At 42.3% G+C, this 71,909-nt stretch overlaps 4 protein-coding genes and 1 long non-coding RNA gene across 7 annotated transcripts in view; 4 read left to right on the forward strand and 1 right to left on the reverse strand.

Moving 5' to 3' along the window:
- The first annotated feature begins 17,075 nt into the window (after positions 1-17,075).
- LOC145395396 (uncharacterized) lies at positions 17,076-18,836 on the forward strand. The gene is made up of 2 exons (XR_013896607.1): positions 17,076-18,419; positions 18,626-18,836. It is a non-coding gene; the product is annotated as an uncharacterized LOC145395396 (long non-coding RNA).
- A 246-nt stretch (positions 18,837-19,082) lies between these two features.
- On the reverse strand, positions 19,083-31,685 carry LOC145395476 (dehydrogenase/reductase SDR family member 11-like). Of its 2 annotated transcripts, none has more exons than XM_080269077.1 (7): positions 31,401-31,685; positions 29,140-29,278; positions 27,606-27,774; positions 26,933-27,062; positions 22,534-22,663; positions 21,138-21,293; positions 19,083-19,198 (listed from the first exon to the last, which is right to left on the reverse strand). In XM_080269077.1, exons 2-7 carry the CDS (start codon positions 29,269-29,271, stop codon positions 19,157-19,159), a joined length of 759 nt encoding a protein of 252 aa, XP_080125203.1. In that variant the 5' UTR covers positions 29,272-29,278; positions 31,401-31,685; the 3' UTR covers positions 19,083-19,156. The 2 variants fall into 2 exon arrangements, with proteins under 2 accessions (XP_080125203.1, XP_080125204.1); XM_080269078.1 differs by lacking the exon at positions 31,401-31,685 and adding an exon at positions 31,042-31,151.
- Positions 31,065-46,242, forward strand: LOC145395478 (dehydrogenase/reductase SDR family member 11-like). Of its 2 annotated transcripts, none has more exons than XM_080269079.1 (7): positions 31,065-31,150; positions 33,809-33,947; positions 35,760-35,928; positions 38,342-38,471; positions 39,663-39,792; positions 41,018-41,173; positions 43,776-46,242. In XM_080269079.1, the coding sequence occupies exons 2-7, from the start codon at positions 33,816-33,818 to the stop codon at positions 43,815-43,817; spliced, it is 759 nt and encodes a 252-aa protein (XP_080125205.1). In that variant the 5' UTR covers positions 31,065-31,150; positions 33,809-33,815; the 3' UTR covers positions 43,818-46,242. The 2 variants fall into 2 exon arrangements, with proteins under 2 accessions (XP_080125205.1, XP_080125206.1); XM_080269080.1 differs by having other exon boundaries at positions 31,117-31,217.
- Positions 46,243-49,535: 3,293 nt separating this feature from the next.
- On the forward strand, positions 49,536-53,345 carry mRpS21 (mitochondrial ribosomal protein S21). The gene is made up of 3 exons (XM_080269082.1): positions 49,536-49,657; positions 51,672-51,738; positions 53,034-53,345. Exons 1-3 carry the CDS (start codon positions 49,572-49,574, stop codon positions 53,148-53,150), a joined length of 270 nt encoding a protein of 89 aa, XP_080125208.1. The 5' UTR covers positions 49,536-49,571; the 3' UTR covers positions 53,151-53,345.
- Positions 53,346-60,819: 7,474 nt separating this feature from the next.
- LOC145395447 (uncharacterized) overlaps positions 60,820-71,909 on the forward strand; it is a 17,247-nt gene continuing 6,157 nt past the window's right edge. The window contains exons 1-5 of the mRNA XM_080269051.1: positions 60,820-60,915; positions 62,166-62,293; positions 63,051-64,683; positions 64,930-69,349; positions 70,589-70,668. Coding sequence (XP_080125177.1) covers positions 60,820-60,915; positions 62,166-62,293; positions 63,051-64,683; positions 64,930-69,349; positions 70,589-70,668 — 6,357 coding nt within the window. The remainder of the gene's footprint in view (positions 60,916-62,165; positions 62,294-63,050; positions 64,684-64,929; positions 69,350-70,588; positions 70,669-71,909) is intronic.

A 71,909-nucleotide genomic window follows, 5' to 3' on the forward strand; every position in this document is an offset into this window, starting at 1 on the left:
TCACGTCAGTCAGTTCAAAGTTAAATTTAAAAGAAGGACACTAATAAAATGATGCTGCAAGGCCCAGAGGGTTATCATTACTATTATTATTATTATTATTATTATTATTATTATTATGTTTTTAGTTATTTGGAAGGTTTTTGTGAGGTTAAAAATTCAATAAAACGCATTATTCTTTTTTTTTTTTTTGCAATAACAACAAGAGAAAAGAAATACTCCTACTGATGTTGAATATATAATTATCGTTGTATTTAAGTGAGAGACTGACGAGGAGAGTGTATGTGGGTGAGGTGGATGTGGAGTTACATGGAGTGACAGACTGACAAATGAGGAAGTGAAGGAGCGTTGTGGTGTGGATGTGGATGTGATAGGAAGCGTTAGGAGAAACACACTGAGGTGGTTTGGCCATGTGGAGAGGATGGAGAGTGAGAGACTGACGAGGAGAGTGTATGTGAATCAGGTGGAGGGGGGCAGAGGGAGGCCAAGGATGAGATGGAGGGATGGAGTGGAGAGGTATATGAGAGAGGGAGGTGTGAGCTGGGAGCAGTGAAATGGTGGGGGACAGGGCGACATGGGGGTGATTTGTTTGTGGCCACCCCTTACAGGATTAAGGCGTCTGGCAATAGAAAGATAGAAGTATATCAGTGTACCCATACCCATGTGGAGGCCATATAGCATTCCCTTGGGTGTATTCTGTCTATAGTGTGTATTTTGCGTGTGTGTGTGTGTGTGTGTGTGTGTTCACGTAGATACAAAAATAAACTGAAATAGATGAGGTGGGAGCCATCTTTATCGACGACGGTTAAAAGACGTTGATGACCGTTAGGTGCCGTTAACGGTTTTCTGGCGCTTTTTCGATTTAAAGTTTCAAATTTTTCTCCATCGCTTCCTTTAGTCCCTACCACCCCCCCTTCCCCTTCTCTCTCTCTCTCTCTCTCTCTCCTTGAAGTTTTTCCTCCCGTGCCTCATTCCATTTCTCTCCGGCTCCTCCACGTCCTCTGAGGCATTATATAAAGGGCGGCAGAGCAGGTCAGGCCATCAGTACCTGGGTGTCGCCTCCACAGTCAACATGGTCCTGAGAGCGGTGAGTTGCAAGCTTAACCAATTTCACTTACCGATTTATTCCACTTCATTCCAATTTCCGGTTACTAAAAAGGGGGGAGTGAGTTCGGGGAGGGCAGTCAAATGGTGTGTGACAGAGCGACTTGGAGGCGCTTTGTCTGCGGCCACCCTATGCGGGATTAGGGCGTCGGGCTATAGATAAATAGACAGATAGACAAAGCACATAGGAGTGAGAGCCACCGTAGCTACTTATATTTAATGTTATGTGTTATGCTATGTTGAGCAATTCTGTTGTTATGCTGCTATGCTATGGTGTGTGTTATGATGTGTTGTGTTGTGGTGTGTGTTATTACCCATCCCCATCCTGGAGGAGCTTGGGAACGGGTATTGTTTTCACGCGGTTGTCTGTCTGTAAACAACTTTACGCGAAAACTACCGGTGCTACTGTATATTGACTAAAATTACAGGGATGATGGGCTGTGACCCTCTGATTACCTGGTCAAATTTTGTGCCAAAGTGGGCCAAGGCCTAGGCTGTAGGCCCAAACAATTGTAAAAAAAAAAAAAAAAAATCGTTTTTCGCCATAACTCTTTTCCAATTCGTCATATCGACATGAAACCCAAACCTAAAGGTGCATCTTTCAACACTGCATCCTATAACACGCCTCATTACATCAGGGGCGTCACCCCCCAGTTAGCGGTAGGGGGGTCTGTCAGATGGATCGGGTCTAAAATTTCAAATGGGCATAAAATCGTCAATTTTCACCCGATTTACTCCAAATTTGATATGTGACATCGTTGACTAGGTATCCTGTTGTGTTTATACGTCACCACTAAAATGACTGCCGGGGACGGGTTTGCTGTGCCTTGGCTCCGCTTCTTGCTCTGTTATTTAGTGCTGCTCGGTTGCTCTGTATTACGTTTTGCTGCTGTTATTCTGTGCTGTATTATCCTGTTACGTGTTATGTTATTGTTACGTTATGTTATTGTGTTATGTGTTATTTTGTTCCAGAGGTTGGCGTTATTGTGTTATTCTCTGTTATTGTGTTATTTTGTTCCAGAGGTTGGCTTTATTGTGTTATTCTCTGTTATTGTGTTATGTGTTAATTTGTTCCAGAGGTTGGCTTTATTGTGTTATTCTCTGTTATTGTTATTGTGTTATTTTGTTACAGAGGTTGGCGTTGCTGGTGGTGGTAGTGATAGTCGCCCTAGCCCTAGCAGACCCGGATCCAGACCCAGACTATGGCAAGGGGCATGGCGGCTATGGTGGACATGGTGGCGGAGGCTATGGCAAGGGACATGGTCATGGTGGATATGGGAAGGGTCATGGTGGTGGATATGGGAAAGGACATGGTGGCTATGGTCATGGTGGTGGATATGGTAAGGGCCATGGACATGGTGGAGGAGGCTATGGACATGGTGGTGGATATGGTAAGGGACATGGGCATGGTGGAGGAGGATATGGCCATGGTGGGGGATATGGTAAGGGACATGGACATGGTGGAGGGGGGTATGGCCATGGTGGTGGCTATGGAAAGGGCCATGGTGGCGGATATGGGCATGGCGGAGGACACGGTCATGGTGGCGGCTATGGCAAGGGCCATGGTGGTGGATATGGGCATGGCGGTGGCGGATATGGCAAAGGACATGGTGGCTACGGGCATGGCGGCGGCTACGGACATGGTGGCGGCTATGGCAAGGGTCATGGCGGTGGATATGGTCATGGTGGAGGCGGATATGGTAAAGGACATGGTGGCTACGGGCATGGCGGCGGCTACGGACATGGCGGCGGCTACGGACATGGTGGCGGCGGCTATGGCAAAGGACATGGTGGCTACGGACATGGTGGGGGCTATGGACATGGTGGCGGCTACGGGAAGGGCCATGGTGGCGGCTATGGACATGGCGGCGGCGGCTATGGCAAGGGTCATGGTGGGGGCTATGGTTATGGAGGTAGGTCACTGCACATTTTCATTTTAAAACACTATCCTATCCCGTTACCCTCTTCAAGTTCCTCCCAAACCGTAACTAAGTCAAAATATAGCCAAACTCAGCTGTAAATAATAATAATAATAATAATAATAATAAATCTAGACGTACAGTATTTATCATACTAAATTTAGCGATACTCAGCTCTTAAAAAAAAAATAAAAAAAGCTAGCCATACTGAGCAGTCCAAATTAACTCATACTCAGCACTCAGAAATATCTAGCCATACTCAGCAGTCAGTCATACTCGGCACTTTAAAAAATGTAGCCCTACTTATCAGTCAGAACGTAGCTATAGTCAGCCGTCAGCAAATGGAGTGCCAAAGAGTGACGTCACGTAACTACGACAACCGCGTTTTGGTTCTAAACAAACACGATGCCGTTTCTCCCATAATACCAAAGCAAATGGGGTTAATACGCAATAAAAATGGTTCATTCCGTTGTGCCAGAGTGTTATCACCATCCTAAAGCTTTATACTATAGTTTCTCTCAGTTTCCAGCCAATGAAAACAAAAATAAAGGTGGGAAAAGGTATTAAGTGGAGCAGACAGAACTCCTACTTCATGTCACTACGATGCAGCTGCCATAGAGGCGGGCTGGCAGAGGGTTAGTGCCCCTCCCCGTAAAACAGTTCGAAGACAAACGGCCACTGCTTACTGGATTGTGGCGTCTGGCTATAGATAGACAGAGATAGAAGAACGTAAGCTGATCTGGTTGATTAAAGTCAGAAAGCAGAAATAAGGAAACTAGTACGGGATGAAGGAACAAATGCATGGTGGTGAGGTTGAAGTAGGTACTATACTCGCTGTCATGCAACTTGTCTCTTAAGCCCCGCTCCTTCCTGTAGTCGTGGTCCCGCCCCTTCTCATCCACTCTACGAGCGGTGGGTGGGAAGGGGCGGGGCTTAAGAGAAAAATTGCCCGGCGGGGAGTATAGTAATGTTCAACCTATCAGCCTTCCGTTAGTCAGAATGTATTGCCCTCCATGCAGAGTGGGGAAAAAAAAAAATGGTTCCCTCAGAGATAACATTATTCAGCCAAAAATACATGATGATATACAATATGGGAACGACTTCATTATTACTGCAATTGTGAGTTATATGCAGGGGTTTTCTGTGCTATGGATTCACAAAAAGATTCTTACTCTATGGAGGGATAAGAAGGGGCGGGAGGACTTTTGTTGCTGATATGCTTCTCTTATGTAAACTGAGAGACGTATAAATAACTGGACAGTGGAGCTACCCGGTTATATCAGTGCCACCACTTGAAGGCGCGGCGTCCATCTCTAGTACCTAATGTGGATATGGATATGAAGCTAGGCGCACAGGAGTAAAAGGATGTTAATTTTTAGCAACGCATGATTCTGTGTTGCTGTGCTTGCTTTAACTTTTGAATTTTAAATATACGTGTTTTTTTTTTATACCGTAATCTCTAACTTTTGACTTTTAAATATATATACTTTATTTTTGGCTAATGTGATCTCTAACTTTTGAATTTTAAATATATATATACGTTTTTTTTCTACCGTGATCTCTAACTTTTGAACTTTAAATATATATACATTTTATTTCTGCTACCGTGATCTCTAACTTTTGAATTTTAAGTATATATACATTTTTTCTACCGTGATCTCTAACTTTTGAATTTTAAATCTGATTGTTGTTGTTATATGTGGTCTTATTTTTGCACTTTAAATTTAATGCTGGTTTCTCTGTTTCAGGCTACCACTGAGTTGTGAAGTGACGCTCCAATATAGTTGTACCTCATGTTGATTTTGTTGAATAAATTTTATATTTCGATTAATGTGGATTTGATTTCCCATGCAGAACACACACACACACACACACACACACACACACACACACACACTCACACCAAACATAAAATACAGTCCATTACAGACGAGGGGGTCATCTATACACAAGAAAATGGTATTTGTGAAGTACTAAATAAACTTTTCCAATCAGTTTTTTACAAGAGAAACTAAATTTGAGATTATGTGAAACATGCGTACCCACACGTACAAACAAATCTCAGAATAAATAGTACAGGAAGAGTTAAATTAGACAAAGGAAAAGCAAATGGTCCCGATGAAATTTCATGTTGGGTGCTCCAGGAATGAGCAGAAGAGTTAAGCAGACCATTGTATTTAATATTCAAGGAATCCTTAGGTCAGGGTAAACTGCCTGATATTTGGAAGAAAGCAAACATTGTTCCCCTTATTCAAGAAAGGGAATAGACAGAATCCACTCAACTACCGACCAGTATCACTGACCAGTGTTGTAAGCAAGGTATTAGAAAAGCTTATAGGAAAAGCTTGGGTAAATCATCTAGAAGAACACAGTATGATAACAGAAAGACAGTTTGGTTTCAGAAAAGGAAAATCATGTGTCACTAACCTATTAAGCTACAGTACTATGCCAGAGTTACAGAAACATTACAGAAAAGAGAAGGATGGGTGGACAGTATCTATTTAGATTTCAAGAAAGCATTTGACACAGTACCACACCAAAGACTTTTATGGAAACTGTACCATCAAGGAGGAATTCGAGGCAAACTGTTTTGTTGGATGCAAGATTTTCTCAGGAAAAGGGAAATGAGAACAGTACTAAGGGGAAATTACTCATCATGGAGGGAAGTGACTAGTGGAGTACCACAGGGTTCAGTGCTGGCACCAATAGCGTTTTGAGCGTATATAAATTACACTGGAAATGGACGCTGCAAAAATACAGAGAATTACTAACACAGACTCTTGCAGAGAGCTACAAGAAGAAATAAGCTTCATGAATGCACCAATAAATGGCAAATGGATTCAGTGTGGACAAGTGTCATGTAATCAAGTTTGGTAAAAGTGGAAAAAGACCAGACTGGGATTATAAGTTAGGAAATAAAACCCTACACATATCAGAAGGAGAGAAAGACCTAGGTGTGATTATCAATAACAGACTATCTCCGGCTGACCACATCAGCGAGAAGGTACGGAACATGTATACACTGCTTGCAAATATGAGAATAGCATTCACATACATAAATGAAGACATGCTAAGAAGGATAATAACATCATTCATCAGACCAACCCTGGAGTATGCATCAGTAGTCTGGAGTCCTCATCTCAAAAAACACATAGACAAGATTGAAAAAGTTCAAAGGGCCGCTACAAGATGGATACCAAGCTTAAGGGACCTAAGCTACGAAGAAAGACTAAATAAACTGAATCTACCAACACTACAGGAGAGAAGGAAAAGAGGTGACATGATAATGCTATATAAGTGCATATCAGGGAAGGAGAAAATAGACATAAATGATTACTTAACATATGGAGAAGCATCAGCAAGAGGACACTGCAAAAAACTGCATAAGAAGAGAGGTGATAAAGACGTAAGGAAATTCAGTTTCCCAAACAGAGCAATTGATCAATGGAATGCGCTACCGAATGAAATAGTGTGTGCCAAAACAATTCACAAATTTAAGGATATGTACGATAAATATGGTTTAAGACACGGGACAGTACGAGCTGGACTCATTCCTGTAAAGATACAATTAGGTAAGAACACACACACACACACACACACACACACTCCTTCACTATGACGTGGTTTTGAGTGGGAGGAAAACAGCCAATATTATCCATTCTGGCTGGCTTACGACTCATGTGGGGAGAGTTTTTAGCCTTAACTGTTGCTGGTAGTCTCACTGCTAGTAGGTGGAATCAGTACTACAACCTGCTCACTACCTTCTAGCAGTACATTCTTTTTTTTTATGCAAGGAAGAAGGAAGCAGAAGCCAGGAGCCCGCAAACTGTTCCTTCCAAGAAAAACAATACAAGAGAGAGCCAAATTCAAGATCCGCTCATTTCAAGATGCCTGGACACACTGCGTCTGAAAGACTGGAGATCATAGGAAGTAGGATATATAGACAGGGAGACAGTTCCAGAGCTGACCTGTTGCATAAATGAAGGACTGGGAGTAACGGTTAACTCTTGCATTAGAGAGTTGGACAGAAAAGGGATGAGAGTTTGTTGCTAGACGGGTGCTACGCGCCCGTCGTAGAAGTGGAGGAATGCATGCAGACAGTTCAGAGGAGCAGCGACCATTGAAGTAGCGACAGAAAAGAGATAAAGATGCAACAGTGCGGCATAGAGACAGAGGTTGAAGGGAGCCAGTAGGAGGAGGAGAGTTGATGAGACGAAGAGCCTTTGACTCCACCCTGTTGAGAAGAGCAGTATATGGGGAGCCTCCCCACACATGAGAGTTGTACTCTACACAGGGGCGAATAAAACCCGTGTATAAAGTCAACAACTGTGCAGGTGTAAAGAAGGTATGGAGTCGGCTTTGCACACCTAGCAGTACTACAACCTGCTTCCTACTAAAATAAGACAAGGATAGCAAAGAAGGCTCTCCCCCACCCTCCAAACCCTTCAGCCGAAACTGGCAGGGAAAAGAAGGAACACCACGCAGTATAGAAAAACAGGCGTGGACATTTTACAGGAATGTGTGAAAGGAAAAAAAGGGACTATGGTAGTGAGACCTGAAAAGGAAAAAGAATGAATTAGTACTGGTTATTAGATGATAGTTTTTATATCCAACCCTCACTTGTCATGTGCTTATCTAGCCTATGTTTAAAACTCTAAATGGAAGGGGCAGCAGGTACATGATTGGCTGAATGCAACGGGTACGAATAACATTTACTAACCCAAATTTCCCCCTCATATATATGTTGTCAATTAATAATGCTAATGAGTAAAGAGATTATGAAGTAATGTTGCATTCAAACAATCATCAGCAACCTGTCAAGTGCATCTTCGCCTCGACAAAATAATAACAATAATAATAATAATATAGGTAACTTATTCCATTAGTCAACTACCCTATTACCAAACCAATTTCCACCTACTTCCTTACTAAAAGGTAATTTATCTAGTTTGAAACCATTACTTATAGTTTTAAACGTATGCTCACTTTAAATACCTTGCCAATCTCTCATCCACTTCAGCGTCTAAGTTTCCCTCTACGCCTTTGTAGTGAGTTCAGATTTAGTTGTTTCAGTCTGTCTTCACATCAATGGTTCCGAACATCAAGTGACATGAGGTGGTCTTGTCATCCTCCTCAGCCCGTTTACATGTTCACCCACCCAAAAAAATTATCGTTCCCTCTGGGTGCGATGACCTCTGAAATGATTTGTAAAAGTGAAACCGTGTTCATTTGGTACTGATAGTGGTTCAGAACCCTTGGTCCTTGTGTCATAATGTATCACACCACAAGGGTAGAGAATATTTTTTTGGGGGGAGGGTGTACAGTATTATTTTGTAGATTAATAATAAATACCATGAATATTATTAGCACTACTATCACGGGATGGCCCATGTCACGTCTCGTCCTCGTCTCAGATTGCGTAAATGCAATTATTCTCCGACAAGGACAGTATGTTTTCACCCCCGTTGGTTTGTCTGTCTGTCAGCAGGGTTACTCAAAAACTAACGGAGATATTTGGACAAAATTTGGTGGGTAGATAGCCCATGTCTCAGGGAACAATCGATTAACTTTTGGGACTGATTCGGATCGTATTACAGATTTCTGGATCCGAATAACACTTTTTGCGAAACCCTGATCACTGATGAGAAAACTTAACCCATTATGAAGAGTGGTTTGGAAATTACGTTGGCCTTGTCGGAGAGATGCGCTCCACTGAATGCCCCTCCAGCTTTTATATAGATTTTCGGCGTATGCGTAGTTGACTAACGTGAGGTAATCGAAGTTAAGACGAGAACTTAGCCAGCGCCACCATCATAAAGTGACTTAACCCCATCATAAAGTGACTTAACCCCATTATAAAGTGACTTAACCCCATCATAAAGTGACTTAACTCCTTTATAAAGTGACAACCCCATCATAAAGTGACTTAACCCCATTATAAAGTGACTTAACCCCATTATAAAGTGACTTAACCCTATTATAAAGTGACAACCCCATCATAAAGTGACTTAACTCCATTATAAAGTGACTTAACCCCATTATAAAGTGACTTAACCCCATTATAAAGTGACTTAACTCCATTATAAAGTGACTTAACCCTATTATAAAGTGACATCCCCATTATAAAGTGACTTAACCCCATTATAAAGTGACTTAACCCTATTATAAAGTGACAACCCCATTATAAAGTGACTTAACTCCATTATAAAGTGACTTAACCCCATTATAAAGTGACTTAACTCCATTATAAAGTGACTTAACCCCATTATAAAGTGACAACCCCATCATAAAGTGACTTAACCCCATTATAAAGTGACTTAACCCCATTATAAAGTGACTTAACTCCATCATAAAGTGACTTAACCCCATTATAAAGTGACTTAACTCCATCATAAAGTGACTTAACCCCATTATAAAGTGACTTAACCCCATTATAAAGTGACAACCCCATTATAAAGTGACTTAACCCTATTATAAAGTGACTTAACCCCATTATAAAGTGACTTAACCCCATCATAAAGTGACTTAACTCCATCATAAAGTGACTTAACCCCATTATAAAGTGACTTAACCCCATTATAAAGTGACTTAACCCCATCATAAAGTGACTTAACCCCATCATAAAGTGACAACCCCATTATAAAGTGACAACCCCATCATAAAGTGACTTAACCCCATTATAAAGTGACTTAACCCCATTATAAAGTGACTTAACCCCATCATAAAGTGACTTAACTCCTTTATAAAGTGACTTAACCCTATTATAAAGTGACAACCCCATTATAAAGTGACTTAACTCCATTATAAAGTGACTTAACCCCATTATAAAGTGACTTAACCCCATTATAAAGTGACTTAACTCCATTATAAAGTGACTTAACCCCATTATAAAGTGACTTAACCCCATTATAAAGTGACTTAACCCCATTATAAAGTGACAACCCCATTATAAAGTGACAACCCCATCATAAAGTGACTTAACCCCATTATAAAGTGACTTAACCCCATTATAAAGTGACAACCCCATTATAAAGTGACTTAACCCCATTATAAAGTGACTTAACCCCATTATAAAGTGACTTAACCCCATTATAAAGTGACAACCCCATTATAAAGTGACTTAACTCCATTATAAAGTGACTTAACTCCATTATAAAGTGACTTAACCCCATTATAAAGTGACTTAACCCTATTATAAAGTGACAACCCCATTATAAAGTGTTCGGAAACTTATAGGTATCTTATTTCCTTCGTATAATTGATTTACCCGAAAGAGTGTCAATTTTTTTTTTTTTTTTTATGTACAGGGGAATTCACCTTGACTTATTTATGTTAAAGGAGTTCTCAATAAGGTAATAAAATGAGCGGATATCTTCATTTGAATTATTGAGTGAAGCTACGTTTGTTTTCTGGGTTCCGGGGGCTTCAATGGTGAGTCAGTGAGAGTGTGGCTTATTCACTTGGGTAAATTTTGGTCTCTCTCTCTCTCTCTCTCTCTGGGGGGCGCGGTAGCACAGTGGTAGCGCGCTGAGCTTGTGATCGGGAGGTCGCAAGTTCGAGCCTCGCCCGGGCTACCGTTGCCGGGAGGGGTAGCGCCCTCCTGTAACCCAGCGGGGCTATATGGCCTTAGTTGCCTAGCTCGGGGAATTCATTTCTCCATTTCTCTCTCTCTCTCTCTCTCTCTCTCTCCTCACCTGGAGTGGTAACGGAGGCTTGGATGATGATGGTGGTGGTGGTGGTGATGATGGTGGTGGTGGTGGTGATGCTGATGGCAGTGATGATGATGATGATGATGGTGGTGGTGGTGGTGGTGATGATGATGGCGGTGATGATGATGATGGTGGTGGTGGTAATGATAATGGTGGTGATGATGGTGGTGGTAATGATGATGATGATGCGATAACGGCCGTAATGATGATGATGATGGCGGTGATGGTGATGATTATGATGATGATTTCGAGTTGGATAATTATTTCGACTTTCTGAAGGACATTTTTAGCCCCGACCCACAAAATGGCGCAAGAAATGAACACATTGGGATAATATTTTCTTTTTTATTTTCCACGAACCACAATACTTCCATTCACACCTCGTACTGGGAGAAAAAAATTAGGTCACGTATTCAAACACCAAATAATTCAAAATGTCGGCGGCAAAGCGGTGGATATTCATAAACAGACTGGGCGACCATCATCCACTCACTTGATGTAGTGCTGCCTACGTCTTCCTTAGCCTTTATCATTCTTTTTCTGTGCCTGTCCTCCTCTCTTCCTATTTCTCACCATCATCCACTCACTTGATGTAGTGCTGCCTACTTCTTCCTTAGCCTTTATCATTCTTTTTCTGTGCCTGTCCTCCTCTCTTCCTATTTCTCCCATCTTTCCTGTCACTTCTTATTGCTTTTCTTTCCTTTACAGGTGGCTTTACATTGAGTGACAAACCAAATGGTTTCCTGTAAGCCATGAAACCATTTACAACGCTGGGTGGTAACCATACAACCAACCCATATGTGCTCCCTACGTGTCAACAAGTGGATTGGTGGAGGGTTAGTGCCCCTCCCCGTAAAACAACTAACTCAAAGTCAAATGGCCACCCCTTACAGGATTATGGCGTCTGGCAATAGATAGATAGATAGATAGTACAGAATAACCTTGAGATAGATAGATAGATAGATAGACCAATAGTTCCTTTCAGTACCTCTAGTCCTTTCACCTTAACTTGGCCCAGATTTTCGTCCTTTTGCAGCTTATTTCACGTAGCTCATGACAAAAAGACGATGCTACGGCTCTGCATCCTTTCCACAGCACTTCTTCGTGACTAGCGCCATGTTCTATACCTCTTTCACCTTAACTTGGCCCAGATTTTCGTCCTTTTGCAGCTTATTTCACGTAGCTCAGTGGCAGAAAAAAATATATACTGTATACTACGGTTCTGCTTCCTTTTCCATAGCACTTCTTCGTGACTAGCATTCAAGATGGAGAGATGGCAATTTTAGGCCAAGTTAGAGTAAAAAGAGTATAGCAGTTCTTCGTGACTAGCATCATATTCTAGTGTTAATCTATTGTTACAACTCAGCATTCAAGATGGAGAGATGGCAATTTTAGGCCAAGTTAGAGTAAAAAGAGTATAGCACTTCTTCGTGACTAGCATCATATTCTAGTGTTAATCCATTGTTACAACTCAGCATTCAAGATGGAGAGATGGCAATTTTAGGCCAAGTTAGAGTAAAAAGAGTATAGCACTTCTTCGTGACTAGCATCATATTCTAGTGTTAATCTATTGTTACAACTCAGCATTCAAGATGGAGAGTTGGCATTTTAGGTCAAGTTAGAGTAAAAAAGAGTATAGCACTTCTTCGTGACTAGCATCATATTCTAGTGTTAATCTATTGTTACAACTCAGCATTCAAGATGGAGAGATGGCAATTTTAGGCCAAGTTAGAGTAAAAAGAGTATAGCACTTCTTCGTGACTAGCATCATATTCTATACCTCCTTTACCTAGATTTGGCCCAGATTTTCATCCTTATGCAGCTTATTTCACGTAATGTTGTTCAGTTGCAGAAAAAAGAACGATACTGTGGCTCTACATCCTTTCCATAGCACTTCTTCGTGACTAGCACCATATTCTGTACCTCCTACCTTTATTTGGCGCAGATTTTCATCCTGATGCAACCTATTTCATGTAGTTTAGTGGCAGGAAAAAAAAATGCTACAGCTCTATATCCTTACCATAGCACTTCTTCATGACTAGCCTAGTAATCGTGTGCGGATCAACTGCTACAACTGTGGATTCTAGATAGGCAAAGTTAGCGTAAAATAATATAATACATCCAGGGTAGGGAAGGTATATGGAAGAATTATTATAAAGTATGAGAGATATCAGAAGTCCTAGTGAGTGATGAACAGGATGGCATTAGGAGCGGCAGAGGATGTGGATCAAATATTTGCAGTGAGACAGATAGCAGAGAAGGCTTGTGAGAAGGACCATAAGGCGTTTATGGCATTTATGGATCTGGAAAAAGCATATGACAAAGTGGACAGAGAGGGATTGTGGAAAGTTTTGCGCATGTACTGTGTAGAGGGTAAGCTGCTAGGTGCCGTCAAGAGTTTTTATGACGGTAGTGAAGCATATGTAAGGGTTAATGGGCATCTAAGTGAATGGTTCACGATCGGTGTGGGCGTGCGACAAGGTTGTGTGATGTCCCCATGGTTGTTCAATATATAAATGGATGGGATGATGACAGAAGTAAAACACGAGTAATGGAAAGGGGGATGGCGTTGGTAATGAATGGTGATGGATGGAATATCTCAAATTTGTTGTATGCTGATGATGCAGTACTGCTTCCAAGTACCGGACAAGAACTTGGTAGGCTAGTGCAGAGTTTTATCGATGTCTGTAAGCGTCGTGCCTTGAAAGTAAATGTAGAAAAGAATAAAGTGATGGTTATTGAGAGAGAGAAGGCGACTCCCAGTGCGCTGTTACAGTAAACGGACAGAGACAGGAATTGAGAGAGTTCAAATACTTGGGTACAGTGATAGAAAAGAAAGGAAAATGTGCAAAAGAAGTTGAAAGGACAGTAAAGTGACACAAGGAAGGAAAGTAGCTGGTGCAATGAAGGCCTTGATAAGAAACAGAGGCTTCAGTGTTGCAGCTGCACGAGGCTTACATGAAGGAGTGTTAGTGCCAACTTTAACATATGGATGTGAGTCTGTGGTGTGGCATGAAAATGAAAAGTCAAGAGTAAGAGCAGTGGAGATGGGACTGTTGAGGAATGTATGTGGAGTACAGAGGGTGGATAGGATACGAAATAATGTGATTCGTGAAAGATGTGGAGTGAGGAAGTCGGTGGACACCAGAATCGAAAAGAGTGTACTGAGATGGTATGGTCATGTGGAGAGAATGGATAACAATAGAGTGGTGAAAAAGGTATATCTGAGCGAATTTGAAGGAGGGAGGAGGCGAGGTGGGCCAAGGAGAAGGTGGAGAGGTATGGTAGATGAGTGTGTGAGGAAGAGAGGTTTGGAAGTCGGTAAGGCTAGGGAACTGACAAGAGATTGAGCTGGCTGGATGAATGTTGTGAGGAGAAGTGCATGATCAGGGATTTGGCACCCCTTTTTAATGTGGCAGCGTCTGGATTGACTCTGTTGGATAGGTTTATGTGAAGCTACAGAACGTGGTGAATGTTTATGGCATATCCGATAGAGACAGAATTCCGGGGCTTGAATGATGAGTGAATGGAAGCGTGGCTCATTGGACTGGGCAAATTTGGGCTGTCTGGACATTGCTACTCCTCACCCTGCCCTAGGGTGGGAAAGGAGGTCCGGATGATGATGAATGATGATCAAATCCCACCCTTCTTCTCAACACTTCATGCCCAGTAACTTGAACCACATTGTCTCCACCCCACAAGCCTGACTGTCTCCATGGTTTTTAAAGTTATTACGGTAATTAAAGATGCTAGGTGGTGGCGACCATCATCCACCCACTTAATGTAGTTCTGCCTGTTTCTTCCTTCGTCTTTATCGTTCTTTTTCTGTGTCTGCCCTCCTCTCTTCCTATTTCTCACCATCATCCACTCACTTGATGTAGTGTTGCCTCTTTCTTCCTTAACCTTTATCATTCTTTTTCTGTGTCTGTCCTCCTCTCTTCCTATTTCTCTCATCATTCCTGTCACTTTTTATTACTCTTCTTTCCTTATCAGGTGGTTTTTCATTGAGTGACAAGCCTAATGGTTTCCTGTAAGCCAGGAAACTATTTAGAACTCTGAGTGGTAACCATATAACCAACCCATATGTGTTCCCTACGTGTCAACAAGTGGGTTGGTGGAGGGTTAGTGTCCCTCCCTGTAAAACAACTAACTCAAAGACAAACGGCCACCCCTTACCGGATTATGGCGTCAGTCTATATGTAGAATTAAAGATGACTTATTGGATTACTTGTGGCAGCCACGAATCCAGGGTTTTGAATGATGAGTGAGTGTGATTCATTTTATTGGATACTGTACGTTGTTGAGTACTGCTTCCACTGCCATTTTTCGTGTTGTTTTCCTTGGTTTCTGTACACCTTACCTGTTCTCACTTGGGGAAAAAAGAAGGATGATGATGATAGTAATGATGACTCTGAAAATGATGATGGTAATGATGACTGTGAAGATGATGATGATGATGATGGTTGTGATAATGATAATGAAGACTGTGATACTGATGATGATGATGATAATCCTGATCATGATGACTGTGATACTGATAATGATGATAATGATAATGAATTAATTAAATGGCTCTTGTAGAATCACTATTATTAATATAACAATTACAGTTGATAAAATTTTTTCATTCATTCATTCATTCACTCATCATCTAATCCTGTGTTGCCCCATGAGGAGCGTAGGAGCCCGGGGCTAGGCAAGTTGGTCCTGACATTTAAGATGAGAGTGACCAGCCTCACTCATCCCTGAGTGGCATTACATGAGCAATAAACCCCAACCACCCCTTGGATATAAACCTTCACCGGCTCAATCCGATTGGAGCGCCTTAATTACCCACTAAACCACCAGGCGCCATAATTTTATCGTACAGGAGCATAATAATTAAGATTTTTACAACACACTATTAGCCACAAATTCGTTTGAAGCTCCTTTTCAAATTAATTACTGGAACCACCTAATGATTTTAATAAGCTTAGGAGAGACTTTTAAAACTGGAGTCTGGCATTAACTTCTGCATGTGAGGTGGGTGTTGGAGGAATGCCTTCATGTGGTGGCAGTGATACGGCCAGGCGGTGGAGCTGCCTGATTATACAAACTCCCTCAGTCCCCTCCCTGACCCCCAAAAGGAGCACTGTGTACTGCAGATGGGTAACTCTGGCCTGCAGTCTACTGGGTTCAGGTTGAGATCAGCGTGGGGTTGCAGTTACTATTCTATTACATGAGAGGATCTTTCCCATGTTTTTAAAATAATTTGGAGTTACAATACAGTATATAAAACAGTAACAGATGTCATCAAATGCAAGAAATTAAAAAAAATAATAATGTTGAGTGGAGGGAGGGCAGCCTAAAAGCAGAGGACAGGGTGGCATGGAGGTGATTTGTTTATGGCCACCCTTTCCAGTGTTAAGGCATCTGGTTATTGTAACAAGACAGACAATTGTAGATATAGATAAAAAAGCAACGTTGGGTCTGGTTAGTACTTGGATGGGTGACCGCCTGGGAACACCAGATGCTGTTGGCATAACGTTCTCCCTACGTGTCAAGTGGGGTTGGTGGAGGATTAGTGCCCCTCCCTGTAAAACAATTTACTCTAAGCCCTTGGCCACCCCGTTTGGGATACATGGCGTCTGGCAATGAATGAATGAATGAATGACAAACAAACATGGTCTCCTACCTAAAGGTGAATAAAACTGTCTGGTGGTATGAAAGAACAATGTAAACTCTCACTCTAATTCTTTGGGTTTAATGGATGTGTTTGTGGTCTCCCCCCGACACAAAGACAATGGACTCGTTTTGATTTCATTTTTGAAGGCTCCAACCTGCTTGTATGCATCGGCCTTGGTCACCTAATGGCGGCTCTCCATGCTGCTCGATCTCTGGCAGCCTCCCTATTTAGTCCCTTAACCCTGAGGTCACACTCAATGACCTCGTCCCAGGTCTTTTTCAGTCTGCCTCTCACTACCCTACTCCCAACATTAACACTTCTCACTTTCTGCACCCAATTATCATCCCTCAGCGTTTATAACTAAGAGAGGCAATTTATGTGACAAGTTAAATGTGTTCTACTTTCTGTTTACATGCACTGTACAGTACCATATCCTTTAATACAGTATTTTGTAATGATTTATAAAGAGGGGGTGTAAGTTGGGGGGGGGGGCAGCAAAATGGCAGGGGACAGGGTGATGTGGAGGTGATTTGTTTGTGGCCACCCCTTACGGGATCAAGGCATCTGGCTATAGATAGAAGAATATAACAAAGATATGGGACTGATGTTGTCTTATGGCTTCTTCATAATGTATTCTGAAGAAGCTGATGGGCAAAAAATACAAAGCCATTTCATATCAGTGTTTTATTTTCTGATCCATTCAGGTCTGTGTCCTCAATATGTAAGGAAGCACCCTAACACCTTTTCCCAAGTGATTTATTATGCTTATTACACCTTACTGTCCTCTTCTGTGTTACATAAATCCTTCCAAAATCTCCATACTCTGCATAAACAACATACACAAGGATATTAACCAGCCATACCTAAAAATAAATCACTTAGGAAGAGGTGTTGGGGAGCCTCCTTACCTGACAAGAATACAGGTATCAAAACTAATGGACAGTCAGTTTTTATTTATTTATTTTTTTAACAAGAAAGAAGGAACCAAAGGCCAGACACCAATAAGACTGTTCCCTGCAAGAAAAAACTGACTGCCCTTCCTCCCAGTCTATCCACTAGAATGAAGGTGGACTGAAATAATAGCCAGTCTATTAAAGGAATAAATGGAATGAACAGTTATTACCCTGTGTCTTATCTTACTGGAACCAGATTACCTTATTAATTAATTAATTTATTTATTTATTATGTAAGGAAGAAGGAACCAAAGGCCAGGAATCAGCAAGGTTGTTCCCTCCAAGAAGAAGTAAAAACAAGATAACAGACACAAATTCAACTATACAGCTATTTAGTCATAAAATAATAAACTGAATAACTACCCACAGCAACAGAAAGACAACTGGAAATTAGACCAACTGTAAATTCCATCATAAAATATAAATGTCTCCAGTTCCTGCAGCAGCCATAACCTCCATTACCAATACAAGTGGCAAAAAACACAGCATTCAATGTATAAGGAAGCTTTTTTTTGTTTTTAAATCACAAGATAAAAATAATGCACTTTTAAATAGGAAAAAAAATGGCATTGGTGGTGGATAATGGTAACCATCATCCACTCACTTAATGTAGTGTTGCCTACTTCTTCCTTCACCTTTATCATTCTTCTTCTGTCTCTGCCCTCCTCTCTTCCTGCTTCTGTATATGGGTGGTAACCATATAACCCACCCATACGTATTCCCTACGTGTCAACAAGTGGGTTGATGGATGGTCAGTGTCCCTCCCTGTAAAACAACTAACTCAGAGACCACCAACCATCCCTTACAGGATTATGGCATCTGGCTATAGACAGACAGGATAATGGCATTACAAAACAGAATATACAGTGTTTAAATCTATACTTTCATACAAATACACGATGTTAAGTATTTATTCAATGGCTCAAGTTCACAAATCTCACCATAACTTCCCTGTCATGCCTATAGAGTACGTTCAGCATCTGTTCAATAGTTCAAGTTCACAAGATCTTACAATAACATAATCTGTGTGTTCTTGCAATTATGTCTGTTCAGCATTTGTTCAACAGTTCAAGTTCACAAGATCTTCTATCTATCTATCTATTGCCAGATGCCATAATCCCGTAAGGGGTGGCCATTTGACCTTGAGTTAGTTGTTTTACAGACAGGGGCACTAACCCTCCACCAACCCACTTGTTGACACGTAGGGGACACGTATACAATAACATAATCTGTGTGTTCATGCAATTATGTCTGTTCAGCATCTGTTCAATAGTTGAGGTTTACAAGATCTCACCAGGACTGTCTTCATGCCTAGGAATTACACTATGTTCAGCATTTGTTCAATAATTCATGTTCAAAATATTTTACAAAAAACAATTCTCCAGTTACCCCATCTTACAACATAGAGTCAGTTGTCAATATACATCAAGGATTTAGTCCAATTATTTCACATGTTTTCATACAATTAATTCTGTACTTCAAATAAAACCGCAAAAAAAAATATACTGTACTTTGTAATATATGTAGCAATGAAACCTTAGAAGGAAATTTTCTGTAAATGTTCCATAGATTTACCTGCCTGAAAAAATGAATACTGTATCTAAAATGAAGACATATTAAAAGCAGACTGTACTACTGGAATAAAAATAACAACAGTGAGGCAATAACTAACACTCTCTGTATTTCATAGCTCTGAATTTCATACATGAATTTTAATATATCTGAATTTTACCTCTGAATTTTGTATATTTGAATTTCCTGTCTGAATATTCATATCTTGTGTCAGCTGGTTTGAAAATACATGAGCAATTATGATACCTGCTCTGTTGGTCGCACCAGTACATCATGGATCTGTGAAGTAATGAGAGAACTACATTAAATATATACTAAAATTACTTATAAAACAGGTACATACAGTAGATGCTCTGTTTAACAAAATTCAGCCAACCCCCATTCCATTACCTCGACTTTTCCACCAAATCGAGTTCCGTAACCAAGGCTATTCAAGGAAATGTTCTGGTATTTTGAGGTACCTTCCACTAAAATCTTTAAGGCAACCCAAACCCAGCAAATTATGCTAACTCCCAATGCCACACACAGCAGTCTGAACCCATAATTAATACCCCCACAAATGCATTATTGTGTACGGAATTTCCTTAACGGAAATTTTCCCTTAAATAGGGCAACAAATAGCAGAAAAAATGATTCTGTTATCTTGGGCTTCTGCTAAATTGGTGTTTGTTCAATCGAGCATCTACTGATATATATATATATATATATATATATATATACAGTACTGAAAATACTTTTGGAATATATACAACAGTCATCCTGATCAGTCCGGCCCTTACATCTCAAAAATATTCTTTCATCATCATCGTCGTCATCACTGTCATCGTCATTTTCATAATAATAAACAGTAATAACAAAAGCATGTTGCAGCCTTTATAAACAAAGAAAATAATCATCATCATCATCATCATCCAATCCTGTGTTGCCCCATGAGAAGTGTAGGAGCCCGGGGCTAGGCAAGTTGGTCCTGACATTTAAGATGAGAGTGACCAGCCTCACAAATCCCTGAGTGGCATTACATAAGCAATAAACCCCAACCACCCCTTGGATATAAACATGCACAGGCTCAATCCAATTGGAGCGCCTTAATTATCCACTGAACCAAAATCAGTAAAAAAATCAAAGCCCATCGTTAAACTGGGGTTTGGCCATTGTTAGGCAGGGTATGGTGGTATTTCTACCCCCATCATTAACCCACGGCGTCCCGTCGACGTTCTTTAGCGTCCACACGTTTTGTCACTGCCAATCCTGTTGACGTTCATAAACGCGAATCAATTGTAAGGTCCTTAATATGCACAATTTTCAATTTTCGCGAGTGATTTTTGGTACGTATACACGTGACACCTTCCTCAACAAGATGCCAGGCAGAGACAATGCCTTACCCAGCATGACCTCCTCCCCCCCCCACACGCCACTGTCTCAGCAATTCACCTGTTATCAGTGACCTGGCCAGTAAAGCCATGTCATGCCACGGTACGAAATTCAGGGCCAGAGTGATTCCCCAATCAATGACAATGTGGAGGACAAACTTTACATAGCATTAGAGGAAGAAACAGTCAGAAATGATGATCAGGTAATGTTGCCAAAAAAGGTCAGGTATGTTGATGTGTTAGTGAGTGAAACAATGCTTATAATGCCTATATTACTGTGTGAAAACCAATATACTCTCGTACTACATATAAATTCGTACCAAATAAATAAATAAATACCGTTTATGAGTGGTGTGGAAAGGTTATACTCCTATAGAACTCGTTTTCTTTGGAGCCAGCCTGATAGAAAACACAGTAAAGTGAGGAGGTACTGCTGCCTGTTTCGAGTATTTTAAACCTCAGGTGAGCGATTTCTCTACGATTTTTCGATGTTTCTCACCAAAAGCGGAGGTTTGAGCCAAAGAAAAAAATTTCCAAAAATGGTCGGGATTGGGAGGAGTCAGTGGTGGAAAAGTGGTCGGGATGGGGTGGGTTAAGCCAGGGTATTGCATCTTGGGTTATCGTACATCGGAGTACATCTGTAAATGGTTTCCTGGTGTTCAGGAAACCATTTGGCTTGTCACTTAGTATAGAGTCACCCATAGGCGGAAGGACAAAGAAAGAATGAAGGAAAGAAAGACAGAGGATAAATACAAATAACAACAATAATGATGATGATAACAATAATAATGATGATGATGATAATAATAATGATGACAATGACAACCAAACACCTGACTATACACTACCTGAACCCTGGGTGGTGCGGCCAAGACATGAAGCACGGTATCGGCAATATCTTCAGGTTGGAGACACTCTAACTGTTTGTATGCCTCTCGACCTTTGACATCATCTTTCATCAACCTTGGTGCAAACTCTGTCTCTACCATGCCCGGACTGATGGCCTGGGAAAGAGTATGGAAAATTACAGGACAGAGTAGAGAAGTATATGAGAGATGGGGGTGTTAGCTGAGGAGAGGGCTACAAAATGGCAGGGGACTGGGTGACATGGAGGCAATTTGCTTGTGGCCACCCTTTATGGGATTAAAATGTATGGCTGTAGACAGACAGACAGATTTTAATTTGGCCCAAAACAGCTATCCTTCCATCTTGTGTTCAGAGTTACATCAGTGGATTAAACTTTGAATATGATGCTGGTCCCTATAATGGAACAATTGAGGGAAAGCCTGATCCAATAAGACCAAAAATCTGTTATATCCAGCAGCCTCTCACGTACATGTTTGAAAATAAATGATTACAACAGCATAATCTTGTACTACAACTAAAACTATATCCATTTTACACCAGCCTGGCCCATAATTTCACCTTCTTGTGGTTTATGTCACATCCTTGTCACTGCACTTCCTCATGACATGTGCATTGCAACCCATTCAATGGGCATTATTCATTATGGCCAACGGAAGTCCAGTGGCTCTGTAGTGGCCGGTAAATTCAATATCCAGTCTACTGAGGTATATTAAATGGATGTTTTAATATCCTCTCTCTACTTAACTTGACCTAATACAGCCATCTCTCCATCTTGTTTTCTGAGTTGTAAAAGTGGATTAGCAGAATATGGTGCTAGTCATGAAAAACTCCTGTGAAAATGGTGTAGAGCAGCAGTATTGTTGTTTTCTGCCACTGAGCTATGTGCAATAAGCTGTCAATGGATGAAAATATGGGCCAAGTTAAGGTGAAAACAGTATAGTCTTCTCAGGAATGTGTTCCTAAATATAACTTTTTCTATACACGCAGCAGTGCTGGAGATGGGTGCCTTCATGTAGTGGCACTGATATAACCAGGCGGCTCTACTGCCCACTTATACAAACATCCCTCAACTTCCTCCCTATTGCCTCAAATGGATGAAGGTGAGCTGCACAAGAGGAGGACCACTTCAGCCTGCAGTCAACTGGATTCACATTTAGATTAGCTTTAGGTTGTGATGATGACTAGTAATACTACTGCTACTGCTGCTGCTACTACAGTACTGCTACTACTACTACTACTACTACTATTGCTATTACTGCTACCATTATTGCTATTACTACCACCACCATTCGGTTTGCTATCCTCGGAGTGATGAACCTAACTTATGAGAATACTGTACGACCCAAAGCCTCACTCAGCACCCTTGCACACTCTTACCGAAACCCTGATGTGGCACTTCAAGGCTCGTAACTCCTGTCGCAGCCCCTCAGTCAAAGCCGTCACTGCGAATTTGGTGGCGGTGTAGAAGTGCGTTGCTGGACTGGTGACGATGCGATGCCCGGACATACTGAAAAAGTGATCAGAGGTAAAAAAAGAGAAAAAAAAATCTGAAACTGCCCTTTTGCACAACACCATCCTCCTCCTGCGAGATAGGGTAGTAGCTGAGAGTTGTTTCAATAACCAGGCAGCAGTAGCAGTAATAGTAATAGTAGTTGTTCCCTAGGCAATCTGGCCGAACAGTCCCGAGTCCCTAAGGAAGGCCACAGCCGAGACCGGGCTTTCCCACAGAGCTCTCAAGGAGTGTATGTTGTGTTGCTGGCACAGGTGATTGTGTCCAATGCAGTCTTGCATAATGTGCTTAATAGTATGGAGTGCTGTGTTGCACATTGTGTGCAATGCAGTCTTCCATAATATGCTTAACAGCATGGGGTGCTGTGTTGCATCCTAGACAGGCATCAGCAACGGAGTCATCCAGCCTCTTCTGATACACTAACTTAAGAGGGCTGGATGATGCCCACATCTCAGCCTGGCCAGGTGGACCCTGTCCTCGTGAGGGAGATAGGATTCAGAACGGTGGATATCAGGAGGCCTTACATGCAGCTGTGTGTTGTCTTTAGGCGAGTGAATGGAGCGGTGAGTGATCTGAGTGTGGATATGCTTCTGGAAGCTGGTCTGAGGTGGGCGAGGGGGGAAAGATGACAGTATTTGTGTATGATATTGTGTGCTGGGTGTTGTTCTGATGTTCCTTGGTGTGGGTGGATGTGCTGCCATGTACTGTAGTGGATGTTGTAGGTTTGTGGAAGCTGCAACAAGAAACTGGGTGCCTCTCATGTCTAGGCGATCCTTGACTTTGAGGACTTTGGTTTCTTGGTGTAGGTGGTCTGTGGGTGTAGTAGCTGTGCAGCCTGTGATTATTTTTAGGGCCTTGTTCTGTATGGTCTGTAGAGTGTTGTAGTGTGTTTTAGTGAGGTTAGGAGCCCAGGCAGGGCTTGCATAATACATCACTGAATGTATACATTGTTTGTATACTGTGGTGGTGGTTTCTTTGTTGTGTCCAAATGTTGTATGGACAAGTGACCTCAAGGCATTGAATCTTGATGTTAATTTATCTTAAATGTTTGTAATGTGTTGCTTAAATAACATTGATGTATGTTACACCAAGGATTTTTTTCTTTTTGGGGGGGTGTTAGGGGAGTGTTGTTAATGGTGAGGTGTGGAATATGACTATGTTCTGTTGTCCAGTTTGTGAGACGGGTCACTGTAGATTTGGCTGAGACCATTTTCAGCCTGTTTGTGGTGAACCATTCATGTATTGTGTTGAGGTAAGGTTGGAGGATGTGTGCAGCTGTGTTTGCATTTTGGTGTGTACATATAAGCTTTATGTTGTCTGCACAGGAAGCTATGTGTATCTGTGGTGTGTGGGGTGTGGGTATGTCGTGCAGGTATAGGTTAAAGAGTGTAGGGGACAAAACTAATCCTTGGGGGATATTTGAAGACTGACTGGCAAATGTTACACGAGCATATGTCCCTGCTAAGTAGTTTTCAAGCCATCTTTATGTTACTGTGCATGTTTGTATTGAATATTTTGTTTGTGACGTTGTGGTGGGGGATGGCATCAAAAGCTCTGATAATGTCTAATGTGACTAGGATTGTTCTGTGTGGTGGCCTAGCTGAATTCATGCCATCAAAAACTCTCTATGTCTCTGTGTAAGGTCTGTAGGAAGAGTGTTTGTTGAGTGTAGTGGCCTAAAACCATGTTGTGATGGGGCTAGGGAGGTGTGAAGTGTAACTAGTTGTAGTACCAGTCGTTCAGTGACTTTGGAGGAGATGCACAGGAGTTAGATGGGGCGGTGTGAGGAGGGTAACGTGGGGTCTTTGTTGAGTTTGGGGATAGTGGTGATAATGCCATGCTTCCAGATGATGGGTATTATGTTGTGTGAGTAGCTGTAGTCTGATATGTTAGTGAGTGCTTGTATGTCTTGTGGTCCAAGGTGTTTAAGGTGTATGTTGCTTATGTTGTCTGGTCCACAGGCAGATGAGTGTTTAAGGTTGCTAATGATGTGCTTCGTCTGGTTGTAAGTGAAAGGTGCGTAGTCTGGGTCTGTGGGGAACTGTCTCTTACGTCGGATGATACGTCGGTCTTCGGGATGGGGGTTTAGATGACTGACTTGTGAAAAGTGATTGATGAGAGTGTTTGTTTGTTGTTTGTTTGAAAATATGGTGTCTGTTGTTGTGATGGCAGCAAGTGACTGTGTAGTATTGCTGTTGGAAAGTGTGATGCTGTTTAGTGTTTTGTAGAGTTTGTTGGTGTTTGTTTTGTGATCAAGTGTTTGGCGATAATTATTCCAGTTTAGTGTTTGCTGTTCTGATAATTTATTGTTTATTTGAGTGTTGAGATCTTGTCTTTGTACGATGTCTTGTGTATGGGATGTTGGGGAGTGTCGCAGTGTGTCCCATTGTCTGATGAGGCCTTGCATTTTTGGTGTGAAGGTGGGGTTGTGTCTCTTTCTGTTGCCTCTAGGGATGTGTCTTTAGTCTGCATTTTGAATAATTGTACTGAAAGCGTGCACAGCGGTGTTGATGTTTGTGATGGGTGTACTGTTTAGTGTTTCGAATGTTGTTCTGTTTCAGTTGTGAAGGCCTCCCAGTTGGCTCTATTATAATTAGTGTCTGTGTGTCTGTGGCCAGCTGGGGTGATTCTGGTTTTGGTACTAATGATTGCAAGATGGTCTGAGCCTAGGGTTTTGACCACTCTCCAGGATGTTGGATAACCAGGCAGTTGACCCACCTGGTTACATCAATGCTACCACATGAAGGCATCCCTCTCCAGCCCCTGAATGCAGAAATAAAACAGGAGTGGATCTATATTCATTACCCTTTTTACTCTAACCTGATCTAAAATTGCCATCTCTCCATCTTGAATACAGAGTTGCAACAATAGATTAACACTAGAATATGATGCCATAATACTGAGTTGCAACAATAGATTAACACTAGAATATGATGCCATAATACTGAGTTGCAACAATAGATTAACACTAGAATATGATGCCATAATACTGAGTTGCAACAATAGATTAACACTAGAATATGATGCCATAATACTGAGTTGCAACAATAGATTAACACTAGAATATGATGCCATAATACTGAGTTGCAACAATAGATTATCACTAGAATATGATGCCATAATACTGAGTTGCAACAATAGATTAACACTAGAATATGATGCCATAATACTGAGTTGCAACAATAGATTAACACTAGAATATGATGCCATAATACTGAGTTGCAACAATAGATTAACACTAGAATATGATGCCATAATACTGAGTTGCAACAATAGATTATCACTAGAATATGATGCCATAATACTGAGTTGCAACAATAGATTAACACTAGAATATGATGCCATAATACTGAGTTGCAACAATAGATTAACACTAGAATATGATGCCATAATACTGAGTTGCAACAATAGATTATCACTAGAATATGATGCCATAATACTGAGTTGCAACAATAGATTAACACTAGAATATGATGCCATAATACTGAGTTGCAACAATAGATTAACACTAGAATATGATGCCATAATACTGAGTTGCAACAATAGATTATCACTAGAATATGATGCCAGTCCCAAAAATGTGTTATGGACAGGATGTAGAGCTGCAGCATTGTCTTTCTTTGCCACTGTGTTATGTGAAATAACTAAAGGACAAAAATCTGGCCCAGGTGTGTGTTAAAAAAACTATACAGCAGGTGGGTTGAGACATTTGACAAACTCAGCAGTTTTATCTGCACATAACATCTTAACAGCGTCTTGTTTGTCATGAACACTGGTGGTAGTAAAACAATGTAAGGGGCATACAAGATATTAAGGTTTAGGCTGTAGTTCCAGCAGATCAGGAGAGTACTTCTGAGGAGGATGGGAAAGCTGGTGATGAAGAGATGGAGATCACATTTCACGAACCCTCAGGTCTGGCTCCTAACCATCCCCCTTGGCTGATCTTTTCCAGAGTGTCATTTGCATAGAGAGACGACCAGCATACTCTCCCACACACATTTCTCTAACTGTCCACTGTACACTACATGGCACTTTACCCAGTACACACATATCCTATTATGATGTGGGTTGGTGTCAGTAAGGGTATGCAGCTGAAAACCTTTACGCTGCTACACAGAGGCAGGCATGAGGACTGGTGTGGGACAGGCTCCATCAGTGTCCCTCTGTCTGGTCTGCAGTTGAGGCCTGCGTGGTCTATCTTCACCTTTATATATTTATTTTTTTCAGCTACAAACAAGAGAGGCTGGTAGAGACATATGGTCATACCTGCTGATGTGTATAATATGGCCGTCATCCACACCTCGCTCCCTCATGGACGCCACAGCCTCCTTTGTACACAGACACAGCCCCACCACATTCGTATCCAGCATCTCTCGCCATTCCTCAGGGGTGCCATCTGTTTTGAAAACCAGGAAGGTCAGTACAAAATAAATATCAATCCCTAAGGGTGAAAACCAAGGGGCTGTAACAGAGCCTGCAGTTTAATCAAAGAATGTTATTGCCCCCCTCAAAAATATATATATATATATATATATATATATATATATATATATATATATATATATATATATATATATATACTGTATATAATAATAATAAAAATTACACTCACTTATGCTCTGATCAGAAAACAAAAGCACTGAGAACAGGAGTGTTATTCATTATTTCATACTTGCCAAGTAATATAACATGAACAAGGTGAATACACGTACAGGGTAGACAGGGTGTGTGTGTGTGTGTGTGCATGTGTGTGTGTTACATTTATCTATCTATCTACCTTTCCACTTATCTGTGTAACTATGTGTCTATCTATCTATCCATCCATGCAGTACTTTTAGTCATGGATATTCAGCCAGGGGTGTCATAAGTTAGAGTCCTTGACATATAAATACTGATAAACCACTTAAACACATCACAACTCATCACTCCACCAACATACCAAGTAATGAATGATTGTGAGACATTCCGGCGTTGTTAATACACACGTCAACGCCTCCGTACTCCTTCTTGATGGTGGAGAAGAGAGAGAGAACCTGATCGTCTTTTGTGATGTCGCACTTAACGGCCATCAGTGATCCAGGATGTGTCTTTAACTCAGCTGCCAGTGCCTACAAAACAAGGAGAATCATGTGCCTTTGAGCCCATATCCTTGTCGGTTAAGGAAGCACCCTAACACCTCTTCCTGAGTGATTTATTTTGTTTATTACACCTTGTTGCTCTCTTCTGTGTTACTCAAGTCATTCTAATTTCACCATACTCTGCATAAATAATATACAGTATGATATTAGCCAGTTGTAGCCTATCCAAAAATAAATCTGTAAGAAAGAGGTGTTAGGGAGCTCTCTTCTGTGTTACTCAATTCATTCTAATATCACCATACTCTGCATAAATAACATACAGTATGATATTAGCAATTTGTATCCAAAAATAAATCAGTAAGAGGGAGGTGTTAGGGAGCTTCCTCAATCACCGAGAATACAAACCCATGTGTCTTGCGCTCATATTCTCATTGGTAAAGGACGCTCCCTAACACCTCTTCCTAAGCAGTTTATTTTGCTTATTGCAACTTGTCATCCTCTTCTGTGCTATTTAAATGATTCTAATATCACCATACTCTGCATAAATAACATAAGCAATTATATTAACTGTCCATATTCAGAAATAAATCACTAAGGAAGAAGTGCTTGGGAGAATCCTTGAGAGACAAGAATACAGACTTTGGAGTTGGATGGAACAGTTAAGAAAGAAGGGGGAGAGGAAGAGGAGCGTTTGAGAGAGGAGAAGAGGAAGAGGAGTGTTTGAGAGAGGAGAAGAGGAAGAGGAGTGTTTGACAGAAGAGAAGAGGAAGAGAAGTGTTTAAGAGAGGAGAAGAGGAAGAGGAGTGTTTGAGAAAGGAGAAGAGGAAGAGGAGTGTTTGACACAGTGGGAATGGTACTTATATAAACAGTGTTGATATTAAAAAGATATAAGCAGTAATTTGAGAAGAGCATTTGGAGTTACATGGAGAAACAGACAGATACATGAAGAAGTAAATGAACACTGTGTTGATATGGATGTGGAGTTACATGCTGAGACAGACAGACAAATGAGGAAGTAATGGATTCCTGTGGTGTTGATGTGATGTGATTTGAAAAATGTTAGGAGAAATACTTTGAGATGTTTTGGGGGAAGGATGGAAAGTGAGACTGACTATGTGAGTGAGGTGGAGGGGGAAAGAAGGGGGAGACCAAGGATGAGATGGAGGGATGGAGTGGAGATACTGTATGTATGAGAGAGGGGATGTGAGTTAGGGTGGGGGCAGCTAAATGGCAGAGGACAGGGCAGTGTGGATATGTCTGAGGTCACCTCTTACAGGATTAAGACATCTGGCAGTGGATAGACACTGTACATCATTATTATTATTACTACTACTGCTATTTATTATTATAATTATTGTTATTATTATCATTATTATTACTACTGCTTATTATTACCTGGACCTTCTCAACATTTCTGGCAGCCCCAACCACCTTCATACCCTCGTGCACCAGCTTCCTGCAGATGGCCGCCCCTATCCCAACGCTGGCCCCCGTCACCAGCGCCACTCGACCTGCCCAGCGATTCATGGCTTGTCTGCAGATTAAAAATAATGACTGAATTACCAAGGCGTGTGTGCTAAGTGGCTTGGAGATATCATAACACAGGCACGGATTTATCATGGGTAGACACAGCTGCTAGTTTTGGCAAACTAGTGATTTAATTTTTTAAAATGTGCATAAAAACTTTTGCAAAGTTTGAGTCCTTCCACAAAAAACAATTATTTACCAAAATACATGCAATCAAGTGGGGTTGGTGGAGGATTAGTGCCCCTCCCTGTAAAACAATTAACTCAAAGCCCTTGGCCACCCCGTTTGGGATACATGGCGTCTGGCAATGAATGAATGAATGAAAACATGCAATAAATCTCTTACTGTACTGGCACTTTACTATGTAATTGTACACCCATGATTAAAACAGGTTAAATAAAGGAGTATTTTTATTTTTGATTGTTTATGAGCATTAAGTGGTAATTCTGCCAGGAATCATGTCCCCTCCCCCTTTTCAAAAGTGCTGGATCTGCTCTGATAATACCTGTTCCTAAGTTCTTTTGCACATTACACCTCAAATTGCTATTGTATGCATTTTTTTTTTTTTTTTTTTATGCAAGAAGGAAGGAACCAAAGGCCAGGAGCCCACAAATTGTTCCCTCCATGAAAAAACAAAAACAAGATAACAGTGAGCCAAATTCAAGATCCATTCAATTTGAGATGCCTGGACACACTGTGTCTGAAAGACTGGAGATCATAGGCAGTAGGAAGTACAGACAGAGGAGGGAGACAGTTCCAGAGTTGATCCACTGCATGTGCCCAAAGGTTTCTCTTCAGCTTAGTGACTTTGTCATGGCTAAAATGAAGGGTTAATAAGTACAGTATTTCACAGTAAGGGTTAGGTCAGGGTGGGGTTAGGCTATGTTAGATTAGATGGGATGGGGTGGGAAAGTCTAGGTTAGGAACAGGTTAGATTAGGATTGACTTTGTATGTGTGTGTGTGTGACTCTGGGCAACAGCTTCAGGGCCTATCCCAAGGTCCAATAGTCCTCCAACACACCTCCACATGTCACCAATTCGGCACTAACACCCACCATCCCTACTGAATAATGTGCTAGGGCTGTCTCATACAGGACTGGTGTACTGGTATTAGCAGGGGTATTTTTACATGTTGGCGGGTCTTCTGGTAGTTAAAAGTAGGTCAGATCTGGTTATGGTAGTTGAAAATAGGTCAGGTCTGATTATGGTAGTTGAAAATGGGTCAGATCTGGTTATGGTAGTTGGAAATTGGTCAGGTCTGATTATGGTAGTTGGAAATTGGTCAGGTCTGGTTATGGTAGTTGGAAATTGGTCAGGTCTGGTTATGGTAGTTGGAAATTGGTCAGGTCTGATTATGGTAGTTGGAAATTGGTCTGATCTGGTTATGATAGTTGGAAATTGGTCAGGTCTCGTTTTAGTTTGGGTGGAATAGACAAAAGTAAAAAAATAAATAAATAAATAAATTCAATGGGCTTTATAGTTATATGTCATGGTGAAAAGCAGGGGTGTTATTACAATTTTGGACAGTCATGCTGGCAATAAGAATCAAGTTTGGTGAGATTAGCTAAGGGTAGGTTGGTTAGGGTATGTCATAGATTAGTTTGGGTAGACTAGATTCAATTAGCCAGGGTAGATTAGTTTGGTTAATTTTGGTAGATTTGGTTAGTTTTGATTTAGCGTAAGTGGACTGGTTAAGTTAATTTAAGTAGACACGGTTGGTTGGGAGAAAGGACGATCAAATTAATATTGACAATAATTTTCTATATCTACAAATGCTTCGTTCGTTGATCGTTCGTTCGTTGAAAGATTCCCTACACATATAGTGCAGGCCGGGCCATACATTGGCCGGGTTGGTGGTGTATGGGCTGATTAAAAAACAGTAAGTGGCGAGGACAGGACCTGGAGAATGCCCAGCACACACGACCTGTCTCCTGACTGCCTTTGTGGTGTGTGTGTGTGTGACACAAATGCTTCGTGCAATAGGAAACTAATACCACAATCGGGCATGATTCCTCTGTCAAAACGCGATAAATTAGGCCGTAAAACCGTCACCCGGCAGCTTCTTGCTTAAGTAGTTTATTAATTTACTTATTTTTAACGGAGGAACTGAAACGGTGAAGTGAACATACCTTTCCTTAGGTTCTGGAAGCTGGCTGAACTATAACGGACTGACGCCCTCCCAGCTTCCCACCTTCCCGATAAGGTTGCAGGCGTATCGTAATGATGATTGCATAAATTCGCAGACTGGGCCATGACACAGTACCGACTATATTTCTAACCTTTAATCGTCCAGCGCATGTCCTCAAGGTAACCCAGGTTCATAGTTTTTTATTGTACTTAAGCCTTACTAAACACATCAAAACTCCATTGTGGTTATCCACGAGTGCCCATTTGAGCTACCCCTAACTGTGGCCTTGGGAATGGAGCGGCAACTTCAATTTGGATTTAATTCTGTAATTTAGGGCCTTTTTAGTAGTTCTCATTTACAGTACAATGCAAAAGTATCGTAATAATATCTGTTTTACTTAGAGGACACACAGAGGACAATTTAAGCCAAAAAGGGGTAGCTCAAATGGGCACTCGTGGATAACACAATGGAATTTTGATACCGTGTTTTTAGCAAGGCTTTCTTTTTAACTATAACAAAAACGTAGTCTAAGTATACACCTGGTTTACCTTGAGGACATGAGCAGGGCAATTAAAGGTTAAAACTATAGTGGTACTGTGCCATGGCCCACTTGTTGGTCTGTGAATTTACGCAATCATCATTACGATACGCTTTCAGCCTTATCGGGGAGGTGGGAAACAGGAAGGGCGTCGCTTCTCTACCAGCTTCCAGAACTTTAAAGGTATGTTCACTCCACCATTCAGTGGTCTTTATAGATGTATATAAATATAAATAAGTAAATAATTACACTACTTAAGCAAGGAATTGACGGATGACGAACGGCCGTCTCCGTAATTTATCGCGTTTTGACAGATCATGCCCGATTGTGGTATAGTTTCCCACCACGAAACATTTCTGTGTAAATATATTATTATCACTATTATTTTGATAGTCTTTTCTAACCTAACCAACCCCTACTAACCTGACCAGCCTACTCAAGCTATCAAAACTAACCAAATTACCAAAATTAACCAAACTAATCAACCCTGACTGATCTAATCGAATCTAGTCTACCCAAACTAATCTATGACATACCCTAACCAACCTACCCATAGCTAATCTCACCTAACGTGATTCTCATAGCCAGCATGACTGTCCAAAATTGTAATAACACAACTGCTTCTCACTATGACATGTAAAGCCCATTGAATTTCCTTTTTTTTTTTTACTTTTTGCCAATTTCACTCAAACCAAAACCAGATCTGACCAATTTCCAACTACCATAACCAGACGTGACCCATATTCTACTACCATAACCAGATCAGACCCATTTCCAACTACCATAACCAGACGTGACCCATATTCAACCACCATGACCAGATCTGACCTATTTTCAACTCCCATAACCAGACCTGACCTGTTTTTAACTATTAGAAGACCCACAAACTTGACATAAAAGTACCCCTGCTAATACCAGTACACCAGTTCTGCATGAGACAGCCCTAGCATGTATTCAGGATGGATGGTGGGTGTTAGTGCGAAGTGGTGACATGTGCAGGTGTGTTGGAGGACTATTGGACCTTGGGATAGGCCCTGAAGCTGTTGCCAAGAGTCACACACACACACACACACACACACCCCATCCCACCATCTAACCTAACATAACCTTACCCAGCCTAACCCCACCCTGACCTAACCCTTACACTGTGAAATACTGTATTTATTAGCCCTTCATTTTAGCCATGACAAGGTCACTGTGCTGAAGAGAAACCTTTGGTCACATGCAATGGCCAACTCTGGAACTGTCTCCCTCCTCTGTCTGTACTTCCTACTGCCTATGATCTCCAGTGTTTCAGACACAGTGTGTCCAGGCATCTCAAATTGAATGGATCTTGAATTTGGCTCACTGTTATCTTGTTTTTGTTTTTTCTTGCATGGAACAATTTGTGGGCTCCTGGCCTTTGGTTCCTTCCTTCTTGCATAAAAAAAAAAAAAAAAAAAATGCATACAATAGCAATTTGAGGTGTAATGTGCAAAAGAACTAAGGAACAGGTATTATCAGAGCAGATCCAGCACTTTTGAAAAGGGGGAGGGGACATGATTCCTGGCAGAATTACCACTTAATGCTCATAAACAATCAAAACTAAAAATACTCCTTTATTTAACCTGTTTTAATCATAGGTGTACAATTACATAGTAAAGTGCAAGTACAGTAAGAGATTTATTGCATGTATTTTGGTAAATAATTGTTTTTTGTGGAAGGACTCAAACTTTGCAAAAGTTTTGATGCACATTTTAAAAAATTAAATCACTAGTTTGCCAAAACTAGCAGCTGTGTCTACCCATGATAAATCCGTGCCTGTGTTATGATATCTCCAAGCCACTTAGCACACAAGCCTTGGTAATTCAGTCATTATTTTTAATCTGCAGACAAGCCATGAATCGCTGGGCAGGTCGAGTGGCGCTGGTGACGGGGGCCAGTGTTGGCATAGGGGCGGCCATCTGCAGGCAGCTGGTACAGGAGGGTATGAAGGTGGTTGGGGCTGCCAGAAATGTTGAGAAGGTCCAGGTAATAATAAGCAGTAGTAATAATAATGATAATAATAACAATAATTATAATAATAAATAGCAGTAGTAGTAATAATAATAGTGATGTACAGTGTCTATCCACTGCCAGATGTCTTAATCCTGTAAGAGGTGACCTCAGACATATCCACACTGCCCTGTCCTCCGCCATTTAGCTGCCCCCACCCTAACTCACATCCCCTCTCTCATACATACAATATCTCCACTCCATCCATCCATCTCATTCTTGGTCTCCCCCTTCTTTCCTCCTCCACCTCACTCACATAGTCAGTCTCACTTTCCATCCTTCCCCCAAAACATCTCAAAGTATTTCTCCTAACATTTTTCAAATCACATCACATCAACACCACAGCACTCCATTACTTCCTCATTTGTCTGTCTGTCTCATCATGTAACTCCACATCCATATCAACACAGTGTTCATTTACTTCTTCATGTATCTGTCTGTTTCTCCATGTAACTCCAAATGCTCTTCTCAAATTACTGCTTATATCTTTTTAATATCAACACTGTTTATATAAGTACCATTCCCACTGTATCAGACACTCCTCTTCCTCTTCTCCTCTCTCAAACACTCCTCTTCCTCTTCTCTCTCAAACACTCCTCTTCTTCTTCTCTCTCAAACACTCCTCTTCCTCTTATCCTCTCTCAAACACTCCTCTTCCTCTTATCCTCTCTCAAACACTCCTCTTCCTATTCTCCTCTCTTAAACACTCCTCTTCCTCTTCTCCTCTCTCAAACACTCCTCTTCCTCTTCTCCTCTCTCAAACACTCCTCTTCCTTTTCTCCTCTCTCAAACACTCCTCTTCCTCTTCTCCTCTCTCAAACACTCCTCTTCCTCTTCTCCTCTCTCAAACACTCCTCTTCCTCTTCTCCTCTCTCAAACACTCCTCTTCCTCTTCTCCTCTCTCAAACACTCCTCTTCCTCTTCTCCTCTCTCAAACACTCCTCTTCCTCTCCCCCTTCTTTCTTAACTGTTCCATCCAACTCCAAAGTCTGTATTCTTGTCTCTCAAGGATTCTCCCAAGCACTTCTTCCTTAGTGATTTATTTCTGAATATGGACAGTTAATATAATTGCTTATGCTATTTATGCAGAGTATGGTAATATTAGAATCATTTAAATAGCACAGAAGAGGATGACAGGTGGCAATAAGCAAAATAAACTGCTTAGGAAGAGGTGTTAGGGAGCGTCCTTTACCAATGAGAATATGAGCGCAAGACACATGGGTTTGTATTCTTGGTGATTGAGGAAGCTCCCTAACACCTCTCTCTTACTGATTTATTTTTGGATACAAATTGCTAATATCATTCATTCATTCATTCATTGCCAGACGCCATGTATCCCAGACGGGGTGGCCAAGGGCTTAGAGTTAATTGTTTTACAGGGAGGGGCACTAATCCTCCACCAACCCCACTTGACGTAGGGATGCCAACAGCATCTGGCGTTCCCAGGCGGTCACCCATCCAAGTACTAACCAGACCCAACGTTGCTTAATATCATACTGTATGTTATTTATGCAGAGTATGGTGAAATTAGAATGAATTAAGTAACACAGAAGAGAGCTCCCTAACACCTCTTTCTTACTGATTTATTTTTAGATAGGCTACAACTGGCTAATATCATACTGTATGTTATTTATGCAGAGTATGGTGATATTAGAATGACTTGAGTAACACAGAAGAGAGCAACAAGGTGTAATAAACAAAATAAATCACTCAGGAAGAAGTGTTAGGGTGCTTCCTTAACCAAAAAGGATATGAGCCCAAAGGCACATGATTCTCCTTGTTTTGTAGGCACTGGCAGCTGAGTTAAAGACACATCCTGGATCACTGATGGCCGTTAAGTGTGACATCACAAAAGACGATCAGGTTCTCTCTCTCTTCTCCACCATCAAGAAAGAGTACGGAGGCGTTGACGTGTGTATTAACAATGCCGGAATGTCTCACAATCATTCATTACTTGGTATGTTGGTGGAGTGATGAGTTGTGATGTGTTTAAGTGGTTTATCAGTATTTATATGTCAAGGACTCTAACTTATGACACCCCTGGCTGAAGATCCATGACTAAAAGTACTGCAGAGATAGACAGCTAAAACACACACACACACACACACACACACACACACACACAGTGAGAAGGTACAGAATATGTATACAGTGCTTTCTAATATGAGAATAGCATTTACATATATAAATGAAGACATGCTGAGAAAGATAATAGTATCATTCATCAGACCAACCCTGAAGTATGCATCAGTAGTCTGGAGTCCTCATCTCAAAAAACACATAGTTTAGTTTTTAAAGGCTCCAACATGCTTGCATGTGTCGGCCTTGGTCACCTAATAGCGGCTCTCCATGCTGTACGTTCCATTGGAGCCTCCCTGTTCAGTCCCTTAACCCTGAGGTCACACCTAATGATCTTGTCCCATGTCTTTCTCGGTCTACCCCTCATAACCCCACCCCCAATATTAACACTTCTCACCTTCCTCACCCAACTATCATCCCCCATCCTCTCCACATGTCCAAACCATCTCAATCTACCTCTCCTCATCACAACACCAATAAACTCCGGTCCCATCCTACCTCTCAACTCTTCCATCGTAAACCCAGCCCCCCCAGACCTTGCACGCAGGGACGCACTGCACATCCACCTAATCATTGTCATTTCTGTACGTCTGAGCTGGCGAATATCTTCCTCCTTCACTGCCCAGGTCTCACTACCATACAGCATTACACTCCTAACACATGCTGCATACAGTGACCCCTTAGCATGTAGGGAGAGTCCTCTCAATCTCAGGAGAGGCAAGAGCTCCCTGAACTTCTTCCAACCATTTCTCACCCTAGCCACAGAGCTGCTCCAGCCCCACCTCCAGCACACAACATGTCTCCCAAATAACAAAACTCTTCCACACACTCAAGAGATTCACCAGCAAGTTCAATTCTTTCACGTCTGACAATCTCCACCTGCTCTCCCCGACACGACGTACACATAAAATCAGCATTATCTCGCAGTCTACCTCTGATACCACTACATCTCTTATGCACCCACTTATCACAAACACTGCATTATCTTGCAGTCTACCTCTGATACCACTATATCTCTTATGCACCCACTTATCACAAACACTGCATTATCTCGCAGTCTACCTCTGATACCACTATATCTCTTATGCACCCATTTATCACAAACACCGCACAAGATGGAATTACTTCCCATGCCCTTGTGGCAAACTGCTCATGGCCACTCTCCCTCGTCTTTGACAGTACCGCCACCAGCCCTAGATACCATCACTTTTGTTTTATCTGCATTTACCCTTAAGCCCTTGTGCCCCATACCATCTTTCCAGTTCCTAAACCTTTCCTCCGCCTCCCTTTCATTCTCTGCAATCAACACCAAATCATCAGCATACAACAACTCCCATGGGAGTCCGTTTCTAAAGTCACGTGAGAGGGCTTCAAGTACCATGATAAACAATATGGGACTCAAAACTGACCCCTGATGCACACCAACATTCATGGAAAACCCATCACTCAAATCTCCATAAGATTGAAAAAGTTCAAAGGGCAGTTACAAGATGGGTACCTAGCTTAAGGGATCTAAGCTATGAAGTAAGACTAGAAAAACTGAATCTACCAACACTACAGGAGAGAAGGAAAAGAGGAGACATGATTATGCTATATAAATGCATATCAGGGAAAGAGAAAATAGACATAAATGAGTATATGTCATATGGGAAAGCATCAGCAAGAGGACACTGCAAAAAACTACATAAAAAGAGAGGCGATAAAGACGTAAAGAAATTCAGTTTCCCAAACAGAGCAACTGATTAGTAGAATGCACTACCAAACCAAATAGGGTGTGCCAAAACAATTCATAAATTTCCTACGTGTCAAGTGGGGTTGGTGGAGGATTAGTGCCCCTCCCTGTAAAACAATTAACTCTAAGCCATTGGCCACCCCATCTGGGATACATGGCGTCTGGCAATGAATGAATGAATGAATGTATGATAAGAGAGATTTAATACACAGGACACTACGAGCTTGACTCATTCCTGTAAAGATACAATTAGGTAAGAACAAAACTTGTCTACCCTGTACATGATTTACCTTGTTCATATTATATTACTTGGCAAGTATGAAATAATGAGTAACACTCTTGTAATCAGTGCTTTTGTTTTCTGATCAGAGCATAAGTGAGTGTTATTTTTATTATTATTATTTTTATTATTATTATTATTATTATTATTATTTATATGTATTTTTCGAGGGGGCAATAACATTCTTTGATTAAACTGCAGGCTCTGTTACAGCCCCTTGGTTCTCACCCTTAGGGATTGATATTTATTTTGTACTCTCCTTCCTGGTTTTCACAACAGATGGCACCCCTGAGGAATGGCGAGAGATGCTGGATACGAATGTGGTGGGGCTGTGTCTGTGTACAAAGGAGGCTGTGGCGTCCATGAGGGAGCGAGGTGTGGATGACGGCCATATTATACACATCAACAGGTATGACCATATGTCTCTACCAGCCTCTCTTGTCTGTAGCTGAAAAAAATAAATATATAAAGGTGAAGATAGACCACACAGGCCCCACCCACACAGCTCCAAGCCCAGACAGAGGGACACTGATGGAGCCTGTCCCACACCAGTCCTCATGCCTGCCTCTGTTTAGCAGGGTAAAGGTTTTCAGCTGCATACCCTTACTGACACCAACCCACATCGTAATAGGATATGTGTGTACTGGGTAAAGTGCCATGTAGTGTACAGTGGACAGTTAGAGAAATGTGTGTGGGAGAGTATGCTGGTCGTCTCTCTATGCAAATGACACGCTGGAAAAGATCAGCCAAGGGGGATGGTCAGGAGCCAGACCTGAGGGCTCGTGAAATGTGATCTCCATCTCTTCATCACCAGCTTTCCCATCCTCCTCAGAAGTACTCTCCTGATCTGCTGGAACTACAGCCTAAACCTTAATATCTTGTATGCCCCTTACATTGTTTTACTACCACCAGTGTTCATGACAAACAAGACGCTGTTAAGATGTTATGTGCAGATAAAACTGCTGAGTTTGTCAAATGTCTCAACCCACCTGCTGTATAGTTGTTTAACCTACACCTGGGCCAGATTTTTGTCCTTTAGTTATTTCACATAACACAATGGTAGAAAAAGACAATGCTGCAGCTCTACATCCTGTCCATAACACATTTTTGGGACTGGCATCATATTCTAGTGTTAATCTATTGTTGCAACTCAGTATTATGGCATCATATTCTAGTGTTAATCTATTGTTGCAACTCAGTATTATGGCATCATATTCTAGTGATATTGTATTGTTGCAACTCAGTATTATGGCATCATATTCTAGTGTTAATCTATTGTTGCAACTCAGTATTATGGCATCATATTCTAGTGTTAATCTATTGTTACGACTCAGTATTCAAGATGGAGAGATGGCAATTTTAGGCCAAGTTAGAGTAAACATGGTATTGTGTATGGATCCACTCATCCTGTTTTATTTGTGCATTCAGGTGCTGAAGAGGGATGCCTTCATGTGGTAGCATTGATGTCACCAGGTGGGTCAACTGCCTGGTTATACAAAAATCCATCAGCTACTACCCTATCTCAGAAGGAGAAGAGTGGACTGCAAAAGGGCGATTTCATTTTTTTTTTTTTACCTCTGATCACTTTTTCCCTCCTCAGTACGGCCGGGCATCGCGTCTCCCTCAATCCACAAGGGCACTTCTACTCTGGTACCAAGTATGCAGTGATGGCCCTGACCGAGGGGCTGCGACAGGAGTTACGAGCCTTGAAGTGCCACATCAGGGTTTCGGTAAGTCTGTGCAAGGGTGCTGAGTGAGGCTTTGGGTCGTACAGTATTCTCATAAGTTAGGTTCATCACTCTGAGGATAGCAAACCGAATGGTGGTGGTAGCAATAGCAATAATGGTAGCAGTAGTAGCAATAGTAGTAGTAGTAGCAGTACTGTAGTAGCAGTAGCAGTAGTATTAGTGGTCATCATCACAACCTAAAGCTAATCTAAACGTGAATCCAGTTGACTGCAGCCTGAAGTGGTCCTCCTCTTGTGCAGCTCACCTTCATCCATTTGAGGCAATAGGGAGGAAGTTGAGGGATGTTTGTATAAGTGGGCAGTAGAGCTGCCTGGTTATATCAATGCCACTACATGAAGGCACCCATCTCCAGCACTGCTGCGTGTATAGAAAAAGTTATAATTAGGAACACATCCCTGAAAAGACTACTGTTTTCACCTTAACTTGGCCCATATTTTCATCCATTGACAGCTTATTGCACATAGCTCAGTGGCAGAAAACAACAATACTGCTGCTCTACACCATTTTCACGGGAGTTTTTCATGACTAGCACCATATTCTGCTAATCCACTTTTACAACTCAGAAAACAAGATGGAGAGATGGCTGTATTAGGTCAAGTTAAGTAGAGAGAGGATATTAAAACATCCATTTAATATACCTCAATAGACTGGATGTTGAATTTACCGGCCACTACAGAGCCACTGGACTTCCGTTGGCCATAATGAACAATGCCCGTTGAATGGGTTGCAATGCACATGTCATGAGGAAGTGCAGTGACAAGGATGTGACATAAACCACAAGAAGGTGAAATTATGGGCCAGGCTGGTGTAAAATGGATATAGTTTAGTTGTAGTACAAGATTATGCTGTTGTAATCATTTATTTTCAAACACGTACGTGAGAGGCTGCTGGATATAACAGATTTTTGGCTTTATTGGATCAGGCTTTCCCTCAATTAGTCCATTATAGGGACTAGCATCATATTCAAAGTTTAATCCACTGATGTAACTCTGAACACAAGATGGAAGGATAGCTGTTTAGGGCCAAATTAAAATCTATCTGTCTGTCTACAGCCATACATTTTAATCCCATAAAGGGTGGCCACAAGCAAATTGCCTCCATGTCACCCAGTCCCCTGCCATTTTGCCACCCTAGCCCCATCGTACACCCCCACCTCTCATATACCTCTCTACTCCATCCCTCTGTAATTTTCCATACTCTTTCCCAGTCCGTCAGTCCTGGCTTTGTGGAGACAGAGTTTTCGCCCAGGATGATGAAAGATGAAGTCAAAGGTCGAGAGGTGTACAAACAGTTAGAGTGTCTCCAGCCTGAAGATGTTGCTGCTACCGTGCTTCATGTCCTGGCCGCACCACCCAGGGTTCAGGTAGTGTATAGTCAGGTGTTTGGTTGTCATTGTCATTATTATTATCATTTTCATCATCATTATTATTGTTATCATCATCATTATTGTTGTTATTTGTATTTATCTTCTGTCTTTCTTTCCTTCATTCATTTTTCATCCTTCTCCCTGTGGGTGAGTCTGTACTAAGTGACAAGTCAAATGGTTTGCTGTACACCAGGAAACCATTTACAGGTATACTTCGATATACAGTATCCTAGGATGCGATACCCCGGCTTAACGATGGGGGTAGAAACACCACCATACCCCACCTAACGATGACCAAACCCTGCTTAATGATGGGTTCTGATTTTTTTACTGATTCTGATGATATTTTAGACTAAAATTGTATGTTTAGGTTGATTTATAAACTGTTTTTAGACTTAGATTAGTGTGTTTTAGCCATAGGTGGGGTGAACATTGTGTTTAGGTTGATTTATAAACTGTTTTTAGACTTAGATTAATGTGTTTTAGCCATAGGTGGGGTGAACATTGTGTTTAGGTTGATTTATAAACTGTTTTTAGACTTAGATTAATGTGTTTTAGCCATAGGTGGGGTGAACATTGTGTTTAGGTTGATTTATAAACTGTTTTTAGACTTAGATTAATGTGTTTTAGCCATAGGTGGGGTGAACATTGTGTTTAGGTTGATTTATAAACTGTTTTTAGACTTAGATTAATGTGTTTTAGCCATAGGTGGGGTGAACATTGTGTTTAGGTTGATTTATAAACTGTTTTTAGACTTAGGTTAATGTGTTTTAGCCATAGGTGGGGTGAACATTGTGTTTAGGTTGATTTATAAACTGTTTTTAGACTTAGATTAATGTGTTTTAGCCATAGGTGGGGTGAACATTGTGTGTTTTAGCCATAGGTGGGGTGAACATTGTCAGTTTGGGGTACAGTTTACTAAGCTTGATTTTTTCCAGACTTATTTTTGAGGATTTTCAGATTTTATTTCTTTACAGGTGTTAGGCTTAGGTTAGCTTCCTTGACAGCTGTTAGGCCATTTAGATTGGCTTTACACTTGTTTTTGGGCACATTTGGGTGGGTTTTGGACTTGGTTTTGGGGGGAAACCCAAGGCTGAAAAATGCATCTCATTACTTTACATGTTAAATCTACCCTGAGATACTATACCCCGCCTAACGACGGGTTTTTACCTAACCAATTGCATCGTTAAAGTGGGGTATACCTGTACTGTGCTGGGTGGTAACCATACAACCAAACAATGGCGCCTAGTGGTTCAGTGGATAATTAAGGCGCTCCAATTGGATTAAGCCGGTGCAAGTTTTTATTCAAGGGGTGGTTGGGGTTTATTGCTTACATAATGCCACTCAGGGATGAGTGAGGCTGGTCAATCAAATGTCAGGACCAACTTGCCTAGCCCCAGGCTCCTATGCTCCTCATGGGGCAACACAGGATTGGATGATGATGATTATTATTATTATTATTTTTATTATTATTATTTTCTTTGTTTATAGAGGCTGCAACATGCTTGTGTTATTACTATTATGATGATGATGATGATGATGATGATGATGACAGTGTTGACAATGATGATGATGAAAGAATATTTTTGAGATGTAAGGGTTGGACTGATCAGGATGACTGTTGTATATATTCCAAAAGTATTTTCAGTACTGTATATATATATATATATATATATATATATATATATATATATATATATCAGTAGATGCTCGATTGAACAAACACCAATTTAGCAGAAGCCCAAGATAACAGAATCATTTTTTCTGCTATTTGTTGCCATGTTTAAGGAAAAATTTCATTTAAAATGAGTATAATTGCATTAAGGAAATTCCGTATACAATAATGCCTTTGTAGGGGTATTACCGTAATTATGGGTTCAGACTGCTGTGTGTGGCATTGAGAATTAGTATAATTTGCTGGGTTTGGGTTGCCTTCAAGGATTTAATAAAGTTTTTTTTTTTTTTATGTGAGGATGAAGGAACCAAAGGCCACGAGCGCGCAAAACTGTTCCTCCCAAGAGAAAAACAAAATACAAGAGAGAGCCAAATTCAAGATCCAATCATTCGATATGCCTGGACACACTGCGTTTGAAAGACTGAAGATCATAGGAAGCAGGAAATACCGACAGAGGGAGACTGTTGCATAAATGAAGGACTGGGAGTAACGGTTAACTCTTGCATTAGAGAGTTGGACAGAAAAGGGATGAGAGTTTGTTTCTAGACAGGCGCTATGTGCCCGTTGTAGAGGTGGAGGGATGCAAGCAGACAGTTCAGAGGAGCAGTGACCATTGAATTAGCAATAGAAAAGAGATAAATATGCAACAGTGTGGCAAAGAGACAGAGGTTGAAGGGAGTCAGTAAGAGGAGGAGAGTTAATGAGACGAAAAGCCTTTGACTCCACCCTGTTGAGAAGAGCTGTATGTGGAGGGCCTTCCCACACATGAGAGTTGTTGGATACGGAACTTGATTCAGTGGGAAATTCAAGGTAATGGAATGGGGATTGGCTGAATTAGTTTGTTAAACGGAGCATCTACTGTATGTACCTGTTGTATAAGTAATTTTAGCATATATTTAATGTAGTTCCCTCATTACTTCACAGATCCATGATGTACTGGTGCGACCAACAGAGCAGGTACCATAATTGCTCATGTATTTTCAAACCAGCTGACACAAGATATGAAATTCAGAGATATGAAAATTCAGACAGGAAATTCAAATATAGGAAATTCAGAGGTATGAAACTGGGAGATATAAAATTCAGAGACATGAAAATTCAGAGATATGAAATTCAGATATTTAAAAATTCAGAGATATGAAATTCAGAGAGTGTTAGTTATTGCCTCACTGTTGTTATTTTTATTCCAGTAGTACAGTCTGCTTGTAATATGTCTTCATTTTAGATACAGTATTCATTTTTTCAGGCTGGTAAATCTATGGAACATTTACAGAAAAATTCCTTCTTAGATTCCATTGCTACATATATTACTATTTATCTGTCTATCTATTGCCAGACACCACAATCCCACAAAGGGTGGCCATTTGACACTGAGTTAGTTGTTTTACGGGGAGGGGCACTAACCCTCCACCAACCCACTTGTTGACACGTAGGGAGCACATATGGTTTGGTTATATGGTTACCACCCAGCGTTGTAAATGATTTCTTGGCTTACAGGAAACCATTTGGCTTGTCACTCAATGTAAAGCCACCTGAAAAGGAAAGAAAAGGAATAAGAAGTGACAGGAAAGATGGGAGAAATAGGAAGAGAGGAGGACAGGCACAGAAAAAGAATGATAAAAGCTAAGGAAGTAGGCAGCACTACATCAAGTGAGTGGATGATGGTCGCCACCACCTTTCTGCGGTTTTATTTGAAGTACAGAATTAATTGTATGAAAACATGTGAAATAATTGGACTAAATCCTTGATGTATATTGACAACTGACTCTATGTTGTAAGATGAGGTAACTGGAGAATTGTTTTTTGTAAAACATTTTGAACATGAATTATTGAACAAATGCTGAACAGACATAATTGCATGAACACACAGATTATGTTATTGTAAGATCTTTTGAACTTGAACTATTGAACAAATGCTGAACAGACATAATTGCATGAACACACAGATTATGTTATTGTAAGATCTTGTGAACTTGAACTATTGAACAAATGCTGAACAGACATAATTGCATGAACACACAGATTATGTTATTGTAAGATCTTGTGAACTTGAACTATTGAACAAATGCTGAACAGACATAATTGCAAGAACACACAGATTATGTTATTGTAAGATCTTGTGAACTTGAACTATTGAACAGATGCTGAACATACTCTATAGGCATGACAGGGAAGTTATGGTGAGATTTGTGAACTTGAGCCATTGAATAAATACTTAACATCCTGTATTTGTATGAAAGTATAGATTTAAACACTGTATATTCTGTTTTGTAATGCCATTATCCTGTCTGTCTATTGCCAGATGCCATAATCCTGTAAGGGATGGTTGTTGGTCTCTGAGTTAGTTGTTTTACAGGGAGGGACACTGACCATCCATCAACCCACTTGCTGACACGTAGGGAATACGTATGGGTGGGTTATATGGTTACCACCCATATAGAGAAGCAGGAAGAGAGGAGGGCAGAGACAGAAAAAGAATGATAAAGGTGAAGGAAGAAGTAGGCAACACTACATTAAGTGAGTGGATGATGGTTACCATTATCTACCACCAATGCCATTTTTTTTCCTATTTAAAAGTGCCTTAGTTTTATCTTGTGATTTAAAAAAAACAAACAGCTTCCTTATACATTGAATGCTGTGTTTTTTGCCACTTGTATTGCTAATGGAGGCTATGGCTGCTGCATGAACTGGAGACATTTATATTTTATGATGGAATTTACAGTTGGTCTAATTTCCAGTTGTCTTTCTGTTGCTGTGGGTAGTTATTCAGTTTATTATTTTATGACTAAATAGCTGTATAGTTGAATTTGTGTCTGTTGTCTTGTTTTTACTTCTTCTTGGAGGGAACAACCTTGCTGATTCCTGGCCTTTGGTTCCTTCTTCCTTACATAATAAATAAATTAATTAATTAATTAATTAATAAGGTAATCTGGTTCCAGTAAGATAAAACACAGGGTAATAACTGTTCATTCCATTTATTCCTTTAATAGACTGGCTATTATTTCAGTCCACCTTCATTCTAGTGGATAGACTGGGAGGAAGGGCAGTCAGTTTTTTCGTGGAGGGAACAGTCTTATTGGTGTCTGGCCTTTGGTTCCTTCTTTCTTGTTAAAAAAATAAATAAATAAAAACTGACTGTCCATTAGTTTTGATACCTGTATTCTTGTCAGGTAAGGAGGCTCCCCAACACCTCTTCCTAAGTGATTTATTTTGGGATATGGTTGGTTTATATCCTTGTGTATGTTATTTATGCAGAGTATGGAGATTTTGGAAGGATTTATGTAACACAGAAGAGGACAGTAAGGTGCAATAAGCACAATAAATCACTTAAGAAAAGGTGTTAGGGTGTTTCCTTACATATTGAGGACACAGACCTGAATGCATCGGAAAATAAAACACTGATATGAAATGGCTTTGTATTTTTTGCCCATCAGCTTCTTCAGAATACATTATGAAGAAGCCATAAGACAACATCAGTCCCATATCTTTGTTATATTCTTCTATCTATAGCCAGATGCCTTGATCCCGTAAGGGGTGGCCACAAACAAATCACCTCCACATCACCCTGTCCCCTGCCATTTTGCTGCCCCCCCCCCCAACTTACACCCCCTCATTTATAAATCATTACAAAATATTACAGGATATAGTTCTGTACAGTGCATGTAAACAGAAAGTAGAACACATTTAACTTGTCACATAAATTGCCTCTCTTAGTTATAAACGCTGAGGGATGATAATTGGGTGCAGAAAGTGAGAAGTGTTAATGTTGGGAGTAGGGTAGCGAGAGGCAGACTGAAAAAGACCTGGGACGAGGTCATTGAGTGTGACCTCAGGGTTAAGGGACTAAATAGGGAGGCTGCCAGAGATCGAGCAGCATGGAGAGCCACCATTAGATGATCAAGGCCGATGCATACAAGCAGGTTGGAGCCTTCAAAAATGAAATCGAAACGAGTCCATTGTCTTTGTGTTGGGGGGAGACCACAAACACATCCATTAAACCCAAAGAATTAGAGTGAGAGTTTACATTGTTTTTCATACCACCAGACAGTTTTATTCACCTTTAGGTAGGAGACCATGTTTGTTTGTCATTCATTCATTCATTCATTGCCAGACGCCATGTATCCCAAACGGTGTGGCCAAGGGCTCAGAGTTAATTGTTTTACAGGGAGGGGCGGTAATCCTCCACCAACCCCACTTGACACGTAGGGATACCAACAGCATCTGGTGTTCCCAGGCGGTCACCCATCCAAGTACTAACCAGACCCAACGTTGCTTTTTTATCTATATCTACAATTGTCTGTCTTGTTACAATAACCAGATGCCTAACACTGGAAAGGGAGGCCATAAACAAATCACCTCCATGCCACCCTGTCCTCTGCTTTTAGGCTGCTCTTCCTCCACTCAACATTATTATTTTTTTAATTTCTTGCATTTGATGACATCTGTTACTGTTTTATATACTGTATTGTAACTCCAGATTATTTTAAAAACATGGGAAAGATCATCTCATGTAGCAGAATAGTAACTGCAACCCCACGCTGATCTCAACATGAACCCAGTAGACTGCAGGCCAGAGTTACCCATCTGCACTCCACATTGCTCCTTTTGGGGGTCAGGGAGGGGACTGAGGGAGTTTGTATAATCAGGCAGCTCCACCGCCTGGCTGTATCAGTGCCACCACATGAAGGCACCCCTCTCCAACACCCACCTCACATGCAGAAGTTAATGCCAGACTCCAGTTTTAAAAGTCTCTCCTAAGCTTATTAAAATCATTAGGTGGTTCCAGTAATTAATTTGAAAAGCAGCCATCACACGAATTAATGGCTAATAGGTGTGTTGCAAAAATCTTAATTATTATTGAAATATCGACACGAAGGGGAGACCACAGGGAGGCGCAGAAAGGGCCCAGGCAAGACGGGCATACGTCCCCCGCCACCATGCGCTCCTCTTCCCCTCAACAGAGCCCATGGGAGGTACGCCATCCTGCTGCACTACTCTCTACCCAGACCAGCACCCACCAGGATCGGGGTGGGACTCGTGTAGCCACAGTCCCAAGTAGGACCGTGACGACATCCACTGTGTTCGCTGGGAAGGGAACGCCCACCGTGCTTCCCTCATCTGCAGCCTGCACAAGGAGCAGGACCGCGGCGACGCCCACTGTGCTCGCAGGGAAGAGGACGCCCACCGTGCTCCTCTCACCTACAGTCCCAGGGTATAGCGGAACCGCAACGGCGTCCATCGTGCCCACCGGGGAGGGAACGCCCACCATGCTTCCCTCGTCTGCTACCCCTGCGGCACCCACCGAGGGCAATGCCCCTTGCTTGCCTCACTCCCCCAGAGACTGAGTGGGACGCCTCTCTTGCTCTCCCCACACCCCAAGGGGCGGAGCTAGCTCCCTAGCAGAGTCACTGCTGGAGAGGGTCAGGAGTGCCCCCATAATGAGGCCGGGGGTATGCTCACTGCAGCCAGCGCCCCTACGTCACCAGTGGCTGCCGGACTCCCGGAGAAAGAGACGTTGCAGGCAGCCCCTGACGGCCTCTCAACAAAGGCCAGGCTGCAGCCCTCATCACCAAGGGACACCCCCAGGACTCCCGGCTGAGACCTCCCCAGCCCAGCCGGCGAGCCGTCCTCCACCAAGGGCAGGCACAAGGCAGCGTGCCTACTCGCCCTGTTCGGCCCCAGTCCCGAGGGCCGACACTCCTTCAGAGGCCCCTCCAGGGAGAGGCCTCCCTCTATGCCGCTCCGCAGCCCACACCTGACGACCGTGGTCCCGCGCCCCTTCAGAGAGCGCCCGCCTGACATGACCCCTCCCACACCTGGGCGACACCTGCAGCTACCCTGTCATCTTCAGTCACAGCTCTTGTCCTGGTATCCATCATAGTGTGTATAATCTGCCACATTGTATTGTGCCCAGCTACTGTATGTTGTTATGGTAATATACGTGTAAGATTGGTTAGCTTGTGTTTTTGAGCCCTGTTCCTCTGCTTGCATGCTCTAGACCCGGTCCTGAAAAGAATCCAAATCAATTCCTAGCACGAGGAACTGATTTGAGCTCTGAGTACGTAGCATAACACAAAGTCTGTCTGAATCGACTAAAAACGGTGTAAGTTGTCTTTGCCCTGGAGCGGCTCGGTCTCCCACGCAGACCCAGTGGGCGAGATAACTGTGGCCTTGGGAACGGGGCGGTTGGGCGTTTTTAGTAAAGTTCTTTACAGTACAATGCAAAACTATCGTAATAATAACTGTTTTACTTGGAGGACACACAAAGGACAATATAAGTTAAAAAGGGGTAGCTCAAATGGGCACTCTTGGGTAACCACAATGGAATTTTGATATCGTGTTTTTAGTAAGGCTTTCTTTTTAAGTATAACAAAAAACTAGTCATACTGTAGGAAAATTTTGCTGCGATAGCGGTACTCTGGAGATTTTAGCACTATTCTAGTGGCTTTATAAAGTTCTTTCTACCATTTTAGAGCGGACTCGACCGACATATGGATGCTATTTGTTTATAAAGACAAGTTCATGACACTAGACAAAAATATGTCATTAGTAGAAATATACAGAATCATAAAGATAATATCAAAGTGTAATTTGTGCAATAAATCGCGAAGGGGAAAAGAAAAAGTGCTGCCTTCTATGCAACATCGCCTGGATGTTTGTTAGATGAAGTTTTCAACGAAGACGAAGAAGAAGAGTAGCTGTTCGGAGGAAGGGGTCAAGATGGGTCACAAATATGCTCAATTTGTTGCAAAAACTGTGTTAGTTCGCAATAATAACATCGAGGAGGCAATGAGAATCCTTAATAGGTATGTTTGGCACAATTTGCTTGAATATGCTGTGAAAGACTAGCCAAAAACTGGGTCTATATAGGGATGGGGGGGGTTACCGTAGCGATTGTTTTCTTAGTCGATTACATTGTTTTTTGGATATAGCAACCAATAGACGATTTTTTTGGTATATGGAGAGACATCCAGACGTAGGTAAAGCTTTTAATTCTTTCAGTACTGATGGAATCCTTGAGGCAGTAACGAAGATATTACGTAAAACTTAACATTACCAGAGAACCCGTACACTGATGATGAGTTTCGGGCAAGATTAATGTTCATCATAGTGTTATTTATGACGTCCAGATCGTGCAGAATTAGCCCAGTTAATGTTCTGACTGGATTAGGACAGCTGCCTTCTCATATAAACATGTACTACATTAACTTGGCCCAGATTTTTGACCCATTGTGGTTATTAATGGGCGATATTCTAGTACGGTTAGGAAGCCTACTAACACCTCTTCTTTACTGATTTATTTTTTATTCTGCTTTATTACTCTGTTCTTGTGTGTTATGCAGTTCATGTCGATATTGAAAAGACATAAGCAAACCAGAGGATACTAATGAGTAGTTTGAGAAAAAATTGCTAAGGAAGAGGTGTTAGGGAGCTTCCTTACCCAACACATATTTCAAGAGCAGAATAAGACAATACAGTGGCTTTATGTCCTCTGTTTTTATTTATTCATTTATTTATTTATTTTTTTTTTCACTAGCTGACTCTTCATGACTAGCATCATAATCTTGTGCCAATATATTGTTAAAGGTGAGCATTTTAGATGGAGAGATGGGAATTTTAGGCCAAGTTAGAGTACAAGGGGTATAGTGTAGGACATATACTGTTTGTGTGTAATTTTAGTGAATTCATTAATTAATAACTATAGTATTATACATTTCTGCAGCTTGTAAAGAATGTTATTTTGATAGCCAGGGTATATTTTAATAAAGAAAAAAATAATCACTATGAGTAGCCCAGGTGTGACTGCAAATATATAACCTTTGTATCACCCTATTCTGTGATCAGTCTGCCCTTCCTCCAACTCACACCAGCCTCACCAGCTCTCCACTTATCTATCTATCTAGGTATTGCCAGACACCTTAATCCTGTAAGGGGTGGCCACAAACAAATCGCCTCCATGTTGCCCTGTCCCCTGCCATTTCACCGCCCTGCTCCCAGCACACACCCCTGTCATAATATACCCCTCCATCTCATCCTTGGCCTCCCCTTCTCCACCTGATCCCTCCATTTCATCCACAGTAAAGGAGTGTGAGACTTCCTACTATACCCTTATCTTTACAACTTGGCGAAGATTTTCATTCCTTTGCTGCTTATTCCTTGTAACTTATTGACAGAAAAATACAGTACAGTACTATGGCTCTACATCCTGTCCATAGCACTTCTTTGAGACCAGCATTATGTTCCAGTGTTACTCTATTGCTATAACTCAGCATTCAAGATGGAGAGATGGCAGTTTTAGGCCATGTGGAGAGGATGGAGAGTGAGAGACTAATGAGGAGAGTGTATGTGAGTGATGTAGAGTGGTAGGAGAGGGAGGGGGAGACTGGGGATGAGATGGAGGGATAAAGTGGAGAGGTATATGAGAGAGGGGGGTGTGAGTTTGGGGGAGGGCAGTGGACAGGGTGACATGGGGGTAATTTGTTTGTGGCCACCTCTTATGGAATTAATGCATCTCGCTATAGATAGACTAAAAAGGTCTATCTATCTATAGCCCGACGCCCTAATCCCGCAAAGGGTGGCCGCAGACAAAACGCCTCCAAGTCGCTCTGTCACCCACCATTTGACTACCCTCCCCCCAACTCACCCCCCTCTCCCTCATATACCTCTCAACTCCATCCCTCCACCTCATCCTCGGTCTACCTCTCCCTCTCCCTCCCTCCACCTCACGTACATATACCCTCTTAGTCAGTCTTTCATTCTCCATTCTCTTCACATGTCCAAACCACCTCAGTTTATTTCTCCTAATCTTCTCAACCACAGAATAATGGGAAGAGAAGGACTGATTGAGCGATACAGACTGACGAGGTATTACGAGAAGCCATATCAGGTCAGTAAAAGGAAATTCTTGGCTTGTACTGTATGCTTGGTGGTTAAGTAAGCTCCCTAACACTTCTGCCTTAGCAATTTATTTTTGGATATGTCTGGCTAATATTGTTGTGTATGTTATTTATGCAGAGTATAGTGATGTTACAGTGATTTAGGCAATGCAGAAGAGAATGGTAAGGTGTAATAAGCAAAATAAATCACTTAGGAAGAGGTGTTAGGGAGCTTCCTCATCATCATTCATGTTAGAGTGATTTAAGCAATGCAGAAGAGAATGGTAAGGTGTAATAAGCAAAATAAATCACTTAGGAAGAGGTGTTAGGGAGCTTCCTCATCATCATTCATTCATCATTCATGTTAGAGTGATTTAAGCAATGCAAAAGAGAATGGGAAAGTGTAATAAGCAAAATAAATCACTTTGGAAGAGGTGTTAGGGAACTTCCTTTACCAACGAGATTACAGGCCTTGTCTCAGGTGCTGTTTTGAAGGCTTGGATGGTTAGTGAATATGTTGACCATTACACAAGGAATAGTACTTGATAGATCTCATATATTTGTGCCTCTATGTCTTTTTAAATCTTGCCTCACCCCATCTCATTGGTGGGAATTGGAGTTAGGATGTTGATGATGATGACAGTGATGGTGGTGGTGCAGGTGGTGTTGGTATTAGTGGTGATGATGATGATGACAGTGATGGTGGTGGTGCAGGTGGTGTTGGTATTAGTGGTGATGATGATGATGACAGTGATGGTGGTGGTGAAGGTGGTGTTGGTATTAGTGGTGATGATGATGATGACAGTTATGGTGGTGGTCATGGTTGTGGTGATGATGATGATGGTTGTGGTGGTGGTGGTGCTGATGATGATGATGCTGATGGTTGTAGTCATGGTGGTGGTGGTAGTGGTGATGATAATGATGATGATGATGACAGTGATGGTGGTGGTGGTGATGATGATGATGCTGATGGTTGTAGTCATGGTGGTGGTGGTGGTGATGATGATGATGATGATGACAGTGATGGTGGTGGTGGTGATGATGATGATGATGATGGTTGTAGTGGTGATGATGATAATGACTGATTTTTTTTTTTTTTTTTTAATACTCTCCAGGTGATTTTATTTAGCAGATGAGAGACTTTTTGAGCTGGAGGAGTTAGATCAAGCCTTCATTCACCCCTTCAGTACCAAGTGACTCTCTCGGCCATGTATAATTCCCTGTTAATAGGAATAAGAGACATCCGCTAAAAGAGTTAACAGAATACCTACACTGCCATTCCTCTATTTCTCCTTTCCACCAACAGACCAGAAGGCGGGAGAACTACGAGAAAGCGAAGGCCATATATAATGAAGATATGGACAGAAAGATCCAATTTGTCATGAGGAAAAACCGCCAGGACCCGTGGATTGGCTGTGCTTGAAGAACCAGCTTTGATGTCAAGTTTCCTGCCTTAGCCCTATCACATCCTTCCTATCACGTACTGCATAATTCCCTCCCTATTCCTCTACTGACAGCTCCCTCCCTATCCCCCTACAGACAGCTCCCTCCTCATCCCCCTACTGACAGCTCCCTCCCCATCCCCCTACTGACAGCTCCCTCCCCATCCCCCAACTGACAGCTCCCTTCCTATCCCTCCATAGACAGCTCCCTCCCTGTCCCAATAAAGACACCAATACACTCCAGTCCCATCCTACCTCTCAACTCTTCCATTGTAAACCCAGCCCCTCCAGGCCTTGGACGCAGGGACGCACTGCACATCCACCTAAAATGACAATGATTAGGTGGATGTGCAGTTCGTCCCTGCGTCCAAGGCCTGGAGGGGCTGGGTTTACAATGGAAGAGTTGAGAGGTAGGATGGGACTGGAGTGTATTGGTGTTGTGATGAGGAGAGGTAGACTGAGGTGGTTTGGACATGTGGAGAGGATGGGGGATGATAGTTGGGTGAGGAAGGTGAGAAGTGTTAATATTGGGGGTGGGGTTACGAGGGGTAGACCGAGAAAGACATGGGACGAGGTCATTAAGTGTGACCTCAGGGTTAAGGGACTGAACAGGGAGGCCGCAATGGATCGTGCAGCATGGAGAGCCGCCATTAGGTGACCAAGGCCGACACATGCAAGCATGTTGGAGCCTTTAAAAACGAAAACGAAAACGAAACTCCCTATCCCCTTACAGACAGCTCCCTCCAAATCCCCCTAAAGCACTACTCCCCTATCCCCTTAAAATGCAACTCCTTCCCTAACCCCCCAAAACAGCTCCCTCCCTATCTCCCTATAGCATGACTCCCTCCCTGTCCCACAACTTCATCCCTCCCTCCCTGTCCCCCTACATTACATATTCCTTCCTGTCCCCCTACATTACATATTCCTCCCTATACTCCTCCTTCACATCTCCCTTCCTATCCCCCTAAAGCATAACTCCCTCCCTATCCCCCTGAAAGAAGATGGTGGACTGCAGAAGAGCAATTTCAGCCTTCAGTCCACTGGGTTTGCCTTCAGATAAGCCTGGGCCAAAACAGCAACCACAACAATACTACATAAACAAACGGATCTCTACACAACACAGAATGCCACAGAGACTTCCCTCCTCCTTAACGCAGTTCTATACTCTGTTCACTTTACCTTGGCCTAGAATTGCCATCCCTCCATCTTGAATGCAGAGTTATAACACTAGATTAACACCAAAATATGAGGCTAGTCACAAAGAAGTTCTGGAGAAAGGATGTAGAGCCGTAGTATTGTGTTTTTCTGCCACTGAGCTATGTGAAATAAGCTGCAAAAGGGTGAAAATCAGGGCCAAGTTACAGTGAATGACCTATAGCAGTAGTAGTTCCAATCCCAGGCTCATCCGAAACATGAACTTGATTGATTGCCTGCTGAAGTTGCCCAGGTTCTGCGATCCACCAGCCTCCTTTCTGGGGATAGGGAGGGAGTTGAGGGATGTTTGCATAATTAGGCAGAGGAGTTGCCCAGTTACATTGGTGCCACCACATGAAGGCATTCCTCTTCAACACCCTGCCCAACACTGTACTAAACAAGCCACCACAGCCAACCAAAACCTTCAGACCAACAGCATCCTTCGTGTACGCTAACCAGAGTTTCCACTGAAATTTCCCTTCCCTGAGAGAAAGAAGATAAATTAGCAAGACAGCAGTGTACCTCAGCTCCCTCAGCTTCAGTACAAACATTAAATACAACTTGCAAACAGTTCATTTTTCCTCTACTAAAATCCCCCACTAATTACACATCTTAGCCTCAACAAAAATACTTCTTTTTTGTATATATACTCCTTTAGTATTGTATGGTACTGTACACCTTTACATCTGGAAATATTAGAGTTTAAGTGAATCATTCTTTTACTTTTCCAATTACTGTATCATTATTTTTTTGGAGAGGCCAAGGATGGGATGGGGGGGATGGAGTGGAGAGGTATATGAAAGGGGGAGGGCAGTGAAATGGCAAGGGACAGGGTGACATGGAGGAGATTTGTTTGTGGCCACCCCTTACAAACTTGAGATGTTCTGCAATATATAGATTTTTGGGGGGGGCAAAGGGGGATTACATCAGAGGGGTGGTTGGGCTTTCATTTGATGATGATGTACCACTCAGGCAAGCCAGAGTAGACACCATTGCCTTAAATGTCAGGACGGTCTTGTCCTGAGCCCCAGCTTCTGTTTATATGGGGGACTGGAATTGGATGGTGATGCTCAGAATGCCCTCTTTGCATCTGTTTATATGGGACATAGTGGGAGTGGATGCTGATGATGCTCCAAATGTCCCCTCTTCATTCATTCATTCATTGCCAGACGCCATGTATCCCAAACGGGGTGGCCAAGAGCTCAGAGTTAATTGTTTTACAGGGAGGGGCACTAATCTTCCACCAACCCCACTTGACACGTAGGAAGAACGTTAGGTCAACAGCATCTGGTGTTCCCAGGCGGTCACCCATCCAAGTACTAACCCAACGTTGCTTCTGTTTATATGGGGGATAGTGGGGATGGATGTTGGTGCTGATGGAGGCTTGACTGATGTGTGAATAATTGTGTAAGCCATTTCACTGCATGTTGGTCATAATTCTACCATTTTGCTTTTTCATTTCCTTGGATCTGGATTCTACCTCACACCATCTTTGGAAGCTGGACATGGGATGATGATGAACAGCAGGAATTTAAATGCAAAACCAAGCAATAAACTATGCAGTGGAATGAACTAAGTAGCCATATAGTAATATATAATCATTTTATTTTCATCTCATTGAATTGGTCTGCTCCCACAGTTTGAATAATATTTGATGAGCCTCAAGCCTGTATTCTTATCAGGTAAGGAAGCTCCCTAACACCTTTCCTTAAGTGATTTATTTTGTTTATTACACCTTACTGTTCTCTGTTACAAAATAATTATAGTATCACCATAGTCTGCACTGGTAATGTGCAAAATGATATTAACTAGCTGTATCTAAAAATAAATTGCTAAGAACGAGGTGTTAGGAAAGCCTCCTTAACCGACAAGAAGACGACCCTTAGGTACTACAGCTGGTTTGATATGAATTAGGAAGTGGTTTGTTCATGAAGTTTACAAAGTAGGAATGTGTCTCCTTGGTTACTAGTCAAATTTATCTTCCAATCTGACCACTTGGTCACCACCTAAGCTGAAAAGTATGAAGCTTGGTCAATGAAATGTGCCATGGTACTATAGCACAATATGGACAATTATTTACAGTACTTAATCACCCTGACTTAGTAAACATGTATATACAGTATCCTTGTAGGAATGTTTAGCCATGTTGATAAGATGGACTGGGACGAGTGTCTGGACATTCATTCTTGGTGGTAACATCAGTATTTGTTCAATTCTTATGGAAACCTATGCGAAAGTTCCCCATGAAGTATAATCCCTCTAAAAATTACTTCATTCCCATGTGTACATCTATAGTCTTTTAAAAATGACATTTTACTGAACCAGTCTTACCAATATCTTTCATATAGTATTAAAATGAAAGATAAAACCTCTGGTAACAGCTTGCTCAACATCAATTTTATGTAACTCTTGTCTTTAATATGATTGTTTACTTTGAACTACCGTAAGAAAGCTGTGAAATCATGAGTAAAAAAAAAAAAAAAAAAAAAAATTATACACAACAGAATCCTTTTATTTCTCGACACAAAAAAAAGGGGGGGGGGCATGAAATCAGCTTTAAAATGAAAAAAAAAAAAAAAAAAAGTACCCAAATCAGTGAATTAGCTGATGAGATATAATCCCTGAGAGTAAAATAAACACAGCTTTTCAGGAGAGGGTATTTAAACTCTGAGCTGTCACTGAGCCGGACATTTAAAATCCCCCAGGTATTGTACATAGTCTACTCCAGTGCTCTTCAACCTTTTTTGGCGTCGTCCACCCCTAGTATTGAATTGGTAAAAGCTGTCCACCCCAATCAGTTAACTGTATAATCCCATGATCGTAACCTTACATATTTAATTTTTTATACTCTTGAATATACAAATACGTAGGCAAGTAAAAGCAATATACAAATATATATTTAATGTTCACACTTTGTGATAAATCTGAAGGGGAAAGACAGAGAAGTTAAATTTTGTATAAATTTCATTGTACAGTGTATGCATTTCGAGATAAAGCTGGATTAAGTGCTCGTGAGCCACAGAAAAATCAACATACGGGCTATCTTTGACTACACATAAGTAAATTCTCCACTTTTATTATATTATTTATTTCTTCTTTTTTATTCTGTCCATATACGGTAGTGGTCTGGTCCACCCTCTGTCCACCCAAAGAAAGCTGTCCACCCCATACTGAATTTCGTCCACCCTAAGGTGGACCGTCCACCCAGGTTGAATAGCACTGGTCTACTCCATCATCCGTGGCGCTCTTCCGTTTTCTCGCTCCTCACTTGCACACGTTCTTCTCTCAATCACCTCTTGGCTAGACGTGTGGGGAGAGTCAAGGAGAGGTAGAATATTTCCTCGCACATATCCGACGTTGCAGTCGAAGACAGCTTGTGCTATGGCGAAGTCCAGCATACCTTTGTTAGCATTCTTGCACTTACAACAGTAACACCATACTTCTGAATTCATTGCCCTATTGCCACAGTGTACACATTTAATGTCAAGTTTACAGTCCAGTGCACTGCCAACAAATTCAGTCTTCAATTTTCCATAACACTTTCCAGACGATAGTTGGGTAAAAAGTTCTTGCATGTAACTCTTCTTCACAATTACATGTTCGTCGTTCAGAACAGGCATACTTGTATCCTCCTGTTTAAGAAGTTTCCTTTTCTTGGCGCTTGATAAGAGCGCAAACGTGGACGTGGAGGCATCTGTCAAACTTGTGTCTGCGCGAGACGTCTGCTTCCTCTCTTCAGCTTCTCTTTTTCTTTTTTGCTCTTTTTCTTCTTTTGCTTTTCTTGCCTTCTCTGCACTATTTCGCTGCTTCAGGACATGCTTTTTCACCCCGCCCATAGTGGTGGTAAGATAGGAAAGGCGTGCAAGGAGAGGGACAGGTCAGTCAAGTGTAGAAATATCCCCCATTTCTGAAGATTTGGTGGGCACTGGGCACTCTGTAAAACTTTGTCAGTGTTGCCACCATCAGAGACATATTTTAGAAACATGAGATTTTCGACCATGTGTCAGAAATTATCGTATATTTTGGCCAGACACCCCTTTAACTAGAGATTTTCGGCCATTTAACTCAGTGAGCGATTTTCCCGTACCATAATGGCAAAAATTCTACGGTTCACCATCTATTTGGTAGAACTTCTTCGTGATTACAGTAGTATAATATTCTAGCATCAATCTTGTTACACCTCACTTTCAGTAGAGTAGTTTAAAGGGAAATGCAAAGCTTCGTTTTCTTTGTTCGCAAATGAATGGGGTGCTGAAAATCATTTTTTCCATTCCATTTTGGTCAAAAGTAATCCACTATCTTCATATAATAAACTATACTGATATAAACATTTAAATTTATTCATATTAACTGTGGGGAATAATTGACTGAGTAATAAATGATAAAAATAATTGGCGCCAGCTGTTTGTGGTAGGGTTTGTTTTGATTTTAGGGCGTCCTTCGCTGAAAATATTTATGGTTGCTGAATAGTGTACTGAGGCCAGACAAGTTGGATGTGTGGCTTTATTAATCTTCAAAATACTTATTACGTGTGTGGGGTAGAAGGTTAGTATTATTAATGGTTCTCTATGGCTTCTCACAACCCAGGTAAACAATCAGCAGCAATTTGGCGAGTATCCGGAGTAAATACCCGAAATTAAAACTGAAAAAGGTTTTGTCATGACGTATGCTATTTGGCAGGTGACCATCATGGCTAAAATAAGGAAGTAATAGTAATTAGAGGTGTGTATTATGCCAGTTTATGTTAAAAGTATTAATCAGAATGCCAAAACCAAATGCTGTACTTTTTTCAGGAAGATTTCTTGTCATTCTTCATGGTAAGTATCGTGAAACTGGCATGATAATTTAGCAGCGTAAGAAGTGTTTGTAGTTGTTTATGATCGTGATACCACTTTTTTTTTTTTCGTTTTCTGTCTGATCATGGAAGTATTGTACTGCCATAAAAGTGCCTAGTTGAATTTTTAAACTTTAATACCTTACCTTGTTGTCCGATCCCTACGTTACTTCAGCCTATATGGGTTGGAAAATTTTCTTAATTACAGTGCAGTTAATTCAAAAATTTTCATTAAGCATTGTACACTTATCATATATACTGATGGAAATGGGCTTCTCATACATGTAGAATGCTAAATTATAAGAATACTGTATCGGAAATGTACGTTTTACTTCAGGCACCAGGACCTTACCAGTTCAGTTGGTGTTACTCCAGTTTGTTTATATATGTATTTTTTGTACTTTTTCGTGGTGGTAAACAATTTCTTTCTGTTGATTTTTTTTTTCTCCCATGTTTCCCTGTGTGTCAGCAAGTGGGTTGGCGGGGGGTTAGTGCCCCTCCTCCAAAAAGAACTAACTCAAAGACAAATGGCCACCCCTTAGGGGATTATGGCGTCTTACTATAGATAGATAGATAGATAGGTAGATTTTATCATCATGTTCCTTATGAAAGACTGACTAAGAGGGTGTATGTAGGTGAGGTGGAGGGAGGGAGAGGGAGGGGTAGACCGAGGATGAGGTGGAGGGATGGAGTTGAGAGGTATATGAGGGAGGGGGGGGTGAATTGGGGGGAGGGGAGTCAAATGGTGGGTGACAGAGTGACTTGGAGGCGTTTTGTCTGCGGCCACCCTTTGCGGGATTAGGGCGTCGGGCTATAGATAGATAGATAGATAGATGTTCCTTATGCCTCATAGTGCAGACTTGCTAAAACTTACTCAAATCTTGGTTAGGTTAAATTGCTAGATTTGGTTAGGATAAATTGCTAGGTTAGGTTTGGTTAGGTTAAAATGTTAGGTTAGGAGGAGGTACCGGTACTGAAAGGCAGCTGGGACGTATGTTGGAAGTGTTCGCCCTCACGCTGAATAAACAGTTGATACAGAGGCAGGAGCACGGCTAAAAACAAATGGGAAAGAAATTTAATGTGGGTAGTTCCTTTACCACCCAAAAAATAATCAGAAGAAAATTTTTTAAAATCAGGAAGACGAAGGACATTATATGGTGAGGTGCTGCTGCTGCTTAATGTATAGTGTTTGTTTACTCATATCTGCTTAGTTATTCAGTACAGTAATGGTGTAGGATAGAGTGAGTAACTTGATAAACACCATATTCTTTATCTATCTGTCTGTATCTATCTATCCATCTATTGCCAGACACCTTAATCCCAGAAAGGGTAGCCACAAACAAATCGCCTCCGTGTTACCCTGTCCCCCGCCATTTCACTGCCCTCCCCTAGCTCACACACCCCTCTCTCATGTACCTCTCCACTCCATCCCTCCATCTCATCCTTGGCCTCCCCCTCCCTCCCCCACTCCACCTCACTCACTTACACTCTCATTAGTCTCTCGCTCTCCATCCTCTCCACATGGCCAAACCACCTCAGTGTATTTCTCCTAATGCTTGCTATCACAGCCACACCACAACGCGCCTCCACCATTCTCTCGTTGACAGATATTATATGGCGCGATGTCTGGGCGTATCCATCCCCTGTGTGAGGTGGTGCGGTCACAGCTGCGTTCGGGCATCACCATCACCTCCGTGGCACAGTGTGTGGAAGAGTTGGTGGGTGTTGCAAGGGAGTAAACTCAACCCTCAATTTAAGGGACCTCCATTTAAGGGATTTCAGATTTAAGGGACACCATTTTCTACCTGACAAACGTACAGGACCATTCAAAAATGATACGTAATGTCTAGGTTACACAGATTAATATATTTCTTTATACAGTACCCGTAAAATGATATTCATAATCATATAAATAAGTGAAACAGTCATTGCATTTCATAATAATTTTGTCTTTATATGTGGTAAAACAAGGGATATTTTCAGGTAAGGGACAAAGTGATTCCTCATTTAGTCCCTTAAATCGAGGTTTGAGTTTAGTTTGTATGTAGTAGGTGCCGCATGGTGTTGATGTTCCATTATAGAATTGTCCTTGTTAGAATGCTCACTTTGCCATGCACATAGGTTCACATTAACTTGGTCTGACCCCCTTAAATCCCATTCTAACTTCAGTCCCAGTGCAACTCCTAACTCCTTCAGTCCCAGTCAACTCCCTCTAACTCTTCTGGCTATCTAACTCCTTCAGGTGGTCTTACTCCCTGTAACTCATTCAATCACAGTCTAACTCCTTCAGTCCCAATCTAACTCTTAACTCCTTCATTCCCAATCTAACTCCTCCAATCCCATTCTGACTCCCTCAATCCCAGTCTAACTCCCAGAATCTCATAATATATTCATCAATGTATTCTTGCTACGTGTCAAGTGGGGTTGGTGGAGGATTAGTGCCCCTCCCTGTAAAACAGTTAACTCTAAGCCCTTGGCCACCCCGTTTGGGATACATGGCGTCTGGCAATGAATGAATGAATGTATTCTTGCCCTCTTTTTATGCTTTTATTCAGTTTTGGAGATATTTTTCAAACTGGAGAAACTAGATACAGTTCAGTACTTGTATTAATCTGTCTTTACAACTCCACAGTCAGAAAAAAAGAGATGGCAGTTTTAGGCCAAGTCAAAGTATAATGAGTATAGAAAGTTGAAAGTCTATCTGTCTATTGCCAGACGCCTCAATCCCGTTTTGGGTGGCCACAAAAAAATCGCCTCCACGTCGCCCTGTCCCCCGCCATTTCACTGCCCTGCTCCCAACTCTCACCCCCCTCTCTCATATACCTCTCCACCCCATCCCTCCATCTCATCCTCGGCCTCCCCCTCCCTCTTCCCCCCTCCACCTCACTCACATACACTCTCTTCGTCAGTCTCTCAAGTTGAAAGTAAAATATAAGAAAGTAATTACGTTTTAAATAATATTCTACAGGTGCTGAATAGTCTTGATGCTGGAGCCACCTGCATCGCCATCAGGATCAACTTTAGCATATTTAAAATTCAAGTTGTGGATAACGGACATGGGATCAAGGAGGAAGATTTGAATTACTTGGGCGTGAGGTGAGGTTTTTATTTATTTACATTTATTCATTAACTTATTTTTACAAGATGAACAGAGGAAGGAAAAACTAATTTAAGTAAAAAAAAAATCCATAAACCAGATTACAGGTGTCCTCATGAAAATAATATGATGCACATCTTGGAGGAATTCTAAAGGTGCCATGTGTCTAAAATTCATTATTATATCTTCCATTATTTCAGTGCTCATTTTACTGTGTTTGGCATGACAGGTGGCCGTCCACATTTGTAGAATCAACTTTCGCGGGTCTCGCAGATTCGTGGATTGCCCCTCTGTGGAGCCAAGACTGAATTTAATGGGTATGTTTGTAAGAAACTGGGGTATATATGCAGCTGATGACTTGCCCACACTCACATGTGGGCAAGTCATCAGCTATTTGTGATATTTTATGCTGCTTTCAGGTCCCAATTATGGTTTATTAGGTACAGTACGTGTACACCTCTCCCTATGTGTCAACAAGTGGGTTGGCGGAGGGTTAGTGCCCCTCCCCGTAAAACAAATAACTCAAAGTCAAATGGCCACCCCTTATGGGATTATGGCGTCTGGCAATAGATAGGTAGATAGATGTGTACACTTGCTCACAGGGGGTGATGTGCAGCTGTAGAGGCATTCACAGGAGGGCACACCAAACATTCGCGGAAAATTCACATTCGTGGGGGTCTGTGTCCCCTATACCCTGCGGATGTGGAGGGCCGCCTGTACCCCATAGAGCTCCATAAATTTTGTATTGCTTTACAGACACGCCACCAGCAAGTGCCACACCTTGGAGGACCTCTCAACAAACTTATCCCACTATGGCTTTCGTGGGGAGGCCCTGGCAAGCACGGTCGACATATCCGCCATCGTCGACATCAGCACCAGGCCACAGGACTCGGCGCAGACCCTGACCAAGCTGTTCACTTACGGCAAGATGAAGATGATCGGACCGGCGAAGAATTCAAGACCGAGTGTGGGTACGACCGTCACCATTCAGGATTTCATGTACAATATGCCCGTGAGAAGGAAGATAATAAAGGAGGCCATTGATATAGAGAATGTGAGGAAGCGGCTGGAGAGTTTTGCCCTGATGCACCCCAAAGTGGCGTTTAGTCTGAGGAACGATGGCACCAACGCGCTGATTCTCCAGACCAAGAAAACCAGCAGCCCCGTCTCAACCTTCATCCAACTCTTTGGGGCCGAGAGAGCCCAGGGTCTGGCCGAGGTCGAGCATTCCATAGACCAGTTCACCGTAAAGGGATACATCAGCACTCAGCCACATATCAACAAGACCATACAGTTTGTGTATGTCAATAAACGGGTGATACTGAAGACTAAAATCCACAAGATGCTGAATTTCCTGCTATCAAGGTGTTCCATTATAAGCAGTAGGATGCACCCAGGCAGTGTCGGCTCTGGAAAGCCCACCAGTCCAGTCAAAGGCATGAGACTCTATGGCATATTCTTCCTCAACATCGAATGCCCCCACAGCGAGTACGACATATGCCTGGACCCCACAAAGACGCTGGTCGAGTTCCGGGAGTGGGAGAAGCTGCTGATTTGCATTGAGGAGATGTTTCTGAAGTTTATACAGGAGGAAGACTTGGTTATCTCCCTGAGTGAAAGGTATAGGAAGTCAGGAAAGTGGCCAGAAGAGGAGGAGGAGGAGGAGGAGATAGTAGGAAGCTCAAGCACGTCACAGCTGGAGATTTTCAGTCTCAAACGACCGGGAGAAAAGGGAGAGACGTCGGAGGGACCCGGACCCAAATATGGCCGAACCATCAGTACGCAGGATAACCTCTTGGCGGTCCACTCCCTCTCAGTCAGAAGAGCCAAGAAGAAGCCAAACAACCCTGAAGCAGAGGACAAAAGTGATGATTCCAAAGACCAAGCAAGCAGACGAGAGTTACGGAGTGCCAGCAAGACAGATAACAGTCCTGACAAGAAGAGGACGGCTGGTAATGGGAGAGGGGCAGATGATGGAGATGAGGAGGAGGATCCTGATTTTGTATCCTCCCCTGTTAAGAAGAAGAGCAGCAAAAAGGTGTACAAAAACTCATGGGTCATTGATAAAAAAGTCAAAAGAGATCACATACCCCCTCCTTGTAAAGCTCCCCCGTCTAATACACCCTCTATAACTGCAAAGATAAATAAAGATGAACGTGATAAGGAGGCTTTGTTTCCTGGCTGTCAATCAAGCAGCCAATGCGATTTAGAGGAGCCAGCTCAGAATAACATTAGTGATGATTGTGAAAGTGACATTGCCAGCAGTAGGGAGGGAACAGCATTGGAGATCCAGAGTAGACAGGGTGTGAGCACATTGGAACAGTTTAAGAGAGTTATTGATAAGGGCCTGTGTAAAGGTGACCAAAATGAGGGAGATGGAAGGAGAGGGGTGAGGGAGCAAGGGAGAGAGATGAGAGGAGGAGGAAGACAAGTGGAAGATCAAGGGAGGGAGATGAGAGAGGCAGGGAGAGAAATGGGTGAGCAAGGGAGAGAAATAAGAGGAGGGAGAGACACAAGAGAGGAAAGGAGAGAAAAAATGAGCGAGAGAAATTCTGAATCGACTAGCCCAAGGACAGACAGAGCCATAGCAAACTCTCCGAGGCCTGAAGGAGCGGCTGGTACCTCTAAATCACAGACGAGGGCGAACTTATCAACGCTGGAGGAGTTTGTGAGTTTCTGTGAGGCTGACCGAAGGAAGGCAGAGCTGGAGAAGTACAGGACTCCGGCAGATGCAGTAAGACACACCCCTTCCACCCCACCGCCTCTCAGGGCCTCAAGAAGGGCTTTGGATACCCCCCCGAAGCTTCACAGGGACCTGGACGTCACAACAGATAGCGCAGCATCAGATGACATAGAGAGAGAGATGGCCTACGATGAAGAGAGGAGTAGGAAACAAGTAACGCGTCCTGAGGTTGTTTACGATGAAGAGAGGGCTCGGAAAGAAGCTATCGCACATTCAGAGGCACTAGATAATGGCAGATCTAGTAAATGTAATGATATATATTCAGATGTAGTTAATGGCAAATCTAGTAAGTGTGATGATATCTTAACACTAGATGGCTTGAGAGATAACATAACATCTTTTTCTGCCAGCAAGGAGATAAGAAATACTCCAACAAAAAACACAAAGGCATCATCATTGAGCAAGTCCCTCAGTGAAAAGTTTAAGAAGCACCAGAGCCAAGTCAACACGCTGAGTATTCTCCAGAGATTTGAGTATAGAGGCAAGACAGCGAATCATGAGCACAGTTCTTCCAAAGGCCCTGTTGATAGCAGTGACGGGACAGCAGTTAGAAGCCAAAACGCGGTTGTGGACCCCCGTGAATCATCGGAAAATATGGACAGGAGAGAGAGAAATCCTGCCATACCAGAAAGCAAGAGCCAAAAGGAGGATTGCGATGGTTCAGATATTTTAGACAGCAGTTTCAAGTTCCAGCCAGTTTTGACAAGCAACATAGGAGATGCCATGTTTGATGAGGAGGATGGGCAAGAAGATGGGGACAGCTTCCATCCTGTTTTGAGTAGGAAGACTGATGAAGGGGTGTGTGGTAACTTTCAGCCTGTCATAAGAAACAGGGCAGGGGATAGGCAGATAAATTTTGATGGGGAGGGCAACACTGGTGGCTCCTGTAATCATATACATGCAGCGAATTGTGAGGTTAAGATGCAGAATCACTCAAATTGCTGCCCTCACACATGGAATCTTCAGGACACCAGTAACTCCCAAAGAAACAGCACCTCGTCTGTCATAGTGCCTGGCGGGGGAAGTCTTGATGCGGTGGAAGTTAAGAGAAGCTACATCAGCCAAACAGGGATGCTTAACAGTACACTTACAAGGGCAGGGAATCATAGTTTTGGCATCACTGAGGAAGGAAGAGGTGACGGTGGTGTAGTAGGGCTGCATGATGGTACTTCTTCCAGGCCAGAGCATCGAGAGAATCACCAAAACTCGAGTGTGAGAACTAGCTTGGATTCGGAAAGCTTTGGTATTCCCTCTACGTTGCACACCCATACACTACCCAGGCCACAGAATCAAGAGAATCGCCAAAACTCGAGTGTGGGGCCTAGTCTGAATGCAGGAAGTTTTGGTGTACCTTCTGCAATACATAACAACACATCCAGGCCACAGAATCAAGAGAATCACCAAAACATATTCATAACGTGGCCACAGAATCCAGAGAATCACCAAAACATATGCACAAGAACTGGTTTGAATTTAGGAAACTCTGTTGCAAATTCTGCACCTCAGGACACACTCCTACACACAGGTTTTAACTCAGGTCATCTGGGAAGGGACAGAGAGCAGTGTGTCATAGAAAACAGAGTGCAGAATAATGAGTCCAAACCATTTTTAGATCATCAGTCTGTGCAGCGTAGAGTTGTGAGTAGTGACAAGCATTTTGGGGTGGGTGTGATTCATCCTCAGCATCTTGGGTTGGATCTCCAGACAAGCTTGGGGCCACAGGAGCAGCAACATCAGCAACAACAACAGCAGCAGAAAGCGAAGCAACCTCATCCTCATCATCATCATCATCATCATCATCTTGGTTTGATAAATGAATCTGTGACCACTCCAGCAGCCACGAAAGAAACAGGGTCGGCCAAGAAATACGTTTCCTTCTCTCCATCCGTCTTAACCCCCACACAACCATTTGAGGTTAGGGACGTACATGATAAGGTTCATAATAGCGATCTCAGTATTGATATTCAGGGGTCCCAAGGCTTTACTCCTCAACCTATAGATGAAAAAAACAGCTCAATTTTTAGGACTCGGGGTTTTGCTACTGAAACTCTAGATGAAACAGGTGCCTCCATTTTAAAGACTCAGGGATTTACTAATGAAACTTTAGATGAAACAGGCACTTCTGTATTAAAGTCTCAAGGTTTTACTGCTGAAACGCCTGGTGAAACAGCCAGTCGTGTGTTAAAACTCCCTCAGAGTCTAGATGGAAACATGTGTAAGGAAACGCACTTGCTGCCCAACAGGAATAACGCCGAAACTTCCCTTACTCCAGATGAAACCGGGAATCCTGTTTTAAAGACCCTTCACACCCTAGACGGAAATATATCTAAGGACCCCAGCCTACTTCCCAATATACCCAACACTGATATGTCCAAGTATACCTCAAGTGTGACTCAGAGTAGTGATTGCACCCATAGACTCAGCACTGAAGGCCTTGGGGATATAACGGAGATTTTGAGCCGGATTGAGAACACTTGTAGATTAAAGAATATTGGCCAGGTACAAGGGAGTGAACCCGAAGGTGAAAAAGTACCGAGTTCTCATACTATTCTGCACTGCCAAAAGACCCTCACCCACAGTACTCCGATGTGTAATGGTATTTTAAAAGTACATCCACAGTGTACAGAAGCACATGGAAACTCTGTACAGTGTGATAAAGCACTCCTGTCTAATGTGCATCACCAGAAGCACATCCATAGCACAGTCACATGTAAAGATGGTACAGAAAGCATGGTAGTACAGCCTCAGTGTACAGAATTACATGGAAACTTATTAGATTGTCAAGAAGCAGTCGTAGCTAATAATCTGCATCACCAAAAGCACTTAGACAGCACACCCACATGCAGTGACGTTTCTGAAAGCACTGAGGCATATCCACAGTGTACACAGTCACACACAGCAGATCCAAGTGTGAGTCAGGCCAAGGAGAAGAATACTGAGATGGGCAGCACCGGTTCCTCATCATCTGTGAACCCCTTCTCAGAGACCCTGCACTTCTCCCAGCTGACTTTCTCGGGTTTGGAAGGTCCCTCGCCCACCAGAAGCGACATCACACCCACCGTCACACTCAGGGGAGAAGCTGACTCGATGGAAACCTGTAATATAAGCCCTCCTACAGCTCTAGGCTTGGAGAAAGGCAAGAAAGACTCAGTGGATGCTTGTAATGCCAGTCCCCCCACGACCTCAAGTTCAGAGAAGACGAAGAGGAAGTTACAGTCATGCGAGATAACTTTCCACGGCAAGATGATTCACATTGGAAAGGACCCTGCAGGTGAAAGCAAGGGATGTGATTGTAATGTTAATGCCTTGCCCTCCCTGTCAGATCAAAGCACAGCATCATTGAGAGATCCATGTGTACTGGGGCATACAGGAAACAGTTTAGATTTATGTGTACAGGGAACTTCATCAGGGAGTGTAGATGAGAAACATGAGAAAATGGAGAGGCAAGCTAACGTCCAAACCCCTCTTTCGGATCCTGATGAAAGCTCCACTCTGGGGTCCTTTGCACACCAGGGAAGGATGGAAGGCATGAAGAGGGAACTATATACACAGGGTCAAAGCACAGATCAAGCACAAGAAGATAAACGTTCAGGAAATCGGGCATTGGCGAGTGAGAGTGCAGAAAGTCAGCAACGAGAGGGAGAAAGTGTGGAAATTACATCATCAGAGGGAGAAAGCAGTAACAGCCAGCCACCAGAGGGACAGGTCGGTGATATTCGCGTACAGGATCAAAACAGAAGCCACCCAGCTCAGAGGTGGAAAGAAATAATTGACAGCGAAGGGAAGAGAGTTTACGTGGATCTCCAGACAGGGAACACCTCCTATGACCCCCCACAGGTTAAGGCCATCCCAGAGTGGACCAGTAGCCAGTCTCTCGGGGCGCCATTACTTAAGGTGCCTCTGACCCACGAGCCTTGGTTTGTGCCGAGGAACAACGGTATGAAGAAGCGAGAGGACTTCACCCTGACCCACGGCTTTACAGACCTCATGTCTTGGAGGAAAACCCGAGACGCGAGCAGAGATCATGACCCAGGCCTTGGTGTGAAGAAAGGCTGCACAGAATCGGTACCTAAGGATGCGGTTACAAATTACTCCGATAGCACGGGAGAAATTCAGGCGCCCAGTAGCAAAGAGGTACGGGAGACCATAGACTCGTTCCTGAAGGGCATGGAGACCGAGAAAGATGCCGAGGGTGAAGGTGACGTCCAGCAGTTCTCCGACGTGGCCCGGATCTGCGAGAATTGGGAGGCGCCGGACTTCGCCATGGATGCAGAGGTTTTGAACACGGGAGCTGAACAGATTATCAGGACAGGTGCGGTGTTCAGGAACTGTATTTAGTTTTGTTAAAGATTGGTTATGTGAAGCTACAGAACGTGGCGAATGTTTTTGGTGTATCCGATAGAGCCAGGATTCCGGGGGCTTGAATGATGAGTGATTGGAAGTGTAACGCATTGGATTGGGCAAATTTGGGCTGTCTGGACATTGCTACTCCTCACCCTGCCCTAGGGTGGGAAAGGAGGTCCAGATGTTGATGATGATGATGCTCAGTAATGGCAAGGAGAAGGGGGAGACCAAGGATGAGATGTAGGGATGGAGGGATAGAGATGTGAGGGATGTGTGTGTGTGTGTGTGTGTGTGATTTAATTTTGTTATAGATTGCTCTGTAGGGGAAAGGGGAAGGGGAAGACCAAGGATGAGGTGGAGGGATAGAGGTGAGTGTGTGTGTGTGTGTGTGTAATTTAGTTTTGATAAAGAGTGCTCATTTATACCTACAAGGGAAGGAGGAGGCCAAGGATGAGATGGAGGGATGGAGTAGAGAGATATATGAGAGAGGGGTGTGAGTTGGAGGGAGAGTAGTAAAATGGCAGGGGACAGGGCAGCATGGAGGTGATTTGCTTGTGGCCACCCCTTTTGGAATTAAGCCATCTGACTAAATATATATAGATAGATTCACGTATACAGCTTTCAAATGCTTCACAACCAAATTAAAGTAAATATTGTGTATAGATCTGTATGGTTATGCTGTTAGGTTCATTCATGCATCTTCTAAGCACATTACAACCAGACTACCATAAATCTGTCTATCTATCTGTCTGTCTATCTATCTATCTGTCTATCTATCTATCTGTCTATAGCCCGACGCCCTGATCCCGCAAAGGGTGGCCGCAGACAAAACGCCTCCAAGTTGCCCTGTCACCCACCGTTTGACTGCCCTCCCCCCAGCTCACTCCCCCCTCCCTCATATACCTCTCAACTCCATCCCTGCACCTCATCCCCGGTCTCCCCCTCCCTCTCCCTCCCCCCACTTCACCTACATACACCCTCTTAGTCAGTCTTTCATTCTTACTCTCAACTCCATCCCTCCACCTCATCCCCGGTCTCCCCCTCCCTCTCCCTCCCTCCACTTCACCTACACACACCCTCTTAGTCAGTCATTCACTCTCCACTCTCTCCACATGTCCAAGATAAATGATACGTGCCATTAACTAACTGCTTTATCGACTTGTTTATCGACTCAATTTGCTAAGCTCGACTCCGCCTACCCCCCCAGGGAAGAGAGACGCAGCTGTGAAAGTCTACAATGCCGTTTACGAGTACAGGTTTACGAAGGACATGCTACAGACTTGCAAGGTAAAGTGAAAAATGCAAGAGAGAGAGAGAGAGAGAGGGAGAGGGAGACAGAGGAGAGAGAGGGAGACAGAGAGACAGACAGACAGACACAGACAGAGAGAGAAAGAGAAGAGACAGAGACAGACAGACAGACAGAGAGATTGCAAGGTAAAATAATAAATACTTCCAGGTGTCTTAATTTTTGTAGCATGGAGAGAGAAAGAGAGAGAGAGCAACAGACAGAGAGACAGACACAGAGAGAGAGACAGACAGACAGACACAGAGAGAGAGACAGACAGACAGACACAGAGAGAGAGACAGAGAGTGAGAGATTGGATAGAGATAGAATTGGGCATCCTCCAGCAGGTATCATTCACGTTAGGGGAGGTTTCCTGTAGTGAAGGGTTAAAGAAGCTTATAGTTAACCCTGATAGGCAAAAAAAAAAATGTATGGGATTAATAGAGGAAGAGAGAGAGAGGGAGAGGGAGAGAGAGAGACGGAGGGAGAGAGAGAGAGAGAGAGAGAGAATGATGTGTGAATTACAAGCTTTTGATAGTTCTTCCATTTTCTATTCTTTTTTTTTTTCCTGACTCTTACCTCATACCATCATTAGGTGGGGGAAAAAAAAAGACCATGGTATTAACAGTTTGTGGTTGGTGGGGGTGCTGACCATCCACTCATTTGATGTAGTACTGCTCTTAGGTGTCTGCCCTTTCCTTCTGTCCTCTTCTGTCTTTCTTTCCTTCATTCTTTCCTCTTCCTTCTGCCTACGGGTGACTCTACACTGATTGACAAGCCAAATGGTTTCCTGTTCACCAGGAAACCATTTACTACGCTGGGTGGTAACCATATAACGAAACTTTGGCGCCTGGTGGTTTAGTGGGTAATTAAGGCGCTCCAGTCGGATTGAGCCGATGAAGGTTTATATCCAAGGGGTGGTTGGGGTTATTGCTCATGTAATGCCACTCAGGGATGAGTGAGGCTGGTCACTCTCATCTTAAATGTCAGGACCAACTTGCCAAGCCCTGGGCTCCTACACCCCTCATAAGGCAACGTAGGATTGGTTGATGGATGGATGGTATTAACAGTGATAAAAATAGGACATATAACTTTCAGACTTAATATACAATCCTCAAAACACCTTTCCGTATCAGGTGTTGGGCCAGGTGGACGACAAATACATAGCCTGCAGCCTGACCTCTCTCTCTCTCTCTCTCTCTCTCTCTCTCTCTTCCATCATTAGGTAGGGGGAAAAAAAATC

This window comes from Coenobita brevimanus, chromosome 31 (assembly GCF_032717465.1).
Source record: "Coenobita brevimanus isolate Jiangsu-jjx chromosome 31, ASM3271746v2, whole genome shotgun sequence".
Lineage (NCBI taxonomy): Eukaryota > Metazoa > Arthropoda > Malacostraca > Decapoda > Coenobitidae > Coenobita > Coenobita brevimanus.

Bases quoted from the DNA above. Each gene is read 5' to 3' on its own strand.
- LOC145395478 (XM_080269079.1), top strand. From the start codon at position 33,816: ATGAATCGCTGGGCAGGTCGAGTGGCGCTGGTGACGGGGGCCAGTGTT. The intron at 33,948-35,759 runs GTAATAATAAGC...CTTGTTTTGTAG, and splicing joins GAAATGTTGAGAAGGTCCAG to GCACTGGCAGCTGAGTTAAA. The intron at 38,472-39,662 runs GTATGACCATAT...TTCCCTCCTCAG, and splicing joins CATATTATACACATCAACAG to TACGGCCGGGCATCGCGTCT.
- LOC145395476 (XM_080269077.1), bottom strand. From the start codon at position 29,271: ATGAATCGCTGGGCAGGTCGAGTGGCGCTGGTGACGGGGGCCAGCGTT. The intron at 27,063-27,605 runs GTATGTTGGTGG...TTTTCAAAACAG, and splicing joins TCACAATCATTCATTACTTG to ATGGCACCCCTGAGGAATGG. The intron at 22,664-26,932 runs GTATGACCATAT...TCACTTTTTCAG, and splicing joins CATATTATACACATCAGCAG to TATGTCCGGGCATCGCATCG.
- mRpS21 (XM_080269082.1), top strand. From the start codon at position 49,572: ATGGGTCACAAATATGCTCAATTTGTTGCAAAAACTGTGTTAGTTCGC. The intron at 49,658-51,671 runs GTATGTTTGGCA...TCTCAACCACAG, and splicing joins GCAATGAGAATCCTTAATAG to AATAATGGGAAGAGAAGGAC. The intron at 51,739-53,033 runs GTCAGTAAAAGG...TTCCACCAACAG, and splicing joins ATTACGAGAAGCCATATCAG to ACCAGAAGGCGGGAGAACTA.